The sequence below is a fragment of the Amblyomma mixtum genome, chromosome 7, assembly GCF_055824585.1.
Source record: "Amblyomma mixtum isolate Tamu chromosome 7, ASM5582458v1, whole genome shotgun sequence".
NCBI lineage: Eukaryota > Metazoa > Arthropoda > Arachnida > Ixodida > Ixodidae > Amblyomma > Amblyomma mixtum.
In genome coordinates this window covers 91666920-91739008 of record NC_143018.1, presented here as the reverse complement: position 1 = coordinate 91739008, position 72089 = coordinate 91666920, and the positions used below count along the sequence as shown (strand labels likewise).

Here is a 72089-nt window from a genome sequence, read left to right as displayed (position 1 = left end):
CCTTCCAGCCAATGGCATCGGCCAATTCTCATGAACCCTAGAACGAAGCGGCTTTTCCCCATCAAAAGACCCCTTCCAGCCAATGGCATCGGCCAATTCTCATGAACCCTAGAACCAAGCGGCTTTTCTCCATCAAAGGACCCCTTCCAGCCATTGGCATCGGCCAATTCTCATGACCCCTAGAACGAAGCGGCTTTTTCCCATCAAAGGACCCCTTTCCAGCCAATGGCGTAGGCCGATTCTCATGACCTGAATAATGAAGCGACTTTTCCTCATCAAAGGACCCCTTCCAGCCAATGGCATCGGCCAATTCTCATGATCCCCAAAAACGAAGCGGCTTTTCCCCATCAAAGGACCCCCTTCCAGCCAATATAGTGTGCCAATTCTCATGACCTAAGAATAAAGTGACTTTTCCCCATCAAAGGACCCCTTCCGGCCCATGAAATTGGCTGATTCTGATGGCCCCAAGAACGAAGCGGTTTTCTCCATCAAAAGGCCCCCCTCCAGCCAATGGCGTCGGCCGATTCTCATGGCCCTGCTAGCGTGACAATGCAGAAAGTGCCCTGACAATCCTGGAAGGGACTATCCCTGGCTATGGAGGCAGGGAACTATCCCCTTTCGTCTGCCACTCTCCTCATTGACACGCTAGCACGGTCATGAGAATCGACCGACGCCATTGGCTGGAAGAGGTCCTTTGACAAAGCTGCTTCATTCTCGAGTTTTATCCAAGCGTAATGGTGCATGTCCTGTGCACTTTGTTCAAAATATATAGATCATGGATCATCTCAACTCAAGGAACATGTATATTTGTACTGTTCAGCCTAAAACCTCACCAAGTGAAAAAAATTTTATCAGAGCAATGTTTCATGGAACTCTTGAATGCATCGGTAAAAGGAAAAAGAAACCTCATGCCTCATCGGAAAAAACACAAGCACCGAATACCAGAAAATAAACTGTCAAAGCTCGCGCCATGCAGTCTCTTATTTTCTAGAGCCCATCTCATTACCACTTTTTTCATTATAAGTGCACAAATATACGACAGCACAAAACAACAGAATATCTTAAACCAAAAGAAAAACTTACTCTAGTCGGATACAACATGAGACTGCAGTAAGCTCTGCCCCCTTATCATAACTGTTTTCATTCACTGATGTGATGGATTAGCGGAGTAATACAGGCTGCCATGTAGCCGCACAAACTACGCGAGATTAGAAGCAGTGAAATTCAGGTATAAGGCCCAATGCTATCGCAATGTCATCAGGGAATGGTGATTTAGCGGCCTACAAACTTTCCTTGCTCTGAGCCTATTCTCTGCTTAGAACTTATTTTAATTGTCATGATAAATGCTGCTGCATTGTATTTGTAAATATTCTTGACATATATTAGTTTTTGCACGACACACCAACACACTGACTCATTTTAACAGTGCATATAAACAACAATGAAATGTTGCAAGTACAGTGTGTAAAGGCAGTGTGACATTTTGGGGATCAGCTCGTAACTATCATGATTTTGTCACATCTATTAGCTCAAACAATACATGCATACACACATTCCAGTGTAAGCTGATTTACGGTGTATGGTTTATAGGGGTTTAACGTCCCAAAGCGACTCGGGCTATGAGAGACGCCGTAGTGAAGGGCTCCGGAAATTACAACCACCTGGGGTTCTTTAGTATGCACTGGTATCGCACAGTACACGGGCCTCTAGAATTTCACCTCCATTGAAATTCAACCGCAGTAGCCGGGATTGAACCCGCGTCTTTTGGGTCAGCAGCCGAGTGCCCTAACCACTGAGCCACCGCGGTGGATACATACCATACGAGTATAAGCATCATACCAGTATAAGTATATGCATCTATCCTCTCATCCAACAGTGCTTTGAGGGCTTCCCTTATATGTTTATTACTCAGTAATACCACCAGAACTTAAAGAGACTCGGGAACTAGCCCCACTGGATAAGGTTCTTGCGTTAAACGTTGCTAGGTTCAGTAGTGACAGCTGATCCGGATCATGAGAGGGAAATAACTAGAAGAATAAGGATGGGGTGCAGCGCGTATGGCAGGTTCTCTCAGATCATAAATGGCAGTTTACCAATATCTCTCAAGAGAAAAGTATACAACGGGTGTGTCTTACCGGCACTCACCAATGGGGCAGAAACGTGGAGGCTAACAAAGAGGGTTCAGCTTAAGTTACGGACAATGCAGCGAGCTATGCAAAGAAAAATAATAGGTGTAATGTTTAGAGATCAGAAGCGGGCGCAGTGGGTGAAAGAACAAACGCGGGTTAATGACATCCTAGTTGAAATCAAGAGGAAGAAGTGGGCTTGGGCAGCTCATGTAATGCGAAGGCAAGATAACCGCTGGTCCCTAAGGGTAATGGAATTGATTCCAAGAGAAGGCAAGCAGAAACTTAGGTGGGCGGATGAGATTAAGAAATTTGTGGGAATGTGGTGGCTGCAACTGGCCAGGGACAGGGTTAATTGAAGAGACATGGGAGAGCCCTTTGCCCTGCAGTGGGCGTAGCCAGGTTGATGATGATGATAATGGTGATGATGAAGTAAGGGTGAGGGAGGGCCGCATGATTTTTCAAAATCAGAGTGAGGGTGAGTGAGGGCCATGGATTCAAAAGTGAGGGTGAGGGAGGAAAAATAAAAGGGCTCTTGCCATCCTCTGCTCAAAATATGCAGAAAACACAAGCATGCAACTAGAAAAAAGCAAGTATGTTGAATTAAAGGAAGAGGTTGCTTTTCCATGGAATTTTTCTCATTGTTAACAATGCAACGACTGGGAACGGAGAAAGAGATCCATGCCTTGCAGTTCAATATGTGAATAAGACCGAGAACCGTTTGTTTAAAACAACCTTGATTTTAACTTCACTGCGGTTGTTGTGCAGATTTTAAGTGGACATTAATCGTAAAAGAAACCACTAGCCTCCCAAAGCCAACATTGTCCGTGACCAAGGTCTTTGAAATCTGCTACATTTTTGTTCTCTTCCCGGCATCTATGTGAAATAACAACTGAGACTTTATGTACAGTCTTTGTCAAAAATATACAGCCCAAGGGGTTTGCTTTCAAGACGTGTAGCGGGGCTCTTAAGCGCATATGGTAGTCCTAAGCTTGGGATGGTTGAGGACGTAAGTTCCTCCAGCCTTTTTGTGATTAGGGTCCCCGACTATGAAAGAGGAGCCACACTGCAGGGCTCAGAAGCAGACTTTTTGGGCTGTATACTTTTGACAAAGACTGCACATACTGCTTTCAGCAGAAGCTATAGATAATTACTGAGAAGAATGTATTCATAATGAACCACTCATGCACTCGACCTCCTCAAATTAGTACAGATCCTAAATTATTAGTTATCACCAATTTGTAACCCATTCCAGTACCTCTACATAAAACCGGAACTAGCGTTATGAAATCAATGGCATTGCCATGCTGCCATACAGTCTCCGCACTACCCTGATCCTCGAATTTCTCCCGTGGTGCACATGGCTGCGGAGTTCTCCAATAGAGGTCAAACTAGCCTCGATATAACCGGCCACCAACCTTAATTTGTGTCCCAAGCAATACTTGGCGCTACCATTAAAGCGCGCCAATACAATAACCCCAGACACACCAACTTGTAATAGAAAAAAATGGTTGCATACAAGGTGATTGAACACAGTCCAGGGAGGGTGATGGCTATATGTTGAACTGAAGAAATAAAAATGAAAACTCTCGACTGCAAGGACAATAAAAACGCACTGACCATTGGAGGACATGCCAGTAGCATAACACATGAAAACTAGCAAACAAAAATACTTCAGGCAGGCAACGTCAAAATCAACACAAATGAAATGAAATTGAAAGAAATGAAATGAAAAGATTTATTTGAGCAGAGCAGTTACAGCATCTGCTGCAGGGGCAGAGGCTAAAAGCTATGGTGCCTGACGATGCCTCTGACCCCCTGCAGTCGACGGAAGTGCAATACAATTTGCGCATAACAAGAAGGTAAGTCACAAAATTAAAACAAGTGGGGTTAAATTATGCAAATATAATCACAACATTAAGACAGTATACGGAATGATATAAACATGTACTATAATATGCAAGGATATTATAGAGAGATTTTGTTCAGTATGCAATCATTGGAGGACACTTATAACAAAAATAAAGTGAAAAATCATGGTACAAGAGATGGATATATCCTGTATATGCATGTCAAAAGTACTCGTCACTCCCCGTACAAAACAACTGTGCAAATCTACTTGTGCAAAAAAAAATCTACTACAGAGTTGCCTTCTTGTGCGATCCCAGATGGTAACGCAGGGCCGCCTTCTGCGCAAAGGCCAGGGGACATAGATGGCATTGGTGCGGCTTCTCGCCTGTGTGGATGTGGAGGTGTTCCCTCAGGTGTCCCCTCTGTGTGAAGCATTTGCCACAGTGATCGCAGCGGTACGGCTTATGGCCTGTGTGGACGCGAACATGGTCCTCCAGGATGGTCTTCTGTGTGAAGCTCTTGCCACAAATAATACACTGGTATGGCTTCTCGCCCGTATGGATACGGATGTGCCTCACAAGGTTGTCTGAAGTAGTGAATGCCTTGCTGCAATGGCTGCATAGGAAAGGACGCTCTCCAGTGTGGCTTCTCTGGTGTCTCTTGAAAACATGGTTATGCACTGTAGCATAGCCACATTCGGGACACAGGAAGCGCTTTCCACGTCCTTGCAAATTTTGTTGCGGAGACGAGGTGCAGCCATTCTTAGCTGTGGCCAAACCTGCGCAAAGAAACAATGCATGGATTTCTTTAGACATAAAGGGTATGCCTCAATGCATTGATAACAGCTAGTGTATGTCTCAAGGATAGTTATTGAATGGCGAGGATGCTCAAACTCAAGCTGGTCAGGCCTTGTCATGGTCGAAGAACCAAGCCTGGTGATGCAGACCTAAATTAAAAGCTATTCTCTTTTAAACTAGGCCCATATTTCATATCACGAGGACAGCAAATCATAGCACATGACTCGAAAAACACTGTTGCTTCTGTAGCTGAGCAGAGCAGAGCATAAATTACGAACATTACATGCCCTCGCAGGACTTTATCAGTGTAAAGCACGACTTGGTGCAAAAAGAGAAGCATACATTTAGTACTTCCTTGTTCACAGGCACTGACTGATGCATAGCACCAGGTTTCATCACAGGCACACAATTTTTTAGCACCATTTCCCCTTCCCTTTTTTAGCACAACAAAGAAAAATCTGCAAAGCACGAGTGAAATTTCAGCTGCTGCTGTCATTCATGCACTCTGTAACGCAGCTATTCGAGCCATGTCAACACCGTACATCAAAAACAAAAAACAGAAAAGGTGTGAGGCATAAATTAAAGTGAGAACTATAACAAAGTAGAAATGTGAGGCCTTGCAGATATGGAATAGTTTAGCAGTCATAGCAACTGAAAACGCATCGATGCCAACCATGTCAGCGACAAGGGTATTTCTGTATCGTTACTCTTACATAAGGTTTCATATACAATAATATGGTATAACTGCAGGGGAAGCGAAAGTGATTGGTGAGGATGGAGTCTGAAAAGTGACAACTTAGTCAGGAGTGCCGCGCCTTGAATATGTTTCCGTCGCATTTTGCTCAGCAAGTTTTGCAAAATTTCAGTGCATTTGTCACATAGCCTGGCAGGAAGTATTTGGTCCTTTGTGTGGTCATTCCTGCCATTCACTGACCCAATGGCTTCTAGTTGGACGCACTAGGAGTCGTCGATTGAATGAAAAGGCCACTTCAGCACTGTGCGTGTTGGAGAGGTCAGCAGCCAACTTTAATAGACAAATATTTCTAAGGCGTCGGTCCCAGATGAGCAGTCACCGTCCCAACTCTATTCTTCCAGATCATTTCGGGTTCTTCTCCCCTGTGCGAATCCTGTTTTTCAGCCTCTGCAATATCCAAAGCAGTGTGCTCCACATCACAAAGAAAGGTGGCAGTGCTAAACTTACGTTTCCAACCATACTTTATTTTTCCACAGTAAATTAACACAAACATTACTTACAACACTCTTTATGGTATCTAATCTCTATGGTTGCACAACATTACTGCGTGCAATGTAGGAAAGCCAACAACCAAGAGAACACGCCATCAGTAAAAGCTGCGAATGTAAGACTTATTCTGAAATTTGCGCAAAAAAGCTGCACAACCACTCAGGTGCTGTAAATGTGGGATTTTGCATGAAACAAAGGCTCACAGATGCAAATAACACAAAACTGCTCATCCATTATCACCAAGGAAGAAAGAAAATGCTAAATGGCTAAGCAAAAACTCTTCAAAGACGCATAAAGAAAAATCTGTCAGCAAGTGCTGCAGCTTCATTTTCACCAGCAAAGTACAAGCAGCAGATGATAGGAAACATTGAAGCATTCCCTCATTCCCATGAGATGCGATGTATAGAGTGCAGTGTACAATTAATGATGACAAGGCAGCGACCATCATGTATTTCCACCAAAACACCTACATATAAATACAATGTGTCATTTCAAGAAAAGGATCACCTATCCAATGTATAAAACAGCCAAAAGAAATGTGCCAGAGCCACATTTCCTGCAAAAATTGTTGTATGCTACAGAAAACAAAGATGAATCTTTCTCCAATCTGATTTTAGAAATGGAACCATTTTAAATGAAGCAAGCATTCCAAGAACATACTGTGCACAGTCTGCCCAATTTTTCAGAAATGGTTTGTTACCTATTCTTTCTCTTACAAGCAAACAAGAGACAAAAAAGATGCTGCTTGAGATATTTGAAACCAAAATAAAACATTAATACGCTGCAAACACATCTAATAGTGTTGTTCTCATTTCAGGTGCAGAATAGCAAATTACTTTGGAGTCAGTTACGTTAAGATTTTGTTACCGCTCATACTTTCCTAGAAATATTGCAACTCGTATCAGATAGTGTCAGCATGACTAATGATTATATATTCTTCTGGATCATTTCAATCAAAACATCAGGACGAAATTCGCAGACTCTTACATCGCACAATGGCTCACAATAACTTCTCCAGTAAATTCTCACACAACACCCTGTAACGTAATTCAATAGCAAATGCCTTTGGATGAATACTCTGTGCACCAACAGGACTTCAGACACAGCCTCCACGAAAACTTACTTGCTAAAAAAAAAAAAAATGCTACACATTTGCCCTCTTGTGAGATCGCACATGGTGACGTAGGCTCCTTTTGCGCGCAAAGACCTCGGGGCATAGATGGCACCGGAATGGCTTCTCGCCTGTGTGGACGCGGAGGTGTTCCCTCAGGGATCCGCTCTGTGTGAAGCGCTTGCCACAGTGATCGCAGTGGTACGGCTTCTCGCCTGTGTGGATGCGAACATGGTTCTCCAGGATGGTCTTCTGTGTGAAGCTCTTGCCACAAATAATACACTGGTATGGCTTCTCGCCCGTATGGATACGGATGTGCCTCACAAGGTTGTCTGAAGCAGTGAACGCCTTGCTGCAATGGCTGCATAGGAAAGGACGCTCTCCAGTGTGGCTTCTCTGGTGTCTCTTGAAGTTAGTGACATACGCTGTAGCATAGCCGCACTCAGGGCACAGAAAGCACGTTCCGCATCGTTCCATATTTTGTTGTGGAGACGAGGTGCAGCTACTCTTAGCTGTGGCCAAACCTGCGCAAAGAAACAATGCATGGATCTCCTTAGATATGAAGGGTATGCCTCAGTGCATTGATTACAGCTGGCCTACGTCTCTAGGTTAGTTGACAAATGCTGAGGTTGCTCAAACTCAGGCTGATCAGAGCTTGTCATGACCTAAGAACCGAGCCATGCTTCGACCATGCAGACCTAAAATAAAAGCTGTTCTCTTTTAGACTAGACCCATATTTCATATCATGAGGACAGCTAATCACGAGCACATGACTCAAAAAACACTGTTGCTTTTGTAGCTGAGCTGAGCAGAGCATAAACTACAAGCATTACATCCCATTGAATGACTTTATCTGTGTATGTCATGACTTGTTACAAAGAGAGAAGCACACGTTTATCACTTGCTAGCTCACAGGCATTGACCTGCTCACAGTGCAGCGTTGCAGGGCAGCACTTCCCCTGAATCACACCACAACAAACAAGAATCCGCAGAACACAACTGAACTCTCAGTTGCTGCTGTCGTTCATGCACTCTGTGACGCAGCTTTTCCAGCCATGTCAACACCGCACATGAAAAACAACAAACAAAAAAGGTGTGAGGCATAAATTAAAGTGAGAACTATAACAAAGCAGAAATGTGAGACCTTGCAAATATGGAATAGTTTTAACGGTCATAGCAATTGAAAACATGCATAGATGCCAACCACATCAGTAACAAGGGTATTACCATATTAATATAGTTACATAAGGTTTCATACACAATAATATATAACAGCAGGAGTTTCAGTGGCAGAGTTCCATCTTCCAAACAAATACCTAAAATAACGCAAAGTCATACACGAAGATACTAAACAGTGCAAGCCACACAGAGATTGACAAGGGCCTTTAGAGAGATAAGACACAATGATACCAACTATTATCTACAGTATAAGACCCCAAGCACAGCAAATAAAAAAAACAGACATAAGAAGAGCAGGAACTGAACATCACTATTTCACTGTCAGCAATCTAAAACCAATGCAATACTCGTTAAAATAAACACACCTTCTCCCGCCTTTTGCAACAGATTTAAAACCCAGAAACCTGCTTATTTAGCCACCTGGGAAGAATATGTGAGCATCCATGTTGTGCAAGCTTGATAAGCGCTTGGGAGGCACCGAGCACAGTGGTGTGTATGCTGTGTAAACTCCACCAGGTACCAAACCAAATGCTGCCAGCATCATTTCCACAAGACATCATCTCAGGCATGTTACCTTTCTGAGTAGATTTACACCTAAGAGGGCATACTTCCTGGCTGGGAAAAATAGAACTTCAATGAGACCAGCTAAGTCGTCATAAAATTATCATCAAAATAAATGATGTCGTAATCTGGCATCGCCATTTCAAAAATAAGAAGTTGTGTTTATCATGTTTCTAAACACAATTGTGAATAATCATTGTTGCGTAATATAACAAAATGCGCTTGGGACTTTTTTCCTTGCGCATTCCGTACATTACGAAAAACAGCAAGCACGTGCAGAAGCATCATACAATGACAACTTCAAACTACGATCATGCATAACACAAGCTTTTAGATGCATTTATAGAATCTCCGTTGTGGCCTCCAATCTGTGTTAGAATCATGAAATAATGAATGCTGTCGCTGTTTGAAACAATGTTAATTATTATATAACACCACATTCACTAGTTCCAGGGCCATGACTACCAGGTGTTACCTAACCTAGTCTGCACTTAAGCCAACTACGAACTGCTCCCGCCAGGCCAACCATGTCTCGCCTGAGCATCAAAAATTCATCTCGTGCATTCAAATAAATATAGCACTCGAAACCAGCTCAGTGAAACTAGGTTATCAGAGCACTCAAGAAACAGCTGCTTAAACAACATTTTCAGGTATTTAATAATAAAAGTACAAACCATCATTAACAAAATTAATCTCTTGTACAGGCACTACGGAGGATAAAAGAAAGTGAAACTGCACTGGTGCTTTCCCCAAAGCTTGGCACACAGCCACACAGTCTTGACTCAATCATGAGCACCACAACTCACATTACCTAAATAAAATCCAGAGCGATCATGATGACACTGTTCGACAAGTGCCCCCACAAGGATGAAACGGGTATACCAAGAGCAGTGTATCAATGGTGGAGTGCTGGGCCATGAGACGATGCAATTACGCAGTCAAACTTGCTCTAAATGCATTCCACAATGCTTATTTGCCTTATATTACCTGTTAACCTGACCTCACTGGTCATCTCGTTACACAATCTGTTTTTGGCATATACAAACACCTCCATGACAATGTGTGAAGCTGCACTTCAGCGAAGATCAGGAATACTTTAAGGTGCAGTTCGAATGTTGCAAGGACACAAGAACCAAGATATGCCTGCAGAGGGACCTCTGTGAACAAAAAAGTAAAAGTATGTATGCGCTTGTTCAAGAGAAAACAAGCACAATTTTGTGGCAACAGTCTGCAGACATGCAGGGTATGTTACAGTGAATGCTCGCACAGCCTTTGATACAATATGTTGCAGCATGGCCAGAAGGCAGGCAACAATGTGTTGGTAACTGTCGCACTACTGACTTGCATGTAATCACAAATGTCAGAAGGGGCATTTCACCTGAAAAACAAACAGAATGATAAGAAAAAAATGCATCAACTCTAGGGAGAGCTCCTCAATATTTTTTGTTGAAATAGTTTTTCTTTAGGCTTTTGCAACACACACAAGAGCCTGTGAGAAGCCTAGGCACTTGGTACAATTAGAGAATACAGATGCAAAAAAAAAGGAAGGGACACCTAGAGTGTTCACTGAAGAATTTAGATTTGCTTTGATTCAGGAAAGGCGCTTGAAATGCAGGCAACAATAATAATGTTATGCATGGCGCAAGAAAGCCAGAAAACCACTGAAAAAGAATGCATATCAACCACCTTCCCACAGCAAATTAATATGAATATATGTATCACAAAGAAAGGCATCTTTCATAGTGCCTATCATTAAACATGATTAAGACTGCACACTGCTCGCATATGAAAAACAGCCTTTCATTTTACTCTGCTCTGTATACTGTGAAGGGTTACAAAATATCAAAGAATGAGAGATAACTGGCTTCCGAAATCCAACGTCATCTACGATGCAGGTAATCAAAAATGGTTACGTCATCTTGCTGTTATCACCAAGGTGTAATGACAACTCTTAACTCCCGCTCTCATTGCTTTGAGAAGAAATCAATGATTCCAAGCAAAGGAACTGTCTCCGTGTTCAAATATTAACGTAACTGAGTTCTGAAAACAATGACATTTACTGCAGAAGTGCTACCTGGAAAGTGTCGCAGCAGTTTCCAAACAGCTTTGTTTCAAGCTGGTTCAATAAAGTGGGCCATTCGAGGCGAGTCGCAGTACGAGTACATTGAGTGGCTTTTCCCCAGCAAAGCAATACACTGCACATGAGTAAGTGTGAGAATTTGGTGGAAGTATTTGGTGGAAGCTTGCGCAATAAAGCTGCAAACTCAATGTCACTGAGAAGCTAGTCAGAGGACAAATTGTACGATGAAATCGAAATAACTCCTGTTATGCCCATTAAGAGAGTTTCAGTAAAACTACAGCTTCATCGTAATTAGTCAGAGAAGTGATCACAACAACAGACATTGAAGTAATCATTCGCTGTACTGAAGGCATCAAGGAAAGCAAGGCAACCAGGATAGGCACAGCCAACATAGACATTGCATTCCGTTAAACTATTCAACAAATATGGTATAGGTGAGTAACAATAGCTTGGCTGGAAATTATTCAAAAACTGCCGGAGAGGAGACTTGAACTCTGCCTGAAATATGAGATCCGCTTTCAACCTGAAAAACAGACAAACAGAAAATAAATCACCTCTTCAAATGACTTCACTGCATCCCGCTCTTGTGCGTTTTTTTTTCATATTTCATGGCGCAAATAGAGAAGAGAGACACTTTATTTCCTTCTTTTTGTTTCTAGTTATGCAGCTCATTGTAAATCTGCAGAGTTACCAAGGTTTGCCATTTCTTCTATGCTCCTTGTGTTTGGTTATGCAATATTTGTTTTGCAAATTTAGTCAATTTTCATGTGAATGTTGTCTTTGCAGAGAGCATAGATTCGTGAGGCCTTCAACAAGTACGGGATTGATCCTCTATTTTTGTATGTTTGAACTAGTGTCAGAACACTTTATAAGACTATGGGGTTATCTCCTCACTTTTTTGCTGTGGAATAATGCATTTGTACTGAGCAATCTCATCTTACTGGTAATTGGGTCAATTGGTTTTTGGGGAAAGTAAACGGCGCAGTATTTGTCTGGCATATCTCTGTGGACACCTTAACCGCGCCGTAAGGAAAGGGAGGAAGGTGGGAGCGAAAGAAGAAAGAGAGAAAGAGATCCGGAATAATTTCGACCACCTGTGGATCTTTAGCGTGCTTACGCAAAATGCGAAAGGCGCCTTGTGCAATGTCAATGCACGTTAAAGATCCCCAGGTGGTAGAAATTACTCTGGCACCCATATCTCTCTTTCTTCTTTCACTAACACCTTCCTCCCTTCCCTTACAACACGGTTCAGGTGTCCACCAAGATATGCCAGACAGATACTGTGCCATTTCCTTTCCCCAAAAAACAATTTAACAATTTACCAGTAAGACGAGATTGTTCAGTACAAATGCATAATGCCACAGCAAAAAAGTAAGGAGATAACCCCATAGCCGTATCAATTATTCTGACACTAAATCAAACATACAAAAATAAAGGATCAATCTAGAATTTGTTGAAAGACTCGGAAACCTATGTTCTCTGCAAAGACTACACTCACTTGAAAATACCCTAAATTTGCAAAACAAATATTTCGTAACCAAACACAAGAAGCACAGAAGAGATGGCAAACCTTGGTAACTCTCCACATTAACAATGAGCTGCATAATTAGAAAAAAAAGGAAGGAAATAAAGTGTCTCCTCCCACTCGCAAATGTAGTGGACAAGCTACTGCAAACCACTTGCTCTGATGAGTCACGCTTATGCATGCTACATGAGATGAATAACAAACACAAGGATGACACATGAAGAGATTAAACATGTCAGAAAATATCAGGAAAGCTCTATGATGAAATATATAGTTGCAGAATGCAAAAATGATGATGGCAATTACAATGAGCCACCAAGGCAGGCATTTATGAAAATAAGCCTTAGATGCTTATGTGCCACTAAACCAACATGACATAACACATTTATTAAAATGTTTGTGGCTACAAAACAAACAAGACAAAAAGGACCACAAATGCGGCCCATTCCAAGGAATCTCCTGCATTGTAAAATTTCAAGAGAAATCTCCATCATGTATTCTACGCCTGTAAAGGCAACCTACTGTTGTAAGCGCGCTTGTACATATGGCCCAACAGAAATAAGAGTACGAAGCCCAGCTACCTGTCGCAGTCCAATACATAGCTGTATTATTACCCTTGGCATAAAAGGATGACAGCTGAACTGTGTTACTCTGACCACACACCGGATGCTAAGATCACCAGACACACTCCTTTATCAACTCTGGCTTCCAACCTATAACTGGCCACTGAAGATGTACCGGAGTTGTTCTAGAACACTGCCACTTTTTATCCTTGGCATCTTCATGTGAGCTCCAATGCCTGAAAAAGAAAAAAATGAGCGGAATGACAGGAGCAGCTGACCGTAATCGTTCCAAGGGTTTCACATGGACGTGATGTAGGTTTGTTAACTGAACGAAGGAGATTCTAGCTATGACTATTAGAACTATTAGCTTGGTTAATGTCTAGCATGAGTGTATGGGACAGCTTTCAGATGCATGTTTTGACAACAGTGCTTTTTGCACAATAGCAAACATCAGGCCCCTTCTTTACCTGAGTCATCATTTGAACGTAACCCACGCTTAGAGGCATGAAGTGTTATCAACACTGTTCTTTCTACCACCCCCTCAAAGGGGCATTGTGAACAAATTAAAGTTAGCCTCCATCAACAAATAACCGCACTGTAATGAGGAGAGCACTACTTGCGCAGGAAATGAAGCTTTTGTAAGCTAGGAAAGGAGATGTCAGCATCACTGGCTCGTTACCGAAGTAAACTAAGATGCACTGGCACAAAATTTTTGGGTGCAGATTTGGAACCATAAGCTACACTGCCATGTACTTCAAAACAGCGGTAGAAGAGTACTTTTCACGCAGGCTTCACAAGTTTTAATTGGGTGGAGGGGTAAATTTTTAGCGCATTTTTTCCAGCAATCAATGCACCTTTTGGTGCCAGAAAAACATCAACACAGGAAGAAGGCGTTTTACAAGGAACAAAAATAGAATGGAGCTGCCCTCAGTGCCTGACTGACAGGTCATGCTCTGCCAGAGCAAAGTTTGAATGCGCTAGGAAGCAGGTGACCACACTAACAACCGCTTGCCTATTTTTCAAACCACTCTTATTGGCCATTGCAAGCACCTTCTTTTATTTTATAATTTTGAATTTTTTTATTTTACTATCATGTTTGGCACGAGGCCAATGTGAGTTGTCAACACCCAGAGGTTGTTTTAGGCAAGCACATGGTAGCTTTCCATGGCGTCAATGACGGCAGTGTTTGTATACGTCATCCACCTATTCTTCGTTCATGCCTCCTAGGATGACGTCATGGAAAATTCCACCACCACTGCTGCTCCTTGCCATGTACACGATGCTCACCTCTAACCACCAAGTAACACGGCACTTGTCATGGCTATGAGGTTTCACACTCGCTTCTCACGAGAAATTCCTGGGTTCGAATCCGACTCATCTCACCATTTTCTGTGATTTTTTCTGTTTATGCAATGGAGAAGAGCCACACACACATTGCTGAAATCACTCACCACGGCCAGTAATGCTAGCACATTAATTGAAACACATCATTAAGGGCATGACATGTCAGCTCGTGCTGATCAAAGCCACAACTGCCTGCCTTGGCAGCATCAAGTGTGTATGATGCGCACAGCGTTTCTGAGATGACCTTACAGCACATGAAATTTCTGAACACAAAGCATACACTGAATCCTTAGTAATGCAGTGGTGATGTGTACAAGTAGATGAAAAAAAAAACTGGAGCGGACACTTGAGCTCTGCCTTAAGGGTATGACATCATAGCATTAGTGGGTTCATAACCGGAGATGTGGTCATCTTCTTTCAATTCACAGATCGCCGGGAGTCCTCACAGCACCTCTGCCGCAGTGATGCAGGTTGCATTTCCCGAGCAACCGCTTGCAGCCAATCATTAATTTAACTGCCACCTGTCGCAGTGGGCAGTTTACAAACAATCCAGTAGGCAGGTTGTGATGATGTCACAATGTCATGTCACCGAGGTGCCTCACCTAGGCTGCTTCTGTGGGGATCTTTTCACGGATTTCCCCCTCGCAGCCAACAAAGCTGACTCCGGATTTTCTGCAACGCGGGGACCCTAAATCTATTGTGTTAATACTGCTGCTCAAACCCGTGGTGTTGAGGGGTCAGTAGTTGCCAGGTCATATGAATGCAGTGCAGATAAGGAAATACCAAATCAGCACTGTCAACTGCTGTACACCTTTGTTAGAATGCACAAGGAGTGCACGCCACTCATTCACTGCTTTCTAGAGAAGGCATGCACTGTTCACTGTCCACCAGATGGAATAAAATATTCGAAGGCCCCCACGAAAGTACATATAAAGACAAATGTGGAGAAACTGATGATAACCTATACAGCAGATTATTACAGTATAATGACCAAGAGCAACAGACAAAAATATGCCTCATATCTTAATTCGACTTTGTAAGTAATAAATGCATCTTTGGCTGTCAGACAAGCATCAGCACATATGGACAAAGAGCCAGGCAACCGGTTTCGACTCAGAAAAAAAAAATTCCCTCAGTACCTCTTAAAACTCCACGAAAAGCTACTGTTATGATTTTCTCATGGCATGGTACATAAAATTTAATATCTCGGAGCCTCACATGGGCTATAAAAAACACAGCAGTGGAGGGCTCCGGATTGGGCTCTTCATGTCCATTTACAATACACATGACATGGACGTCTTTGCATTTCAACCACAACATAATGACTTTGCCATAGGTCGCATTTAAACCTTAAATCTATACCTCAGCAATCGACATCATCGCCAATGCGCCACACTGTTGGCTTGCACTTGTGTAAGGAATTTTGCACTCAGCTAAATGCCTCGAGTCACAATACCTCTCAAAGCAGCCTCTAAACTGGCTGCCTAAACAGCGCTGAATCTAACTTTCTTTTTTATGGCCAACCTCCAGCACAGACCTGAACCTTAGCATTGGGGGGTGGGGGGGTGTTTAAAAGACAGATCTGTCAATGAGCACTGATATCGAATGGGAAGCGAACATAGCATCTGGAAGCTTTGCATGCATTAGGGTGCTAAATTAGCTAAAATGTTCTTCTGAATGACAACTGGCTTAAGTGAAACATTTAAACAAACAAAGCTTTTCTTAAGATATACAAAAGAAGAAAAAAAACCACCTGAAGGTTTTCTGACAGGTGAAACCAGTGAAAATTGACGCAGCACACGATGGGTAGACAGGAAGGTGTTAAGCGCTTACAGTAGTTGTAAAACCAGCCCTGTTGTGCCTGCATCTTCTCCTGTTTTGTGTCTATTTTCGCTGGTTTCATTCACTAAACACAATTCACCGGCCACACTTCTAAGAGTTCTGTAGATTTTATCAGCTGACAAGAACGTCTGCGGGTATACATTATTTCATGTAAAAAATTAGCCAACTGAAAAAAAAATGAAACATCTAGAGAGAAAATTAACACAGCAGAATACAGGTATAAGAGGCTCAATGTTATATATGAATGTAGCCAAGTCAGTCAAACCAAGGAAACCATAGCAAGGTATTATTTTTATTGCTTAATGTTACTGTTGCATTGAGAGAAGGAAAGCTGTCGAGCAATCATTTTATATTCAAGATAATGTGACAGACAACGTGCTGATGGTGGAAGCCAAATTCACAGCCTCCATGTGATGTGTAGTACTCTACAAAGTGGGCTGAAGCAGCAGTTGCCTCCACTTCTATTTTTATATGTACATATTGCCGCCAGGTGTCCCCGTGCGGCGCCGAAAGGACGAAGAAGTGAGGAACTCGCGTGCTCTCGGAGCTGGGACTCTGTTTTCTCTGTTTGCGGCCTGTGCCTAGCCTGTGTGATTAAGGACCCATCTGTGACATTTGTGGTGGAGTGCGCTGGGTACATCGCCCTGGAATATGTCGCACACCCCTCCTAACACCGAGGACCCCAGACCTCTCCCTATCGACACGCCAGTGCATCGGGTCAGTCGCGGCAATCTAGGACTGTCCCCTGAGCATGGGCTGTTGGAGACTACCTCGGCACCTGGCCGGCTGCCTCCTGAGCTCAGGCCATTTGACACTACCTCGGCGCCTGCCCCTCAACCAGTCATGCAAGGCGCCGCGTACTACACCCTCCAAAACCCACGGCTACCAAAATCCTTTCACGGGACTCAGCTGGAGGACGTGGAAGATTGGCTCCTCCAGTTTGAACGTGTCGCCGCATTTAACCAGTGGGATGACGCCGCCAAACTGAGGAACGTTTTCTTCAGCTTGGAGGACGGTGCTCGGACGTGGTACGAAAACCGTGAGGACGCTCTTTTGTCATGGCATGAGTTCCGACGTCAATTGCTCGCCGCGTATGTCAGCGCTGATCGTCGGGAGCGAGCTGAACGCGCCCTGCAGTCCCGCATGCAGATGCCCAATGAAACAGTTACCATGTACGTCTAAGACATGACGCGTCTCTTCCGGCGGGCTGACCCAGCCATGTCGGAAGCCAAAAAGCTGCGCCACCTAATGCGTGGTGTGAAAGAACAGCTTTTCGCCGGCCTCGTGCGCAGCCCCCAAGCACTGTTGCCGAGTTTATAGCAGAGGCTGTCACGGAGCCTCTCCCGGCGTTCAACACCAATACCGACTTCCTCCGTGACATGATCCGCACTGTCGTCCGTGAGGAACTGCAGAAGATCTGTGGTACGTCGCAGACCACGGCCAGCTCCTTTATGGGCGTTATCCGCGACGAGGTGCAGCAGGCTGTCAGGCCACAGTTACTACGCGGCGAACCACAGCCAGTACAGCCAGATTACTACCGCCCGACGTACGCTGAAGCTCTGCGACGCCCTGCCCCGAATCCAGCGGCATTTACACAGACTATCCAGACGGACTACTGCCGCCCGACGTATGCTGACGCTTTACGACGCCCTGCCCCAAATGAAACGGCGTTTGTTCAAGCCCATCACGACGTCCCGCTACCCTCCGTGCAGCCAGTGCAGCACATCCAGAGTGACCGACGATTCCTGCGCAGAGCGGACGTCTGGCGTGGCCGAGACCGACGACGTTTGTGTTTCCATTGTGGGGAGCCCGGTCACCTGTTCCGGCGGTGCCCATATCGTGAACTTGGCCTGCAGGGTTTTTCCCCCGATGCGCCAAGACCCCGATTTGGTCAACGGCCCCCTGCGATTGAAGAGTACGTGACGCAGCAACCTATGTGGTCCATGGCGCGCCGTCAGTCCCGATCACCGTCCCCTCGCCGGTCATCATTTTCACCGAATCCGCAGAACTTTTCGCGAGCGACAGCGGACCGCTCGCCCAGTCCTCGCCGGGAAAACTGAAGACAGCGACCTCCGGGGGCGTGGTCGCTGGATATCGATGCTGTAAGGACCCCCTGACGACGCCGACATCCGATGATAGAGCTTTGTCGACGTCGACGACAGCAGGTGATCTAAAGGAGCGATTCTCACTCGACATACCCGTGCTTCTCGACGGTCACAGCATTAGCGCGTTGGTGGACACAGGAGCAGAGTTTTCAATTATTAGTGGCAAATTGGCAGCGCTTCTGAAGAAAGTCACGACTCCCTGCTCTGGCATGCAGATCCGGACGGCGGGGGGCCATATCATTACTCCGCTTGGGCAGTGCACGGCTAGGGTCCAGATCATCGATTCGACGTTCGTAGTGAGCTGCCTGGTGCTCCGCGACTGTTCTCGTGACCTGATTTTGGGCGTAGATTTTCTCCGTGAGAATGGTGCCGTTATCGACCTGCGGAACAGAACCGTTACGTTTTCTAGAGCGAAAGCCGACGACACCTCCGATGTTCGTCAACGCAGCTCCGCCCTTCGTATTTCCACTGAGAGTGTTTTGATCCCACCGCGCGCCAGTGTTTTTGCAAGAGTTGAATGCGATGATAGGCTACGTGATGGACCTGCAGTCGCCGAGGGCAACCTTTCCTTGCTACTGACACACGGCATTTGCTCGGCCCGAAGCCTTGTCCACCTCCATAACGGTCGGTCGGAGCTCCTGATTACTAATTTTACCAACGAACCTTGTCGCCTTTTCCGAGCTACTGCCATCGCGTGGGCCGACCAATTGGCAGATGTTACTGAGTGTTTTGCGTCCGAGGGCATGGTACAACCGGACACGTCCCTGGATCGCATCGATATTAGCTCCGGGCTATCAGCGACTCAACAGCGCGACCTACGCGCCCTACTGCTTCAATACCAAACCTGCTTCGCATCCTCCTCCAAACTGCGGCAAACGGCAGTCACAAAGCATCGAATCATCACTTCCGATGATGCTCGCCCCATACGACAGCAGCCGTACCGCATTTCCCTGAAGGAACGCGACGCCATCCAAACGCAGGTGAAGGAGATGCTTACAGACGGCATAATTCAGCCTTCTAAGAGCCCGTGGTCGTCGCCTGTTGTTCTGGTAAAGAAGAAGGATGGGACTTTGCGCTTTTGCGTTGATTACCGTAAGCTGAACGCCATAACGAAAAAGGACGTCTACCCGCTGCCTCGCATCGACGACTCACTCGACAGACTTCGCCGCGCCAAGTATTTTTCATCGATCGACCTAAAGAGCGGATATTAGCAGATTGAGGTTGATGAACGTGACCACGAAAAAACTGCCTTCATCACACCCGACGACCTATATGAATTTAAGGTGTTGCCCTTCGGCCTTTGTTCAGCGCCTGCGACATTTCAGCGCATGATGGACACTGTCCTGGCTGGCCTCAAATGGCAAACCTGTTTAGTTTATCTAGATGACGTGGTGGTGTTTTCAGAAACCTTCGACCAACACCTTGAACGACTGCAGACCGTGCTGGATGCCCTGCAGTTGGCCGACTTGACACTTAAACCCGAGAAGTGCCACTTTGGCTACAAAGAGCTCAAGTTTCTTGGCCATGTTGTGAGCGCCGACGGTGTAAAACCCGACCCCGAGAAAACTGCCGCCGTAGCCGAGTTTCCCCGTCCTACTACAAAGAAAGCGCTCAAGCGCTTCTTGGGTTTGTGAGCCTACTACCGCCGTTTTATCGCAGACTTCTCCAACATCGCTGAACCCTTGACCCGCTTAACGCGTGAAGATACACCGTTCGTCTGGACTGCCGCGCAAGAGGCTGCTTTCACAGAGCTGCGACGACGGCTGCACACTACCCCTGTGCTTGCTCACTTTGATGAGGAGGCTGCTACCGAGATACACACCGACGCTAGCAATATTGGGCTTGGTGCCGTCCTCGTTCAGCATCAAGAAGGCGTGGAACGTGTGATCGCGTATGCGAGTCGCACACTCTCGCGCACCGAAATCAACTATTCTACCTCAGAAAAGGAGTGCCTCGCCGTCATCTGGGCCACGATGAAATTTCGGCCTTATATCTACGGTCGCCCTTTCAAAGTCGTCACAGACCACCATTCCTTGTGCTGGCTGACCAATCTCCGGGACCCATCAGGCCGCCTGGCACGCTGGAGCCTTCGCCTTCAGGAATTTGATTATACATTTGTCTATAAGTCCGGACGTAAACACGAAGATGCAGACACGCTCTCGCGCACACCCGTCGAGCAAGCTGATGACAGCACAGAGGACGACCATCGTTTCCTAGGTGTGGTCAGCAGTTCGGACTTGGTGGCAAGGCAGCGTGCTGACGCTGACCTGCGGTCTGTCATGGATCACCTAGAGGGCCATGCTTCCAACGTACCTCGACCCTTTTCCCGCCACCTGTCCTCTTTTTGTATTCGCAATGGCGTACTCTACAAGAAAAACTCACGTAACGGTGACCGGACCTACCTCCTAGTCGTGCCATCAGACCTCCGCGACGACATCCTTTCAGCGTGTCATGATGAGCCCACATCTGGCCACTTGGGATTTGCACGCACGCTCGCCCGAGTGCGTCAGGCCTATTATTGGCCTAAACTTGCAGCGACCATCCATCGCTACGTAAGAGGTTGCCGTGAGTGCCAGCGTCGTAAGTCGCCACCGCTAAAGCCTGCAGGTTTGCTCCATCCAATTGAACCACCCCGCACACCTTTTGACCAAGTCGGCATTGATCTTCTGGGCCCATTTCCTGTATCAGCATCTGGCAATAAGTGGATTATAGTTGCGACTGATTATTTGACGCGCTATGAGGAAACCAAGGCGGTGCCGCGCGGTACATCCTCGGAAATCGCGCATTTCTTCATACACCACATCGTTTTACGACACGGCGCCCCGTCTTCCGTAATCACCGACAGAGGCACTGCGTTTACTGCACAGCTCATGCACGAGGTGTTCCAGCTGAGTCACACGACCCACCGCAAGACTACTGCATACCACCCGCAGTCAAACGGGCTCACGGAGCGCCTCAACAAAACCTTAGCGGACATGCTCGCCATGTATGTCGATGTACAGCACAAGACCTGGGACGAGATCCTCCCATACGTGACGTTTGCCTATAACACGGCGCTTCAGGAAACGACTCGCTTTACGCCGTTTCGCCTCGTCTACGGGCGTGACGTACAGACAATGCTCGACGCCATGCTTCCGTGCGCCCCTGACGACCAGGAGCTCACGTCGGACGCCGAGGAGTTTACCCGGCACGCAGAGGAAGCCCGGCAACTGGCCCGTATGCACATCCGACGGCAGCAGGCCACGGATGCACAACGCTACAACCAACGACATCGACACGTAGAATACCACCCCGACGACAAAGTGTGGGTATGGACCCCAGTACGTCGCCCAGGACTGTCGGAGAAGCTCCTGAGCCGCTACTTTGGACCGTACACTGTGTTGCGCCGTATCACGGATGTGACGTATGAAGTCCTTCCCGATGGCACTCTACCGAGTTCGCGCCGTCGACCTCAGCCTGAGGTCGTGCACGTACTGCGCATGAAGCCTTACTGTACACAGTAAGGGACGTAGCCTCTTCCGTGTGTTTTTATTTGTACCTGCAGCCGTTGAGCGGCATGTGACCGTTTGTTCACTTCGTTACTTCCTCCCGTTCACTCAATGTGCGCCCACGTTTTTGCTTTCTTTTTTGGGGGAGGGGGAATAATGCCGCCAGGTGTCCCCGTGCGGCGCCGAAAGGACGAAGAAGTGAGGAACTCGCGTGCTCTCGGAGCTGGGACTCTGTTTTCTCTGTTTGCAGCCTGTGCCTAGCCTGTGTGATTAAGGACCCATCTGTGACAATATGTACCGATTCCATCAAGTGCAGCCAAACATTCAGGACATGGGTTTGGCTTTCAAGAAAGGCATATATGCTCTTTTTTTTCTATGGTGTTATGTTGCGTCCTGGTGAAAAAGATTCTATATTTCTTTTGCTCTCCGAGGCTAACCATTCCAACAAGGAACTCAATAGTAGCAATACTGTCCGGTTCTAAGAGGGTTGTTCAGTGCCTTTGCATATATATGTACACACTAAATATAAAGCTTCTTGAGTTCCTGCAGCACAGCAACACAAACAGCATTTTAATTTGCAGTCAACTCTTGATGTCTGTGCACAAAAGAGAAAATATTGGTGCAAACTATGTGGGGTTAAAACAACGAGAGCCTTTTTAATTTGGTAAAAATGATGTTGACAGGATCAAATGCTTTAGTTTGAACTGACGGGAGTCCACTTTATGCACTGTACGAACAATTTTTTTCATCATCATCTATTCATATTCTTAGAAAAACCACCTCAGCTGTGCTAATATATGCCTCTTTAGATGCACAGCAGGTCTGCTGCAGTTGCGTTCTGCTGCTGAGCATAAGTTTGAAAGTTTGACATTTTGCCGCGACAGCCACACTTCAACTGAGGCAAAGATGACAATATGGCCATGAAGAAAGATTTCAGCTGTAGTGAATATTCTTTGCTATAATGTATATTAAAATTCATATAATTTAAAATATGTTCGCCATAAGTGCTCATTAACGCGTTTCGATTGATTAAAATCAAAGCTGAATTTATGCACTAATTACACTTCGGCAAAAGAAGACCGAAACGCATACCCATTTTCGGGTTTGCTGCGCGCTTGGTTCAAGTTATCATCCTCCAATGAAAAATATTGGCACGTCGTTCGCGTCATCAGAGTTAAAGCTTTCTGCGAGCATGCAGCACTTGCTCTTGGTTTGAACGCCGATTGAATGCACTAAAATGAGGTGAAACAGGGGCAAGTGGCCTCTCGTAACCTGACTCGTTTTGAAGCGTGAGGCCGTCAAACATTTCAGGGATAAGATACACTGATGATAAATTTAATGAAACGAAGGCAATAAGGTCAGCCAGAAAGATTGATATGCGGCCAGCTATTCTGCCATCCTGCAACATTTTGGAAACACAGATTCATTCGCACAAACACCCTCGGGAAACAACAGTTGCACGCCTAGTCGGATGTCACGAAAACGCACCTTAGGCTGCGGAGTCCGCCGCGTACGCGCTTTGAAGTTTGCGCCGCTCGTGACGTTTTCTGTGCACTTGCCCGAGATTTTCTTGGGCCATACCTGCATGCATACCTGAGTGCACTTTCCTCCTTTCTCCCTTATAATGTATGGATGGATGGAAGATAGGAGCATATCCTTTGAAACGGGTGGTGGCAGTTACAAGTTGCAGCCTTTGAGATCCTGAGTTTCGAGTTGTAGATGCGAATCCCTCCACGGACCGATTCCCGTCATCTCATCCATGGAGGAAAAAAAACTGATCTCATCGCTCTCTTTCACATCCTTCTCTATCCTTTCCAGCGCGGCTCGGGCATGTTCGTGTGTCCACCGAGACAAGTGAGACAGTTTGTGCGTCATTTCCTTCCTCATTTGAACGCTACCTCTTGGTGTTCGGTCAGTCGCAGCAGCCGCCGAACAGCTCTGTGATTCAGGAACGCGCTGACACCACGCTGAAGAGCGAGGCAGCGAAGAGCCGGCAGGTATGCCTTTAAAAAATAACATGTCAGGCACGCAATGTAAACAGGAGCGCGTGGACGCCGCACTGCGCGGACTGCTGTCGCCGATATGCGGTGAGATCGGCGGCAAAGGTGCATGTCCAGTAAGCATGGTCAGCTGCTCTTTCCGCTCACACCTCTGGTGCCGCTCTTTCTCGTCGGCTGTCGGCGGTATCGCTGCTGGTAGCGCTTTGCGAAGCTTGCACATTCAACGTCACGAGCGCGCCACAAGTTTGACCAATCCCCATAAAGGAGAAAAACGCGCAAGAACTTCGAAGCGACGGACTGTGCAACTTACGGTACGTTTTCTTCTGTGTGTGATTCTGCCATCGCACGGCAGTGGCGCACCGTTGCACCACTGTGCCAGGAGCGGTACTGCGGTCAACTTCAAGAGTTGCCGGTAAATCAAAATGCTGTTTGTGTTGCTCTTGTGCAGGAAGTCAGAAAGCTTTATATGTACTGTATGTGTACTTCATAGAACTCAACAATGTTGCTTTCATTGATTTGGTTGTTGCAATGGTTAGAATCAGAGCAAAATAAATTTAGAATGTTGTTAGCTAGGAGGGAACACAACACCGTAGAAAAAAAAAGACTATATATGCCTCCCTTGAAAGCCGAACCCATGTCTTGAACGTTTGGCTACACTTGACAGAATCGGTATGTATAAAAATAGAAGAGACGCCTACTGTTTTCTTTGCTCAGTTTCTAGAGTGTGACACATCACATGGAGGAGTTCATTCATATATATCCTTATGAGCCTCTCATTACCTGTATTCTGCTCTGTTCACATTTTTTCTCTAGATGTTAAATTTTTTTTCAGTTCACTAATTTTTTATATTAATTTATATCCACGGAGGTTCTTGTCAGCTGATAAAAGCAACAGAACTCTTAGAAGCGTGAGCTGGTAAATATCGTTTAACGAATGGAACTACTGAAAACAGAGAGAAAAGAGGAGTGCAGGCACGATGGACCTGGTTTTGCAACAAGTGCACGAGTTGTACGCTCAACACCCTCCCATCTACACTTTCTTCTGTGTTATGTCCATTTTCACTTGTTTCACCCATAAAAAAAATATATAGTTTTTTTTCTTTTTGTTTATATTTTAAGAAAAGCATACTTGTTTAAATGTTTCGTTCAAGCCAGTTCTCATTCAGAAGAACATTTTAGCTAATCTAGCACCCTAATGGATGCAAAGCTTCCAGATACTATGTTCGCTTCCCGTTCGAAAGCATCAGTGCTCATTGACAGATCTTCAGTCTTTTAAACTCTCCCACCTAAAGCTAAAGTTGAAGGCTGTCCTGGTGGTGGGTCATACAAAGAAAGTTAGGTTCAGTGCTGTTTAGGCTGCCAGTTTAGAGGCTGTTTTGAGAGGTATGTGACTCAAGGCATTTAGCTCAGTGCAAAATTCCTTACACAAGTGCAATCCAACGATGTGGTGTATTGGCAATGATGTCGATTGCTAAGGTATTTATTTAAGGTTTAAATGCGGACTATGGCAACGACATTGTGTTGTGGTTGAAATGCAAAGACATTCATGTCGTGTGCTTCGTAAATGGACATGAAGAGCCCAATCCGGAGCCCTCCACTGCTGCATTTCTTATAGCCCACGTGCCGCCCCGGAACGATAAATCTTATGTACCATGGCATGATACAAACATAATCAGAGCTTTGTGTGGAGTTTTAAGGGGTACTGAGATAAGTTTTTTTTTTTTTTTCTGAGTAGAAAGCGGTTGCCTGGCTCTTTGTGGATATATGCTGATGCTTGTTTGACTGCCAAAGATGCATTTATTGCTTATAATATTGAATTAAGATAAGAGGCATATTTTTGTCTGTTGGTCAATTCTGGCTCGTAGCATCAAGATCGAAAAGGACACTGTGATCGCTGTCTCGAAGTGAGCTGCATTGTAGACTAGCCTGAGAAGTTCGGGATGAAAAATAATTGATCTTATCGCAGTTTGCTCATGAGAATAGCCAGGGCTGTAATACCCCATGAAGGTGTATTTTCAGTGAAAGTAGACTCTTGGTCATTATACTGAAATAATCTGCTGTATAGGCTATCATCAGTATTCCCACAGTTTTCTTTGCATGCACTTTGGTAGGGGCCTAACGAATATCGAATTGCATCTGGTGAACAGTGAAGATTGGGCGCCTTCTATGACTCTCGAGAAAGCAGTGAATGAGTGGAGTGCACTCATTCACTGCTGCCTACACCTGCCTACAACCTGACTACTGGATTTTTTGCGAACTTCCCACTGCGACAGGTGGCAGTTCGAATGGCTGCAAGAGGTTGCTCGGGAAACGTAACCTGCACCACTGCGTCAGAGGTGCTGTGAGGACTCCCGGCGATCTGTGAATTGAAAAGAAGATGACCACGTGTCTGGATATGAACCCACTAATGCTATGACATCATACTTTACGGCAGAGCTCAAGGGTCCGCTCCAGTTTTTTTTTTCATCTACTTGTACACATCACCACTGCATTACTAAGGATTCTGTGTATGCTTTGTGTTCAGAAATTTCATGTGCGTTAAGGTCATCTCAGAAACCATGTGTGCATCATACACACTTGATGCTGCCAAGGCAGGCAACTGTGGCTTTGATCAGCACGAGCTGATTTAATGATGTGTTTCGATTAATGTGCTAGCATTACTGGCCGTGGTGAGTGATTTCAGCAGTGTGTGTGTAGCTCTTCTGCATCGCATCAACATAAAAAATCAGAGAAAAAGGTTAGACGAGTCGGATTCGAACCCAGGAATTTTTTGTGAGAAGCGAGTGTGAAACCTCACAGCCATGACAAGTGCCGTGTTACCTGGTGGATAGAGGTGAACATCGTGTGTGTGTGGCAAGGGGAAGCAGTGGCGGTGGAATTTTCCATGACGTCATCCTAGGTGGCATGAACGAAGAAAAGGTGGATGACGTATACAAACTCTGCCGTCATTGACGCCATGGAAAGCTACCATGCGCTCGCCTGGGTGTCGCCAACTCACGTCGGCCGCGTGCCAAACATGAACCAGGCAAAATAGAAGACAAATAAAATATAAAGGCAAATAAAAGAAGTTGCTTGCAATGGCCAGTAAAAGGTGCTTTCAGTGGTTTAAAAAATGACTAAGCGGTTCTTAGTGTGGTCACCTGCTTCTTCGCACATTCAAACTTTGCTCTGGCAGAGCGTGACCTGTGAATGGGCACTGAAGGTGACTCCATTTGGTTTCTGTTCCATATAAAACTTGATTGTACGGATTCTTCTGCCTGTGCTAATGTTTTTCTGGCACCGAAAGATGCGTTGATTGCTGAATTAAGTGTGCTAAAAATTTATCCCTCCACCCAATTAAAACAAGCGAAGTCTGCGTTGAAAAGCACTCTTCTACCGCTCTTTTGAAGTACATGGCAGTGTAGTTTAGGGCTTCAAATCAGCGGCCAAAAATTTCTGGCGGTGCATTATAGTTTATTTCCAAAATGGGCCAGTGATGCTGACATCTCCTTTCCTAGCTTATGAAAGCTTCATTTCCTGTGAAAGTAGCGCTCTCCTCGTTACAGTGCAGTTATTTGATGATGGAGGCTAACTTTAATTTGTTCACAATGCCCCTTTGAGGGAGGTGGTAGAAAGAACTGTGTTGGTATCACTTCATGCCACTAAGCACAGGCTACATCTTAATGCTGACTCAGTTCAAACAGGGGCCTGATGTTTGCTATTGTACAAAAAGCATCCCTGTCAAAACATGCATCTAAAAGAGGTTCTATACAGTTATGCTAGATATTAACCAAGCTAATAGTTCTAATAGTCATAGCTAGAATCTCCTTCCTTCAGTTAACAAACTTACATAACCCTTAGAACGATTACGGTCAGCTGCTCCTGTCTTTGCGCTCATTTTTTTTCTTTTTCAGGCAATGGAGCTCACACGAAGATGCCAAGGATAAAAAGTTGCAGTGCTTTACACCAACTCCGGTGCATCTTCACCAGCCAGTTATAGGTTGGAAGCCAGAATCAATAAAGGGGTGTGTCTGGTGATCTTAGCATCCGGGGTGGGGTCAGAGTGCGCAGTCCAGCGTCATCCTTTTATGACAAGGATAATAATACAGGTGTGCATTGGACTGCGACAGGTAGCTAGGCTTCGGACTCGTATCTCTGTTGGACTGTATGTACGAGCATATGTACAAGGTTGCCTTTCCAGGCACAGAATACAGAACAGTTAAGTTTTTTCTAACTTTTGATAATGATGTAGATTTCTCTTCAGAGTTTACAGTGCAGGAGATTCCTTGGAATGGACCTGCATTTGTGGTCCTTTTTGATCTTGTTTGTTTTGTAGCCATGTCCATTTTAATAAATGTGTTATGTCATGTTGGTTTAGTGGCGCATAAGCATCTAAGGCTCATTATCATATATGGCTGCTTTGCTGGTTCCTTGTAATTATCATCATGATTTTTGCATTCCGCAACTATATATTTCCTCATAGAGCTTTCCTGGTATTTTCTGACACGTTTAATCTCTTCATATGCCATGCTTCTGTTTGTTACTCATCTCGTGTAGCATTCATAAGCGCGACTAATGAGAGCAAGTCATTTGCAGTAGCTTGTCTACTGCATTTGCGAGTGGGAGGAGACACTTTATTTTCTTTTCTTTTTTTAATTATGCAGCTCATTGTAAATCTGAAAAGTTACCAAGGTTTCGAAGCTCTTCTGTGCTCCTTGTGTTTGGTTATGAAATTTTTTTGCAAATTTAGGCAATTTTCAAGTGAATGCAGTCTTTGCTGAGAGCACAGGTTTCTAAGACTTTCAACAAGTGCTAGATTGATCCTCTATTTTCGTATGTTTGAACTAGTGTCGGAACACCTTATAAGTTTATAAAGAACACTTCATTGCGTTTCGATGAAGGCAAAATGCTAAAGGCACCCATGTGCTGTGTGATTCCGGCACCTCTTTCTCTACTTCTTCTTTCACTCCCATCTTCCTCCCTTTCCTTACGGCGCGGTTCAGGTGTCCGCCGAGATATGTGAGATAGATACTGCGCCATTTCCTTCCCTCAAAAACCAATTGACCAATTTACCAGTAAGATGAGATTGCTCAGTACAAATGTATATTGCCACAGCACAAAAGTGAGGAGATAACCCCATAGCCTTGTAAAGTGTGCTGACACTAGTCGAAACTTACGAAAATAGAGGGTCAATCCAGCACTTGATGAAAGCCTCAGAAATCTATGCTCTCTGCAAAGGCTACGTTCACTTGAAACTTGCTTAAATTTGCAAACCAAGTATTGCACAACCAAACACAAGAAGCATAGAAGAAATGGCAGACTTTGGTAACTCCTCAGATTTACAATGAGCTGCATAATTAGAAACAAAAAGAAGGAAATAAAGTGTCTTTCTCTTCTCTATCTGTGCGATGAAGTGTGAAAAAAAAATGGTTTGGTTTGGTTTATGGGGTTTAACGTGACAAGAAGGCATGCAATGAAGTCATGGGAAGAGGTGATTTATTTTCTGTTTGTCTGTTTTTCAGGTTGAAAGCCGATCTCATATTTCCAACAGAATTCAAGTCTCCTCTCCAGCAGTTTTTGAATAATTTCCAGCCAAGCTATTGTTACTCACCCATATCGTATTTGTTGAATAGTTTAACGGAATGCAATATTTATCTCGGCTGTGCCTATCCTGGTTGCCTTGCTATCCTTGATGCCTTCAGTACAGCGAATGATTACTTGAATGTCTGTTGTTGTGTTCGCCTTTATCTTTAATTACAATGAAGCTGTAGTTTTACTGAATCTCTCTTAATGACCATAATGGGAGTTATTTTCATTTCATCACACAATTTGTCCTCTGACTAGCCTCTCAGTCACATTGAGTTGGCAACTTTATTGCGCAAGCTTCCACCAAATACTTGCAGCCTCAGCACTTTGTGGTGACCAGCTCATTTGGTTCCGTGCTGTCTCACTTGCATGCTGTAATTTTGTGCATCTGCAGTTATTTCTAATTTAAAAGAGAGTTTGGAGTAGCTGTTTTATTGCTGTGTTTATAGATGAGGTTGTAGTCAGCTCTTCAGAGCACAATTCTCATACTTACTCATGTGCAGTGTATTGCTTTGCTGGAGAGATGCCGCTCAGTGTACTCGTACTGCGACTCGCCTCAAATGGCCCACTTTATTGAGCCAGCTTGAAACAAAGCTGTTTGGAAACTGCTGGGACACTTTCCAGGTAGCACTTCTGCAGTAAATGTCATTGTTTTCAGAACTCAGTTACGTTAATATTTGAACACGAAGACAGTTCCTTTGCTTGGAATCATTGATTTCTTCTCAAAGCAATGACAGCAGGAGTTAGGACTTGTTATTACACCTGGGTGATAACAGCAGCAAGATGACGTAACCATTTATGATTACCTTCATCAATGATTACGTTGAATTTGGGAAGCCAGTGATTTCTCGTTCTTCAATACTTTTGTAACTCTTCATAGTATACAGAGCAAAGTGAAAGGCTGTTTTCCATATGCGAGCAGTGTGCAGTCTTAATCGTGTTTAATGATAGGCAGTATGAAAGGTGCCTCTCTTTGTGATACGTATATTTATATTAATTTGCTGTGGGAAGGTGGTTGATGTGCATTCTTTTTCAGTGGTTTTCTGGCTTTCTTGCGCCATGCATAACATTTGTTATTCTTGCCTGTGTTTCGAGTGCCTTTCCTGAATCAAAGCGAATCTAAGTTCTTCAGCGAACACTCTAGGTGTCCCTTCCTTTTTTTTTGCAGCTGTATTCGCTAATTGTACCAAGCAGCCTAGGCTTCTCACACACTCTTGTGTATGTGTTGCAAAAAGCCTAAACAAACACCATTTCGAAAATAGATGTTCAGGAGCTCTGCCTAGAGTTGACGCATTTTTTCTTATCATTCTGGTTGTTTTTCAGGTGAAACGCCCCTTCTGACATTTCTGATGAGATGCAAGTCAATTCTGCAACAGTTACCAGCACATTGTTGCCTGCCTTCTGGCAGTGCTGCAACATATTGTATCAAAGGCTGTGCGAGCATTCACTGTAACATGTTCTGCATGTCTGCAGGCAGTTGCCACAAAATTGTGCTTGTTTTCTCTTGAACAAGCGCATACATACTTTTACTTTTTTGTTCACAGAGGTCCCTCTGCAGGCATATCTTGATTCTTCTGTCCTTGGAACATTCGAACTGCTCCTTAAAGTGTCCCTGAGCCTTGCTGAAGTGCAGCTTCACACATTGTCATGGAGGTGTTTGTATATGCCAAGGGTACTCTAATGAGATGACAAGTGAGGTCAGGTTAACAGGTAACACATCAGGGGAATCACAACTGTGGAATGCATGAGAGCAAGTTTGACTGCATCATTGCATCATCTCATGGTCCAGCAATGCACTATTCGTACACGGCTGCTGGCCTGCCCATTTCATCTTTGTAGGGGCACTTGTCCAACAGTGCAACATTTTGACTCTAGATTTTATTCGTCTTGTGCAAGTCATGGTGATCATAATTCAGTCAAGACTGTGTGGCTGTCTGCCAGGCTGTTGGGCAAAGCAGCAGTGCAGTTTTGCATTTTTTTATCCTGCATAGTGCCTGTACATGAGGTTAATTTTGTTAATTATAGTTTGTACTCTTTTTGATTGAATATCTGCAAAAGTTTTTTACGCAGCTGTTTCTTGAGTGTTTTAATAATCTAGACTCATTGAGATATTTCCGGGTGCTATAGTTATCTAGATGCACGAGATGAATTTTTATGCTCGGACAAGACATGGTTGGCCTGGCGTTGGCAGTGCATAGTTAGCTTTAGTCCAGACAAGATTACATAACGTGTAGTAGTCGTGGTCCTGGAACTAGTGACTGTAGTGTTAAATAAATAACATTGTTTCAAACAGTGACAGCATTCATTACTTCATGATTCTAACTCAAGTTGGAGGCCATAACGGAGATTCTGTAAATGCATCTACACGCTTGTGTTATGCATGGTCCACTTTGAATCATTATATGATGGTTTTACTTGTGGTTGCCATTTTTCATAATGTACTGAATGCACAAAGAAAAAAGTGACAAGCACTTTTTATTATATCACACAAGAATGACTATCCACAATGGTAGTTGGAACCATAATAAACACAATTTCTTGTTTTTGAAATGGCGATCCCAAATTAAAAGTCATTTATTTTGATGAAACTTTTATGAGGACTTTGCTGGTCTGATCGAAGTTCCACTTTTTCCAGGCAGAAAGTATGCCCTCTTAGGTGTAAATCTGCGCAAAAAGGTAACATGCCTTACATAATGATGCTTTGTCCAAATGATGCTGGCAGCGGATAGTTTGGTACTTGATGGAGTTTACACAGCATACACACCATTGTGCTCGGTGCCTCCCAAGCTTGCACTACGTTCTTCCCAAGTGGCTAAATAAACCAGGTTTCTGGGCTTTAAATCTGTTGGAAAAGGTGGGGGAAGATGTTTTTATTGCAACGAGTATTGCAGTGGTTTTAAATTCTTCACAGTGAAGCAGTGATGTTTTATTTCACGGCTCCCCCATGGCAGTAATTGCTCAGTTCGTGCTCTTTATGTGTGTTTTCTTTATTTACTGCGCTTGGCGTCTTGGCATTGTAGTTAATAGTTGGTACCGCTGTGTCTGATCTCTGTAAAGGCCCTTGTCGATCTCCGTGTGGCTTGCACTATTTAGTATCTTCGTGTATGCCGTGACATTGCGTTATTTTAGGCATTCGTTCGGAAGATGAAACTCTGCCACTGAAACTTCCGCTGTTATACAGTATTGTGTATGAAACCTTATATAAAAATAATTAGAGAGAAATACTCTTGTTGCTGCCGTGGTTGGCATCTATGCATGTTTTCAATTGCTATGACTGTTCGAAACTATTCCACATCTGCAAGGGCTCACATCTATGGTTTATAATAATTCTCACTTTAATGTACGCCTTACACCTTTTTATTTTATTTTTTTTTTCATGTAAGGTGTTGACATGGCTAGAAAAACTGCGTCACAGACTGCATGAATGACAGCAGCAGCTGAGAGTTCAATTGTTTTCTGCAGGTTCTTGTTTTTTGTGCTAAAAAAGGGAAGGGGAAAGGGTGCTAAAAAAATTGTACGCCTCCGATGCAACCTGTCAGTGCCTGTGAACTAGGAAGTACTAAATGTGTGCTTCTCTTTTTGTAGCAAGTCGTGCTTTACACTGTGAAAGTCATGCAATGGGATGTAATGTTTGTAATTTCTGCTCTGCTCAGCTCAGCTGCAAAAGCAACAGTGTTTTTTCAGTCATGTGCTCGTGATTGGCTGCTATCATGATATGATATAGGGGCCTAGTTTAAGAGAGAACAGCTTTTATTTTAGGTCTGCGTGGTCTTAATCAAGGCTCGGTTCTTCGATCATGACAAGATCTGATCAGCTTGAGTTTGAGCATGCTCACCATTTGTTAACTAACCTAGAGACATAGGCCAGCTGTAATCAATGCATTGAGGTGTACCCTTTATGTCTAAGGAGATACATGTATTGTTTCTTTGCGCAGATTTGGTCACAGCTAAGAGTGGCTGCACCTCGTCTCCACAACAAAATTCGCAAAGATGCGAAAAGCGCTTTTCGTGCCCCCAGTGTGGCTATGCTACAGTGCATAAGCATGCTTTCAAGAGACACCAGAGAAGCCACACTGGAGAGCGTCCTTACCAGTGCAGCCATTGCAGCAAGGCGTTCACGACGTCAGACAACCTTCTGCAGCACATCCGTATCCATATGGGCGAGAAGCCGTACCAGTGTAATCACTGTGGCAAGCGCTTCACACAGAGGGGCACCCTGAAAAAACACCTCCGCATCCACACAGGCGAGAAGCCGTTCCAATGCCACCTATATCCCCTGGTCTTTCCGTGTGAAGCGAGCCTACGTCACCATGTGCGATCTCACAAGAAGGCAAATGTTTAGCTTTTTTTTTTTAGCAAGTAAGTTTTTGCGGAGGCTGTGTCTGAAGTTCTCTTGGTGCGCAGTTTATTCATCTAAAGGCATCTGCTATTGAAATATGTTCCAGGGTGTTCTGCGAGCATTTATTGGAGAAGTTATTGTGAGCCATTGTGCGTTGTAGGAGTCTGCCAATTTCGTCCTGATGTTTTGACTGAAATGATTCCGAAGGATATTTTGACATTAGTCATGTTGACACTATCTGATACGAGTTGCAGTATTTGTAGGAAAGTATGAGCGGTTACAAAATCTTAACGTTACTGACTCCAAAGTAATTTGTTATTCTGCACCTGAAATGAGAACACAGATGTGTTTGCAGCGTATTAATGTTTTGTTTTGGTTTCAAATTTCTGAAGCAGCATGTTTTTTTGCCTCTTGTTTGCATGTTAGAGAAAGAATAGTTATCAAACCAATTCTGAATAATTGGGCAGACTGTGCACAGTGTGTTCTTGGAATGCTTGCTTCATTTAAAATGGCTCACTTTCTAAAATCAGATGGGAGGAAGGTTCATCTTTGTTTTATGTAGCATACAACAATTTTTGCAGGAAATGTGGCTCTGGCACATTTCTTTTGGCTGTTTTATAAATTGGATAGGGGATCCTTGTCTTGAAATGACACATTGTATTTATTTGTAGGTGTTTTGGTGGAAATTCATGATGGTCGCTGCCTTCTCATTATTAATTGTACACTGCGCTCTATACATTGCATCTCATGGGAATGAGGGCATGCTTTAATGTTTCCTATCATCTGCTGCTTGTACTTTGCTGGTGAAAATGAAGCTGCAGCACTTGCTGACAGATTTTTCTTTATGCGTCTTTGAAGAGTTTTTGCTTCACCATTTTACATTTTATTTCTTCCTTGGTGATAACTGATGGGCAGTTTTGTGTTATTTGCATCTGTGAGCCTTTGTTTCATGCAAAATCCCACATTTACAGCACCTGAGTGGTTGTGCAGCTTTTTTGCGGAAATTTCAGAATAAGTCTTACAGTCGCAGCTTTTAGTGATGGCGGGTTCTCTTGGTTGTCGGCTTTCCTACATTGCACGCAGTAATATTGTGCAACCGTAGAAATTAGATACCATAAAGAGTGTTGGAAGTAATGTTTGTGTTTATTTACTGTGGAAAAATAAAGTATGGTCGGAAACGTAAGTTTAGCACTGCCACCTTTCTTTGTGATGTGGAGCACTGCTGTGGATATTGCGGAAGCTGAAAAACAGGACTCGCACAGTGGAAGAAGAACCCGAAATGATCTGGAAGAATAGAGTTGGGACGGTGACTGCTCATCTGGGACCAACGCCTTGAAAATGTATATCTATTAAAGTTGGCTGCTGACCTCTCCAGCATTCACAGCGCTGAAGTGGCCTTTTCATTCCATGGACGACTCCTATGCGTCCAACTAGAAGCCATTGGGTCAGTGAATGGCAAGAGTGACCACGTGAAGGCCCAAATACTTCCTGCCAGGCTGTGTGGCAAATGCACTGAAATTTTGCAGAACTTGCTTAGCAAAACGCGACGAAAGCATATTCAAGGTGCGGCACTCCTGACTGAGTTGTCACTTTTCAGACTCCATCCTCACTAACCACATTCGCTTCCCCCGCAGTTATACCATATTATTGTGTATGAAACCTTATGTAAGAGTAACGATATAGAAATACCCTTGTCGCTGACATGGTTGGCATCGATGCATTTTTTTCAGTTGCTATGACTGCTAAAACTATTCCGTATCTGCAAGGTCTCACATTTCTGCTTTGTTATAGTTCTCACTTTAATTTATGCCTCACACCTTTTCTGTTTGTTGTTTTTCATGTACGGTGTTGACATGGCTCGAATAGCTGCATTACAGAGTGCATGAATGACAGCAGCAGCTGAAATTTCAGTCTTGTTTTGCAATTTCTTTGTTGTGCTAAAAAAGGGAAGGGGAAATGGTGCTAAAAAATTGTGTGCCTGTGATGCAACCTGGTGCTATGCGTCAGTCAGTGCCTGTGAACAGAGAAGTACTAAATGTATGCTTCTCGTTTTGCAGCAAGTCGTGCTTTACACTGTGAAAGTCCTGCGAGGGCATGTAATGTTTGTAATTTATGCTCTGCTCTGCTCAGCTACAAAAGCAACAGAGTTTTTCGAGTCATGTGCTATGATTTGCTGTCCTCGTGATATGAAATATGTGCCTAGTCTAAAAGAGAACAGCTTTTAATTTAAGTCTGCATCGCAAGGCTCGGTTCTTCGATCATGACAAAATGTGACCTGCTTAAGTTTGAGCATCCTCACCTTTCATTAACTATCCTAGAGACATACACTAGCTGTTATCAATGCATTGAGGCATACCCTTCATATCTAAAAAAATCCATGCATTGTTTTTTTGCGCAGGTTTGGTCACGGCTAAGAGTAGCTGCACCTCGTCTCCGCAACAAAATTCGCAAGGATGTGGAAAGTGCTTTTCATGCCCCCAGTGTGGCTATGCTACAGTGCATAACCATGCTTTCAAGAGACACCAGAGAAGCCACACTGGAGAGCGTCCTTACCAGTGCAGCCATTGCAGGAAGGCGTTCACTACTTCAGACCACCTTGTGAGGCACATCCGTATCCATACGGGCGAGAAGCCGTACCACTGCGATCACTGTGGCAAGAGCTTCGCAGAGAGGGGCAACCTGGCACAGCATGTTCGCATCCACACAGGTGAGAAGCCGTACCACTGCGATCACTGTGGTAAGAGCTTCACAGAGAGGGGCAACCTGGCACAGCATGTTCGCATCCACACAGGCGAGAAGCCGTACCACTGCGATCACTGTGGCAAGAGCTTCACAGAGAAGGGCAACCTGACAGAGCATGTTCGCATCCACACAGGCGAGAAGCCATTCCGGTGCCATCTGTGCCCCGAGGTCTTCGCGCAGAGGGCGGGCCTGCGTCACCATCTGCGATCTCACAAGAAGGCAACTCTGTAGTAGATTTTTTTTTCGCACAAGTAGATTTTCGCACAGGCTGTGTCTAAAGTTCTCTTGGTGTGCAGTTTATTCATCCAAAGGCATTTGCTATTGAATTATGTTACAGGGGGTGTTCTGCGACCATTTATTGTCAGCCATTGCATTGTAAGAATCTGTTAATCTTGTTTTGATGTCTTGATTGAAATCATCTTGAAGGATATTTTAACATTAATCATGTTGACACTATCTGATGCAAGTTGTAATATTTGTAACATGAGCAGCAGCAAAATTTTAAGGTGACTGGCTGTAAAGTATCCTGCTATTCTGGACCTGAAATGAGAGCAAATCTACTAGATGTGTTTGCAGAATATTAATGTTTTCTTTCGGTTGCAAATTTCTGAAGCCGCATGCTTTTTGCCTCTTTTGCTTGTAAGAGAAATAATAGTTAACAAACTATTTCCGAGAAGTTTGGCAGACTGTGCACAGTATGTTTTTGGAATGCTTACCTGGTTCAAAATGCTTCCATTTCTAAAAGCAGACGGGAGAAAGGTTCCTATTTATTTTCTGTTGGATCCAGCAAGTTTTCCAGGAAATATGGCTCTGGCACTGTTTTTTTTGCTGCTATATAAATTGGATAAATGATCTCTGTTTTGAAATGATACATTGTGTTTATTTGTAGACGTCCTGGTGGAAATTCAGGGTGGTCAGTGCCTTGCCATTTTTAGTTGTCCCTCACGGGAGTGAGGGCATGCTTCAATGTTTCCTATCATCTGCTGCTTGTACTTTTCTGGCAGAAATAAAGCTGCAGCACTTGCAGACGCATTTTTTTTTATGCTTCTTTTAGGAGTTTTTGCTCTGCCATTTCATCTTGTATTTTTTCGTTCACTTATGTTTGATTGGGAATTTTGTCTTATTCAGACAAAATTCTACATTTACAGCACCTAAGTGGTTGTGCAGCTTTTTGCAGAAATTTCAGAATAAATCTTGCAGTCGCAGTTTTAGTGATGACGTGTTCTCTTGGTTGTTGGCTTTTCTCACAATGCACACAGTAATGTTGTGCAATCATAAAGATTTCATAGCATCAAGAGTCTTTGAAGTTACATTTGTGTTAATTTATTTTGGAACAATAAAGTACAGTCAGGATCCCCATTGTAGCACAGTCACCTTTCTGTCTCATGTGGCGTACACTGTTGTGGATATTGGACAGGCAGAAGAACAGGACTCGCACAGTGGAAGAACAACCGGAATTGATCTGGAGTGATGTAGCTGGGAGAATGACTGCTCAGCTGGGAGCAACGGCTTGCAAATGTGTGTCTATTAAAGTTGGCTGCTGACCTCTCGAACGTGCACAATGTAGAAGTGGCCTTTTCATTCAATGGACGACTGCTACTGTGTCCAGCTAAAAGCCATTGGGTCAGTGAACTTAGGAGTGACCACACAAAGTCCCAAACACTTTCTGCCAGGCTGTGCGGCAAATGCACTGATATTTTGCAATACTTGCACAGCAAAACTCGACGGAAACATATTCAAGGTGTGGCACTCCTGTCTGAATTGTCACTTTTCAGACTCCATCCTCACTAACCACATTCGCTTCCTCGTCTGCTGCATGAGCGTCATGTTCGTGCTTCTAGGATATCCGCCAGGGTATCAGTTTGCAGAGGCCACTCAGTGCACACTTTCTCTCTGCTGCCTGTTTTAAATGACTGATTTTTGGGAGTTCTTACGAAAAGGCACCATAAGTAAAGATAAAGCAGACCACACGAGAAATGCATGCAGGAATGTGTCTCTCGCGTCGTCTTTTTTGCCTGATGTGCCTTTTCGTAAAAGTATGTAAGTACAACTGACCCAACAGCACATGTTAAGCAACCTATATCTGTGTCTTATGGGCATCTGTCTGCTTTACTATTTGCCCCTTTTCGTATTGTAAAAAATGTCAAGCCAACTTTCAGAACAGTTTTTGTAAGGTGGTTTTCATGAGGTAGTTGTGCAATGAATTGTTTAGCACCATGTAGTGTGTTACATGTTTAGATGTACTGCACATTAAGAATGCTGAGGTCATGTTGAGACAGCAACAAAAAAGGGGACGCAAAAACTTTAGTACATATGGCAACTGCAATTGCTAAGCAGAGGAGTATGAATAAGGACCATTTCTTTTATTTCTCTATTGCTACAATTTTTTATTTTCTTCCATCAAGAATTGTGAATAAAGGTGAGGAATATGCTTTCCTAGGTACTTAATTTCCGTGTCTGTGGGTGCATTGGGTAACCTATGAAATGTGCGAGGCACGATATCCAATTTCCTTGCCCTTTAATGTCACGGAAGGACTGCTGATGCATTTTTCTCCAAGACTATGGATGTAATACGCTTGCATGCTTTCGCGCCTTACCTTGTTTTTATAAACGGTGTCTTTTTGCACTGTTCACCCACCATGAGTAGGATACAACCCTGCGTTGTCATGCTAGCAGGGCTGGAAGGGGGTCCTTTGATGGAGAAGAGCTGCTTGGTTCGAAGGAAGCAGCTTTTCCCCATCAAAGGAACCCCTTTCAGCCAATGCCATTGCCAATTCTCATGACCTGAAGAATGAAGCGGCTTTTCCCCATCAAAGGACCCCTTCCAGCCAATGGTATCGGGGGCCAATTCTCATGACCGCTAGAACCAGGTGGCTTTTCCCCATCAAAGGACCCCTTCCAGCCAATAGCATCGGCGGCCAATTCTCATGACCACTAGAACCAGGTGGCTTTTCCCCATCAAAGGACCCCTTCCAGCCAATGGCATCGGCTCATTCTCACGACCCCTAGACCGAAGTGGCTTTTCCCCACCAAAGGACCCCTTCGAGCTAATGGCATCCGGCAATTCTCATGACCCCTAGAAGGAAGCGGCTTTTCCCTATCAAAAGACCCCTTCCAGCTAATGGCATCGGCCAATTCTCATAACGCCTAGAAGGAAGCGTCTTTTCCCCATCAAAAGACCCCTTCCAGCTAATGGCATCGGCCAATTCTCATGACCCCTAGAACGAAGCGGCTTTTCCCCATCAAAGGGCTCCTTCCAGCCAATGCCATCAGTTGATTCTGATGACCTCAAGAACGAAGCAGCTTTTCCCTATCAAAGGACCCCTTCCAGCCAACGGCATCGGCCAGTTCTCATGACCCCTAGAACGAAGCGGCTTTTTCCCATCAAAGGACCCCTACCAGCCAATGGCATCTGTTGATTCTCGTGACCTCAAGAACGAAGCAGCTTTTCCTTATCAAAGGACCCCTTCCAGCCAACGGCATCGGCCAGTTCTCATGACCCCTAGAACGAAGCGGCTTTTCCTCATCAAAGGACCCCTTTGCAGCCAATTGCGTAGGCCGATTCTCATGACCTGAATAATGAAGTGGCTTTTCCCCATCAAAGGACTCCTACCAGCCAACGGCATCGGCCAGTTCTCATGACGCCTAGAACGAAGCGGCTTTTTCCCATCAAAGGACCCCTACCAGCCAATGGCATCTGTTGATTCTCATGACCTCAAGAACGAAGCAGCTTTTCCCCATCAAAGGACTCCTACCAGCCAATGGCATCATCGGCCAATTCTCATGACCCCTAGAACGAAGCGGCTTTTTCCCATCAAAGGACTCCTACCAGCGAATGGCATCTGTTGATTCTCATGACCTCAAGACCGAAGCGGCTATTCCCCATCAAAGGACTCCTACCAGCCAATGGCATCATCGGCCAATTCTCATGATCCCCAAAAACGAAGCGGCTTTTTCCCATCAAAGGACCCCTACGAGCCAATGGCATCTGTTGATTCTCATGACCTCAAGAACGAAGCGGCTTTTCCCCATCAAAGGACTCCTACCAGCCAATGGCATCATCGGCCAATTCTCGTGATCCCCAAAAACGAAGCGGCTTTTTCCCATCAAAGGACCCCTACCAGCCAATGGCATCATCGGCCAATTCTCGTGATCCCCAAAAACGAAGCGGCTTTTTCCCATCAAAGGACCCCTACCAGCCAATGGCATCTGTTGATTCTCATGACCTGAAGAACGAAGCAGCTTTTCCCCATCAAAGGACTCCTACCAGCGAATGGCATCATCGGCCAATTCTCATGACCCCTAGAACAAAGCGGCTTTTTCCCATCAAAGGACCCCTACCAGCCAATGGCATCTGTTGATTATCATGACCTCAAGAACGAAGCGGCTTTTCCCCATCAAAGGACTCCTACCAGCCAATGGCATCATCGGCCAATTCTCGTGATCCCCAAAAACGAAGCAGCTTTTCCCCATCAAAGGACCCCTTCAAGCTAATGGCATCGGCCAATTCTCATAACACCTAGAACGAAGCGGCTTTTTGGCATCGGCCAATTCTCATGACCCCTAGAACGAAGCGGCTTTTCCCCATCAAAAGACCCCTTCCAGCAAATGGCATCGGCCAATTCTCATGACCCCTAGAACGAAGCGGCTTTTCCCCATCAAAAGACCCCTTCAAGCTAATGGCATCGGCCAATTCTCATGACCGCTAGAACCAGGTGGATTTTTCTCATCAAAGGACCCCTACCAGCCAATGGCATCTGTTGATTCTCATGACCTCAAAAACGAAGCAGTTTTTCCCTATCAAAGGACTCCTACCAGCCAATGGCATCATCGGCCAATTCTCGTGATCCCCAAAAACGAAGCAGCTTTTCCCCATCAAAGGACCCCTTCAAGCTAATGGCATCGGCCAATTCTCATGACCCCTAGAACAAAGCGGCTTTTTCCCATCAAAGGACCCCTACCGGCCAATGGCATCTGTTGATTATCATGACCTCAAGAACGAAGCGGCTTTTCCCCATCAAAGGACTCCTACCAGCCAATGGCATCATCGGCCAATTCTCGTGATCCCCAAAAACGAAGCAGCTTTTCCCCATCAAAGGACCCCTTCAAGCTAATGGCATCGGCCAATTCTCATGACCCCTAGAACGAAGCGGCTTTTTGGCATCGGCCAATTCTCATGACCCCTAGAACGAAGCGGCTTTTCCCCATCAAAAGACCCCTTCCAGCAAATGGCATCGGCCAATTCTCATGACCCCTAGAACGAAGCGGCTTTTCCCTATCAAAAGACCCCTTCAAGCTAATGGCATCGGCCAATTCTCATGACCGCTAGAACCAGGTGGATTTTTCTCATCAAAGGACCCCTACCAGCCAATGGCATCTGTTGATTCTCATGACCTCAAAAACGAAGCAGCTTTTCCCTATCAAAGGACCCGTTCTAGCCAACGGCATCGGCCAGTTCTCATGACCCCTAGAACGAAGCGGCTTTTTCCCATCAAAGGACCCCTACCAGCCAATGGCATCTGTTGATTCTCATGACCCCAAGAACGAAGCAGCTTTTCCCTATCAAAGGACCCGTTCTAGCGAATGGCATCGGCCAGTTCTCATGACCCCTAGAATGAAGGGGCTTTTCCTCATCAAAGGACCCCTTTCCAGCCAATGGCATCAGCGGCCGATTCTCATGATCCCCAAAAACGAAGCAGCTTTTCCCCATCAAAGGACCCGTTCTAGCCAATGGCATCGGCCAATTCTCATGACCCCTGGAACGAAGCGGCTTTTCCCCATCAAAGGACCCCTTCCGGCTCATGGCATTGGCTGATTCTGATGGCTTCAAGAACGAAGCGGTTTTCCCCATCAAAGGGCCCCCCTCCAGCCAATGGCGTCGGCCGGCTCTCATGACCCTGCTGGCGTGACAATGCAGAAAGCGCCCTGACAAGACTATCCCCGACTATGGAGGCAGGGAACTATCCCCTTTCGTCTGCCACTCTCCTCATTGACACGCTAGCAGGGTCATGAGAATCGACCGATGCCATTGGCTGGAAGAGGTCCTTTGACAAAGCTGCTTCATTCTCGAGTTTTATCCAAGTGTAATGGTGCATCTCCTGTGCACTTTGTTCAAAATATGTAGATCATGGATCATCTCAACTCAAGGAACATGTATATTTGTACTTTTCAGCCTAAAACCTCACCAAGCGAAAAAAAAATTATATCAGAGCAATGTTTCCTGGAACTCTTGTATGCATCGGTAAAAGGAAAAAGAAACCTCATGTCTCATCGGAAAAAACACAAGCACCGAATACCAGGAAATAAACCGTCAAAGCTCGCACCATGCAGTCTCTTATTTTCTAGAGCCCATTTCATTGCCACTTTTTTATTTATAAGTGCACAAATGTAAGACAGCACACAACAACAGAATATCCTAAACCAAAAGAAAAACTTACTCTAGTCGGATACAACATGAGACTGGAGTAAGCTCCGCCCCCTTATCAAAACTGTTCTCATTCACTGATGTGATGGATTAGCAGAGTAATACAGGCTGCCATGTAGCCGCACAAACTACGTGAGATTAGAAGCAGTGAAATTCAGGTATAAGGCCCAATGCTATCGCAATGTCACCAGGGAATGGTGATCTGGCGGCCTACAAACTTTCCTTGCTCTGAGCCTATTCTCTGCTTAGAACTTATTTTAATTGTCATGATAAATGCTGCTGCATTGTTTTTAAAAATATACTTGACATATGTTAGTTTTTGCACAGACACACCAACGCGCTGACTCATTTTATCAGTGCATATAAACAACAATGAAATAATGCAAGTACAGGGCACATGAATATGCCTGCAGTGTGTAAAGGCAGTGTGACATTTTGGGGCTCAGCTCGTAACTGTCATGATTTTGTCGCATCTATTAGCTCAAACAATACATGCACACACACATTTCAATGTAAGCTGATTTATGGCCCAGCAAACCAAAAACCTCTCGGAGACGTCTAGCTAGACATCTCTGAGAGGTTTGCTGGGGGTGTATGGTTTATAGGGGTTTAACGTCCCAAAGCGACTCGGGCTATGAGAGACGCCGTAGTGAAGGGCTCCGGAAATTACAATCACCTGGGGTTCTTTAGTATGCACTGGCATCGCACAGTACAGGGGCCTCTAGAATTTCGCCTCCATCGATATTCGACTGCAGTAGCCAGGATCAAACCCGCGTCTTTTGGGTCAGCAGCCGAGTGCCCTAACCACTGAGCCACTGCGGTGGATACATACCATACGATTATAAGCATCGGTCAAATGTTTAGGGGAATCCCCCAAGGTGGAGTAGATTTGTAATAAGGGAGTAATTACTCATTGGCATCCACCCGAGCGCAGCCATACGACTACAAAGGAAAGCTATACAGCTTTCTCAGAAACTTCGTAGTTAAAGAAAAATTCGTCCTGGTCCGGGGTTCGAACCCAGGACCACCGCTACACCGGAGCAGTCGCTCTACCAATTGAGCTAACCAGGACGGCAAGCTTATGGTAGGACGAGAGCGAATTGATCAATAACTCGAAGTGGGAACTGTGTTGGTCAAATGTTTAGGGGAATCCCCCAAGGTGGAGTAGATTCGGAGTAAATCGGTGGAGTAGATCGGAGTAGATCGGAGTAGAAAGGTGGAGTAGATCGTCCTACCATAAGCTTGCCGTCCTGGTTAGCTCAATTGGTAGAGCGACTGCTCCGGTGTAGCGGTGGTCCTGGGTTCGAACCCCGGACCAGGACGAATTTTTCTTTAACTACGAAGTTTCTGAGAAAGCTGTATAGCTTTCCTTTGTAGTCGTATGGCTGCGCTCGGGTGGATGCCAATGAGTAATTACTCCCTTATTAGAGTATAAGCATCATACCAGTATAAGTATATGCATCTATCCTCTCGTCCAACAGTGCTTTGAGGGCTTCCCTTATATGTTTATTACTCAGTAATACCACCAGAACTTAAAGAGACTCGGGAACTAGCCCCACTGGATAAGGTTCTTGCATAAAAACGTTGCTAGGTTCACTAGTGACAGCTGATCCGGATCATGAGAGGGAAATAACTAGAAGAAAAAGAATAAGGTGGAGCGCATATTTTTTTTTTTTTTTTTTATTAATACTGCAATCCCAGGAAGGGATTTTCGCAGGGTGGGCATACAGAAAATAGGTAAGTACAAATATTAAGAAAAAAAAAAGTACAAAGGCCACAAATTAATAATAAGCAACAAAAACACAACAGCAAAAATGAAAGGCTCAATGACGTAACACAGCAAAAAAGTACAATAAGGTTTGGGGCATATAAATACACTACTATCAAGTCATCAGTGAACATGGTCAACAGGGAATTAATTAAATGAAGAAAGAGCACCAAAACGATCACAATATTAAAGTCAGGTCATAAAAAATGGGAAACGGGAATGCATGACAGAGGACATTATTGTGTACTGAGGTTGCCGATAAATGATGTTACAGATAGCTGTAGGACTTCGTCGTTAGTAAGTTGATTCCACTCCGTTACTGTTCGCGGAAAAAAAGAATATTTAAAGCAGTTATTACGCTGGGTGAAAGGGGTGATTGTAAGATTGTGACGTTGTCTTGTGGAATAACCTGAAGAGAAGGATATTAGTCCATCAATGTTAATTTTAAAATGACCTTTGACCAATTGGTATAAGAACTTTAGTCGAGCAACGCGATTCCTTTCGGTTATCGATATTAAAGCAGCCCTGTTTAAGAGGTCACTTACTGATGTGCGTCCATAGCTATTGTAAACAAAACGTACTGCTTTCTTTTGTATTTTTTCAATTTTATTTACGTTTGTTTTGGTGAATGGATCCCAGATTATTGCCGCATAATCTAGTATTGGAAGGACAATCGATTTATACGCTAAAAGCCGAACTCGGGGTGTGGAAAGTCTCAATGCACGCCTAAGAAAGAAAAGTTTACGGTTTGCATTATTTACAGTTTGATCAATGTGTTTAGTCCAGTCAAGATTGTTAGTAATCCATAGCCCTAGATATTTGTAGTGTGAGACTTCGGAAAGAATGTTGTTATCAAATGAATATTGGAACATTAGTGGACTTTTCTTGTGAGTGATTCTCATATACACGGTTTTTTGAAAGTTGATAGGCATCTGCCATGCATCACACCAGGCATTAATTTTCTGAAAAGCCTCATTAAGTTTTACCTGATCTGACATGTTTTTAATTTCGGAGTATAGCACACAATCATCCGCATATAGTTTAATATTAACAGGAATGTCTTTCACGATGTCGTTAATGTAAATGATAAACAAGAGTGGCCCAAGCACTGAGCCCTGAGGGACGCCAGAGTCAACAAAAACAGTTTGAGAGGAATGTTCCCCAAAAGAGACATATTGCTGACGGTTATTCAAATATGCTGAAATCCAATTAATGATTTGGTTATTTCTGAGTGTGCTATTAATTTTGGAAAGCAGTTTTTTGTGAGAGACCTTATCAAATGCTTTGGCGAAATCCATAAAAATGGCATCTGTTTGGCTACTATTGTTAATAGCATTCGCAAAATCGTGTATAGTCTGAACTAATTGGGTACAAGTAGAAAAACCTTTCCGGAATCCGTGTTGGAAATTTGTAATAAAATTGTGTTGTTCAAGAAAATGGGAAATGTGGGTGTGTATTATGTGTTCCATAATTTTGCAAACTGTCGATGTTAATGAAATCGGTCGGTAATTATTAATGTACTGTTTGTTTCCATTTTTATGAATTGGTTGGACTCTGGCTGTCCTCCAGTCGCCCGGAACCTGTCCTTCGTTTAGAGACCTAGAAAAAATTATGAACAAATACTTGGACACCCATTCTGCATACCTCGTTAGGAATGCATTGGGTATTTTATCAGGCCCAAGGGATTTTTTTACGTTAAGATTCAAAAGCATTTTAGTTATACCCTGTTCACTGATGACAAGATCAGGCATCGGAGGTAAGCATGTTTCGTACACAGGTTGTATGCCATTATCCTTAGTAAAAACGGATTTGAAGTATTCGTTAAAGGCGGTTGATATTACTTTTCCGTCATGTGTTAATGTGCCATTGATTTCAAATGCATGAGAATCCCTAGATACTGGTGAGATTGTACGCCAAAATTTTTCAGGTGAGCTAGTTATAAAATTAGGCAACAAATCGCCAAAATAATTTTCTTTATCAAGTGCTACTTGTCCTCGTAGTTGACTTGACAGAGCGGAAATTTTATCCAGCAGGCCTTCAGGTTGGACAACTGCTTGCCTTTTCTTTTTCAACTTTTTTAATTTTCTACGCATTTGTATTGAAGTGCGGGAAATCCAGGGATTGTCACGTTTTGTCTTTTTAACAATGCTTGGCACAAAACGGTTAATACACATCATAACCAGATCCTTGAAAGAAATCCACAGATCGTCTACATTTGCGGTAGACTTCGAAAAACTATCAAAATAAAAGGATAAGGTATCGATTATTGATGTGTCATCAGCGCGTGAGAAGTTAGGAAAACATGACTGCTTTGGATGCCTGTCAATAGCGGCATCAGATAAGGTAAGGAACACGGCCTGGTGATCGGAGATTCCTGGGATTATTTCGCATTTTGTTTTAGTACTAATAGATCCGCTTACGAAGAAAAGGTCCAGTATAGATTTAGCGCCATCGTGTACCCTGGTGTACTCGTCAACAAGTTGGGATAAATCAAATGCAAATGCTATGTCCAACATGGCATCACCTGTTTTGTCGTTATGGTTGTTGAGGGACATCGTGCGCCAGTCAATATTAGGCAGATTAAAGTCGCCAGCTAGAATTATCCGATCGCCAGGTTTTAAATATGTGTTCATGTAAGTTTTCAAATCATTTAAAACCGATATGGAAGAAGAAGGGGGCCTGTACAACACACCTATAATGTACCTGATTGTACCACAATAAGTTTTACTGAAAATGCACTCTACATTAGGCACATCAGGCATCCTTAAAACTCGTAATGATTTCTTGTATATCATACAGACGCCGCCACCTCTTCCAGTACGGTCTTTCCGGAGTACATTGTAACCAGTAGGCACGAATTCACTGTCGAAAATTGCATCATGTAACCATGTTTCGGTTAGCACAGCAATGTCTGAATCGTTAGTAAAAAGGAGCCCTTCAAGCTCGGTTACTTTATTGATTACACTTCTGCAGTTAATGTTTAAGATTTTCAAGGATGTAGGATCATGCTTTTTCTGTCAGTTTTTTTTCTTATTGACCAATCTGACACGCTCTCCTTTCTGGGCATCCCAAGCAAACATAACACTATCAATGCTAATTTTATCAAAGACCAGCTTTACCTTAGCGCCATTTGCTTTTTCTTCCGCTGCGCTGTCCCATAAAAGTTTACGTAAGTCACGCACGCGCTTTGAGAAGTCTTCCGAGATAGAGTACGACGATCCTTTTAGTTTGTAGGCTGCTTGTAAAATGGATGCCTTTTCCCGATAGTCAAGAAATTTTATGATAACCGGTCTAGATTTGTCACTGGATTTACGCCCAAGCCTATGAAGTCTTTCTATACCTGTAGGTGTTATACCTATCTTCTCTTTTATTATGTCGTCTTTCACTGTGTTCTCAAGTTCTTCGAGCGTCTCGTTTTCTGACTCTTCTAAACCGTAAATTATAAGATTGCAACGGCTTCTGTTTTCTAAGTCGTCCACCTTATTCATCAGAAAGGACAACTGGCTGTCAAAATCTGCTATTGTTTTTTCTATTTCGCTTACTTGTTTTGTCAGCGTGCCTAGTTTGGACAACTGTTGTTCAATGCTATCTATTCTGTTGTTTAGTGTAACCATTTGCTCTTTTATTTCGTTCTGACCGTCGATAATTCCTTCAATAGTTCCTTGCACTTTCTTTTGGCCGTCTAGCAGTTCCGACAGCAATTGCTTCTCAGTTGGTCCCGGGTTTGTCTCAATATCGCCCGAAAGAAGTAGGTTAGTAGGCAATAAAGCAATGTGCGCCAGAATACATTTGAAACACTGTGGGCAGGGCAGCAGCAACAGAAACCGGTTGTCACTACGATAACAGTACATGGAAACGTTTTTACTAACCTGTAGAGCAAGACAAAAATGGTTGCTGAGCATGTTGCCGATACTGCTGCTGGCCTGCCCACTGAAGAAAGTCGGTGTTGCTCGCTCTTTTAAAGGGGCTTGCTGAGCCATGTGATGTGACGTCACAGTTGTCGAGATGAAGCGATGCGCTGTCAGTTGCGGAACGGAAAGCAATGTAATCGCCGGGCACCTGGCACGAGCCAGATTTTCCGATGCCGGCTCACTGAACACATCCACGTCGATTGCCCTTGATGCGTAGGCGCTGGGCCACCATTCATTCCCGCGATGCGAGGGCTCGTTGACCAGGTCAAACGACGTAGCCACTGGGTCGCAGCCACGCGGTGGAACTGGTCCGCAGAGAAGGGCCACCAAAATCTGTAGAGCAAGACAAAAATGGTTGCTGAGCATGTTGCCGATACTGCTGCTGGCCTGCCCACTGAAGAAAGTCGGTGTTGCTCGCTCTTTTAAAGGGGCTTGCTGAGCCATGTGATGTGACGTCACAGTTGTCGAGATGAAGCGATGCGCTGTCAGTTGCGGAACGGAAAGCAATGTAATCGCCGGGCACCTGGCACGAGCCAGATTTTCCGATGCCGGCTCACTGAACACATCCACGTCGATTGCCCTTGATGCGTAGGCGCTGGGCCACCATTCATTCCCGCGATGCGAGGGCTCGTTGACCAGGTCAAACGACGTAGCCACTGGGTCGCAGCCACGCGGTGGAACTGGTCCGCAGAGAAGGGCCGCCAAAATCTGTAGAGCAAGACAAAAATGGTTGCTGAGCATGTTGCCGATACTGCTGCTGGCCTGCCCACTCAACTGTGGCAGGTTCTCTCAGATCATGAATGGCAGTTTACCGATATCTCTCAAAAGAAAAGTATACAACAGCTGTATCTTGTCGGTACTCACCTATTTGGCAGAAACGTGGAGGCAAACAAAGAGGGTTCAGCTTAAGTTAAGGACAACGCAGCGAGCTATGGAAAGAAAAATGATAGGTGTAACGTTTAGAGATCAGAAGCGGGCGGAGTGGGTGACAGAACAAACGCGGGTTAATGACATCCTAGTCGAAATAAAGAGGAAGAAGTGGGCTTGGGCAGGGCATGTAATGCGAAGGCAAGGTAACCGCTCGTCCCTAAAAGTAACGGAGTGGATTCCAAGAGAAGGCAAGCGCAGCAGGGTGCACCAGAAACTTAGGTGGGCGGATGAGATTAAGAAATTTGTGGGAATACGGTGGCTGCAACTGGCCAGGGACAGGGTTAATTGAAGAGACATGGGAGAGGCCTTTGCCCTGCAGTGGGCATATTCAGGCTGATGATGATGATAATGACGATGATGAAGTAAAGGTGAGGGAGGGCCGCATAATTTTTCAAAATCAGAGTGAGGGTGAGAGACGGCCATGGATTCAAAAGTGAGGGTGAAGGAGGAAAAATAAAAGTTAGGGCTCTTGCCATCCACTGCTCAAAAGATGCAGAAAACACAAGCATGCAACTAGAAAAAAGCAAGTATGTTGAATTAAAGGAAGAGGTTGCTTTTCCATGGAATTTTTCTCATTGTTAACAATGCAACGACAGGGAACGCAGAAAGAGATCCATGCCTTGCAGTTCAATATGTGACTAAGACCAGGAACCGTTTGTTTAGAACAACCTTGATTTTAACTTCACTGCGGTTGTTGTGCAGATTTTAAGTGGACATTAATCATAGAAGAAGAAACCACTAGCCTCCCAAAGCCAACATTGTCCATGACCAAGGCCCTTGAAATATGCTACATTTTTGTTCTCTTCCCGGCATGTATGGGAAATAACAACTGAGACTTGATGTACAGTCTTTGTCAAAAATATACAGCCCAAGGGGTTTGCTTTCAAGACGTGTAGCGGGACCCTTAAGCGCATATGGTAGTCCTAAGCTTGGGATGGTAGAGGACGCAAGTTCCTCCAGCCTTTTTGTGATTAGGGTCCCCGACTATGAAAGAGGAGCCACACTGCAGGGCTCAGAAGCAGACTCCTTGGGCTGTATACTTTTGACAAAGACTGCACATACTGCTTTCATAGATACTTACTGAGAAGAATGTATTCATAATGAACCACTCATGCACTCGACCTCCTCAAATTAGTACAGATCCTAAATTATTAGTTATCACCAATTTGTAACCCATTCCAGTACCTCTACATAAAACCAGAACTAGCGTTATGAAATCAATGGCATTGCCATGCCGCCATACATTCCCTGCACTACCCTGATCCTCGAATTTCTCTCGCGGTGCAAATGGCTGCGGAGTTCTCCAATGGAGGTCAAACTAGCCTCGATATGACCGGCCACCAACCTTAATTTGTGTCCCAAGCAATGCTTGGCGCTATCATTAAAGTGCGCCATTACAATAACCCTAGACACACCAACTTGTAATAGAAAAAATGGTTGCATACAAGGTGATTGAACACAGTCCAGGGAGGGTGATGCCTATATGATGAATTGAAGAAATAAAAATGAAAACTCTCGACTGGAAGAACAATAAAAATGGACTGACCGTTGGAGGACATGCCAGTAGCATAACAACTGAAAAGTAGCAAACGAAAAATACTTCAGGCAGGCAACGTAAAAATCAACACATATGAAATGAAATTGAAAGAAATGAAATGAAAAGATTTATTTGAGCAGAGCAGTTACAGCATCTGCTGCAGGGGCAGAGGCTAAAGGCTATGGTGCCTGACGAGGCCTCTGACCCCCTGCAGTCGACGGAAGTGCAATACAATTTGCGCATAACAAGAAGGTAAGTCAGAAAATTAAAACAAGTGGGGATAAATTATGCAAATATAATCACAACATTAAGACAGTATACGGAATGCTATAAACATGTACTATAATATGCAAGGATATTATAGAGAGATTTTGTTCAGTATGCAATCATTGGAGGACACTTATAACAAAAATAAAGTGAAAAATCATGGTACAAGAGATGGATATATCCTGTATATGCATGTCAAAAGTACTCGTCACTCTGCGTACAAAACAACTGTGCAAATCTACTTGTGCAAAAAAAAAATCTACTACAGAGTTGCCCTCTTGTGAGATCGCAGATGGTAACGCAGGCTCGCCTTCTGCGCAAAGGCCAGGGGACATAGATGGCATTGGTACGGCTTCTCGCCTGTGTGGATGTGGAGGTGTTCCCTCAGGTGTCCGCTCTTTGTGAAGCGCTTGCCACAGTGATCGCAGTGGTACGGCTTCTCGCCTGTGTGGACGCGAACATGGTCCTCCAGGATGGTCTTCTGTGTGAAGCTCTTGCCGCAAATAATACACTGGTATGGCTTCTCGCCCGTATGGATACGGATGTGCCTCACAAGGTTGTCTGAAGTAGTGAACGCCTTGCTGCAATGGCTGCATGGGTAAGGACGCTCTCCAGTGTGGGTTCTCTGGTGTCTCTTGAAAGCATGGTTATGCACTGTAGCATAGCCACACTGGGTGCACAAAAAGCGCTTTTCGCATCCTTGCGAATTTTGTTGTGGAGACGAGGTGCAGCTACTCTTAGCTGTGACCAAACCTGCGCACAGAAACAATGCATGGATTTCTTTAGACATAAAGGGTATGCCTCAATGCATTGATAACAGCTAGTGTATGTCTCAAGGATAGTTATTGAATGGCAAGGATGCTCAAACTCAAGCCGGTCAGACCTTGTCATGGTCGAAGAACCAAGCCTGGTGATGCAGACCTAAATTAAAAGCTATTCTCTTTTAAACTAGGCCCATATTTCATATCACGAGGACAGCAAATCATAGCACATGACTCGAAAAACACTGTTGCTTCTGTAGCTGAGCAGAGCAGAGCATAAATTACGAATATTACATGCCCTCGCAGGACTTTATCAGTGTAAAGCACAACTTGGTGCAAAAAGAGAAGCATACATTCAGTACTTCCTTGTTCACAGACACTGACTGACCCATCGCACCAGGTTGCGTCACAGCCACACAATTTTTTAGCACCATTTCCCCTTCCCTTTTTTAGCACAACAAAGAAAAATCTGCAAAGCATGATTGAAATTTCAGCTGCTGCTGTCATTCATGCACTCTGAAGCGCAGCTATTCCAGCCATGTCAACACCATACATGAAAAACAACAAACAGAAAAGGTGTGAGGCATAAATTGAAGTGAGAATTATAACAAAGCAGAAATGTGAGGCCTTGCAGATACGGAATAGTTTTAGCAGTCAAAGCAATTGAATGCATGCATCGATGCCAACCATGTCAGTGACAAGGGTATTTCTATATCGTTACTCTTACATAAGGTTTCATACACAATAATAAGGTATAATTGCAGGGGAAGCGAAAGTGATTGGTGAGGATGGAGTCTGAACAGTGACCACTCAGTCAGGAGTGCCGAGCCTTGAATATGCTTCCATCGCATTTTGCAAAGCAAGTTCTGCAAAATTTCAGTGCATTTTCCACACAGCCCGGCAGGAAGTATTTGGGCCTTTTTGTGGCCACTCCTGCAATTCATTGACCCCAATGGCTTCCAGTTGGACGCAGTAGGAGTCGTCGATTGAATGAAAAGGCCACTTCAGCACTGTGCGTGTTGGAGAGGTCAGCAGCCAACTTTAATAGATATATATTTCTAAGGCGTTGCTCCCAGATGAGCAGTCACCGTCCCAACTCTATTATTCCAGATCCTTTCGGGTTTGTCTTCCACTGTGCGAATCCTGCTTTTCAGCCTCCGCAATATCCACAGCAGAGTGCTCCACATCACAAAGAAAGGTGGCAGTGCTAAACCTACGTTTCCGACCATACTTTATTTTTCCACAGTAAATTAACACAAACATTACTTCCAACACTCTTTATGGTATGTAATCTCTATGGTTGCGCAATATTACTGCGTGCTATGTAGGAAAGCCAACAACCAAGAGAACACGCCATCACTAAAAGCTGCGACTGTAAGACTTATTCTGAAATTTCCGCAAAAAAGCTGCACAACCACTCAGGTGCTGTAAATGTGGGATTTTGCACGAAGCAAAGGCTGCAAAGATGCAAACAACACAAAACTGCCCATCAATTATCACCAAGGAAGAAATAAAATGTAAAATGGCGAAGCAAGAACTCTTCAAAGACGCATAAAGAAAAATCTGTCAGCAAGTGCTGCAGCTTCATTTTCACCAGCAAAGTACAAGCAGCAGACGATAAGAAACATTGAAGCATTCCCTCATTCCCATGAGATGGAATGTATAGAGTGCGGTGTACAATTAATAATGACAAGGCAGCGACCATCATGAATTTCCACCAAAACACCTACATATAAATACAATGTGTCATTTTAAGACAGGGATCACCTATTCAATTTATATAACAGCCAAAAGAAATGTGCCAGGGCCACATTTCCTGCAAAAATTGTTGGATGCTACAGAAAACAAAGATGAACCCTTCTCCCATCTGATTTTAGAAAGGGAACCATTTTGAATGAAGCAAGCATTCCAAGAACGTACTGTGCACAGTCTGCCCAATTTTTCAGAAATGGTTTCTTAACTATTCTTTCTCTTACAAGCAAACAAGAGGCAAAAAAACATGCTGCTTCAGAAATTTGTAACCAGAACGAAACATTAATACGCTGCAAACTCATCTAATAGTGTTGTTCTCATTTCAGGTGCAGAATAGCAAATTACTTTGGAGTCAATTACGTTAAGATTTTGTTACCGCTCATACTTTCCTACAAATATTGCAACTCGTATCAGATAGTGTCAGCATGACTAATGTCTAAATATCCTTCTGGATCGTTTCAATCAAAACATCAGGACGAAATTGGCAGACTCTTACAACGCACATTGGATCACAATAACTTCTCCAATAAATTCTCGCAGAACACCCTGTAACATATTTCAATAGAAGATGCCTTTAGATGAATAAACTGCGCACCAACAGGACTTCAGGCACAGCCTCCACGAAAACTTACTTGCTAAAAAAAAATACTACACATTTGCCGTCTTGTGAGATTGCACATGGTGACGTAGGTTCGCTTTGCGCGCAAAGACCTCGGGGCATAGATGGCATCGGAACGGCTTCTCGCCTGTGTGGATGCGGAGGTGTTTTTTCATGGCGCCCCTCTGTGTGAAGCGCTTGCCACAGTGATCGCAGTGGTACGGCTTATCGCCTGTGTGGATGCGAAAATGCTCTGTCAGGTTGCTCTTGTCTGAGAAGCTCTTGCCACAGTGAATACACTGGTATGGCTTCTCGTATGGATACGGATGTGCCTCACAAGGTGGTCTGAAAGTAGTGAACGCCTTGCTGCAATGGCTGCACTGGTAAGGACGCTCTCCAGTGTGGCTTCTCTGGTGTCTCTTGAGAAGATGGTTATGCACTGTAGCATAGCCACAATCAGGGCACAGAAAGCACGTTCCGCATCGTTCCGTATTTTGTTGTGGAGACGAGGTGCAGCTGTGGCCAAACCTGCGCAAAGAAACAATGCATGGATCTCCTTATAAATGAAGGGTAAGCCTCAATGCATTGATTACAGCTGGCCTACGTCTCTAGGTTAGTTGACAAATGGTGAGGTTGCTCAAACTCAGGCTGATCAGAGCTTGTCATGACCTAAGAACCGAGCCATGCTTCGACCATGCCGACCTAAAATAAAAGCTGTTCTCTTTTAGACTAGGCACATATTTCATATCACGAGGACAGCCAATCACAAGTACATAACTCAAAAAACACTGTTGCTCTTGCAGCTGAGCTGAGCAGAGCAGAAAGTACAAACATTACAGCCCATTGAATGACTTTATCTGTGTATGTCACGACTTGTTACAAAGAGAAAAGAACACATTTATTGCTTGCTAGCTCACAGGCATTAACCTGCTCACAGTGCAAGGTTGCAGGGCAGCACTTCCCCTGAATCACATCATAACAAACAAGAATCCGCAGAACACAACTGAACTCTCAGCTGCTGCTGTCGTTCATGCACTCTGTGACACAGCTTTTCCAGCCATGTCAACACCATATATGAAAAAAAAAAAGGTGGGAGGCATAAATTAAAGTGAAAACTATAACAAAGCAGAAATGTGAGACCTTGCAGATATGGAATAGTTTTAACGGTCATAGCAACTGAATACATGCATAGATGCCAACCACGTCAGTAACAAGGGTATTACTATATTATTATAGTTACATGAGGTTTCATACACAATAATACATAACAGCAGGAGTTTCAGTGGCAGAGTTTCATGTTCCGAATGAATACCTAAAATAACGCAAAGTCACGGCATACACGAAGATACTAAACAGTGCAATTGACAAGGGCGTTTATAGAGATCTAGTTTAGTTTAGTTTATTTGGGTTTAACGTCCCAAAGCAACTCAGGCTATGAGAGACGCCGTAGTGAAGGGCTCCGGAAATTTCGACCACCTGGGGTTCTTTAACGTGCACTGACATCGCACAGTACACGGGCCTCAAGAATTTCGCCTCCATCAAAATTCGGCCGCCGTGGCCGGGATCGAACCCGCGTCTTTCGAGTCAGCAGCCGAGCGCCGTAACCACTGAGCCACCGCGGCAGGTTTAGAGAGATCAGACACAATGATAACAACTATTATCTATAGTATAAGACGCCAAGCACAGCAAAGAAAAAAAAACACACATGAGAAGAGCAGGAACTGAACATAATTATTTCACTGTCAGCAATCTAAAACCAATGCAATACTCATTAAAATAAACACACCTTCTCCCGCCTTTTGCAACAGATTTAAAACCTAGAAACCTGGTTATTTAGCCACCTGGGAACAATATGTGAGCATCCATGTTGTGCAAGCTTGATAAGCGCTTGGGAGGCACCGAGAACATTGATGTGTATGCTGTATAAACTCCATCAGGTGCCAAACCATCTGCTGCCAGCATCATTTCCACAAAACATCATGTCAAGCATGCTACCTTTGTGAGTAGATTTACACCTAAGAGGGCATACTTCCTGGCTGGGAAAAGTAGAGCTTTGATGAGACCAGCTAAGTCGTCATAAAATTATCATCAAAATAAATGACGTTGTAATCTGGCATTTCAAAAATAAGAAGTTGCGTTTATCATGGTTCTAAATACAATTGTGAATAATCATTGTTGCATAATATAACAAAATGCGCTTGGGACTTTTTTCCTTGCGCATTCTGTACATTACGAAAAACAGCAAGCATGTGCAGAAACATCATACAATGACAACTTAAAACTACGATCATGCATAACACAAGCTTTTAAATGCATTTATAGAATCTTCGTTGTGGCCTCCAATTTGTGTTAGAGTCATGAAATTGTTAATTATTATATAATACCACAGTCACTAGTTCCAGGGCCATGACTACCAGGTGTTATCTAATCTAGTCTGCACTTAAGCTAGAAATGCAGTGCCCCCACCAGGCCAATCATGTCTTGCCTGAGCATTAACAATTCATCTTGTGCATCCAGATAAGTAGAGCACGCGGAATCAGGACATTGAATCTAGATTATCAGAGCACTCAAGAAACAACTGCTTAAGCAACTTTTGCAGGTATATCATAAAAAAGTACAAACTATCGTTAACAATATTAACCTCTTGTACAGGTGCAACGCAGGATAAAAAAAGCGAAACTGCACTGGTGCTTTGCCCAACAGCCTGGCAGACAGCCACACAGTCTTGACTCAATCATGAGCACCACAACTCACATCATCTAAATAAAATCCAGAGCGATCATGATGACACTGTTGGACAAGTGCCCCCACAAGGATGAAACGGGTATACCAAGAGCAGTGTATCAATGGTGGAGTGCTGGGCCATGAGACGATGCAATTACGCAGTCAAACTTGCTCTAAATGCATTCCACAATGCTTATTTGCCTTATATTACCTGTTAACCTGACCTCGCTGGTCATCTCGTTACACAATCTGTCTTTGGCATATACAAACACCTCCATGACGATGTGTGAAGTTGCATTTCAGCGAAGCTCAGGAATACTTTAAGGTGCAGTTCGAATGTTGCAAGGCCAGAAGAACCAAGATAAGCCTGCAGAGGGACTTCTGTGAACAAAAAAGTAAAAGTATGTATGCGCCTGTTGAACAGATAGCAAGCACAATTTTGTGGCAACTGCCTGCAGACACGCAGGGTATGTTACATTAAATGCTCGCACAGCCTTTGATACAATATGTTGCAGCACAGCCAGAAGGCAGGCAACAATGTGTTGGTAACTGTCGCACAACTGACTTGCATGTAATCACAAATGTCAGAAGGGGCTTTTCACCTGAAAAAAAAACAGAATGATAAGAAAAAATGCATCAACTCTAAGCAGAGCTCCCCAACATCTTTTGTCGAAATGGTGTTTGTTTAAGCTTTTGCAACACACACACAAGAGTGTGTGAGAAGCCTAGGCTGCTTGGTACAATTAGAGAATACAGCTGCAAAAAAAAAAAAGGAATTTAGATTCGCTTTGATTCAGGAAAGGCACTCAAAACACAGGCAAGAATAACAAATGTTATGCATGGTGCAAGAAAGTCAGAAAACCACTGAAAAAGAATGCATATCAACCACCTTCCCACAGCAAATTAATATAAATATATGTATCACAAAGAGAGGCAGCTTTCATAGTGCCCATCATTAAACACGATTAAGACTGCGCACTGCTCGCATATGGAAAACAGCCTTTCATTTTACTTTGCTCTGTGCACCATAAAGAGTTACCAAAGCACTGAAGAACGAGAAATCACTGGATTCCCGAATCCAACGTCGTCTGCGATGGAGGTAATCAAAAATAGTTACGTCATCTTGCTGTTGTTATCACCCAGCTGTAATGACAAGTCTTAACTCCTGCTCTGATTGCTTTGAGCACAAATCAGTGGTTCCATCAAAAGGAACTATCTTCGTGTTCAAATATTATCAAATATTAACGTAACGAAGTTCTGAAAACAATGACATTTACTGCAGAAGTGCTACCTTGAAAGTGTCCCAGCAGTTTACAAACAGCTTTGTTTCAAGCTATGTTCAATAAAGTGGGCCATTTCAGGCGAGTCACAGTACGAGTACACTGAGTGGCTTCTCCCCGGCAAAGCAATACACTGCACATGAGTAAGTATAAGAACTGTGCTCTGAAGAGCTGACTGCAACCTCATCTATGTACACACCAATGAAACAGCTACTCCAAACTGTCATTTCAATTAAAAATAATTGTAGATGCGCAAAATTAAAGCATGCAAGTGAGACAGCACAGAACCAAATGAGCTGTTCCCCACAAAGTGCTGAGGCTGCAAGTATTTGGTGGAGGCCTGCGCAATAAAGCTGCGAACTCGATGTCACTGAGAAGCTAGTCAGAGGACAAATTGTGTGATGAAATGAAAATAACTCCCATTATGGTCATTAAGAGAGATTCAGTAAAACTACAGCTTCATTGTAATTAAAGAGAAAGGCGAACACAACAACAGACATTGAAGTAATCATTCGCTGTACTGCAAGGCAGTCAGGACGGACACAACAATGATAAACATTGCATTCTGTTAAACTATTCAACAAATACGGTATAGGTGAGTAACAATAGCTTGGCTGGAAATTATTCAAAAACTGCCGGAGAGGAGACTTGAGTTCTGTTGGAAATATGAGGTCTGCTTTCAACCTGAAAAAAAGACAAACAGAAAATAAATCACCTCTTCCCATGACTTCATTGCATCCCGCTCTTGTGCATTTTTTTTTTCATATTTCACGGCGGAGTATTGAAGAATGAGAGATCACTGGATTCCCAAATTCAACGTCATCTACGATGCAGGTAATCAAAAATGGTTACGTCATCTTGCTGCTGTTATCACCCAGGTGTAATAACAAGTCTTAAATCCTGCTCTCCTTGCTTTGAGAAGAAATCAATGATTCCAAGCAAAGGAACTGTCTCCGTGTTCAAATATTAACGTAACTGAGTTTTGCAAACAATGACATTTACTGCAGAAGTGTTACCTGGAAAGTGTCCCAGCAGTTTCCAAACAGCTTTGTTTCAAGCTGGCTCAATAAAGTGGGCTATTCAAGGCAAGTCGCAGTACGAGTACACTGAGTGGCTTCTCCCCAGCAAAGCAATACACTGCACATGAGTAAGTATAAGAACTGTGCTCTGAAGATCTTAATGCAACCTCATCTATGTACACAGCAATAAAACAGCTACTTCAAACTGTCATTTAAATCGAAGTTAATTGTAGATGCACAAAATTACAGCATGCAAGTGAGACAGCACAGAACCAAATGAGCTGGTCACCACAAAGTGCTGTGGCTGCAAGTATTTGGTGGAAGCTTGCGCAATAAAGCAGCGAACTCAATGTCACTGAGAAGCTAGTCAGAGAAGAAATTGTGCGATGAAATGGGAATAACTCCCATTATGGTCATTAAGAGAGATTCAGTAAAACTACAGCTTCATTGTAATTAAAGATAAAGGCGAACACAACAACAGACATTGAAGTAATCATTCGCTGTACTGAAGGCATCAAGGAAAGCAAGGCAACCAGGATAGGCACAGCCAACACAGGCATTGCATTCCGTTAAACTATTCAACAAATACGGTATAGGTGAGTAACAATAGCTTGACTGGAAATTATTCAAAAACTGCCGGAGAGGAGACTTGAACTCGGCCGGAAATATGAGATCGGCTTTCAACCTGAAAAAAAGACAAACAGAAAATAAATCACCTCTTCCCATGACTTCATTGCATCCCGCTCTTGTGCATTTTTTTTTTCATATTTCACGGAGCAAATAGAGAAGAGAGACACTTTATTTCCTTCTCTTTGTTCCTAATTATGCAGCTCATTGTAAATCTGCAGAGTTACCAAGGTTTGCCATTTCTTCTATGCTCCTTGTGTTTGGTTATGCAATATTTGTTTTTCAAATTTAGGCAATTTTCATGTGAATGTTGTCTTTGCAGAGAGCATAGATTCGTGAGGCCTTCAACAAGTACTGGATTGATCCTCTATTTTCGTATGTTTGAACTAGTGTCCGAACACTTTATAAGACTATGGGGTTATCTCCTCACTTTTTTGCTGTGGCATAATGCATTTGTACAGAGCAATCTCATCTTACTGGTAAATGGGTCAATTGGTTTTTGGAGAAAGTAAACAGCGCAGTATTTGTCTGGCATATATCAGCGGACACCTGAACCACGCCGTAAGGAAAGGGAGGAAGGTGGGAGCGAAAGAAGAAAGAGGAGTCGTAGTGGAGGAATAATTTCGACCACCTGTGGATCTTTAGCGTGCTTACGCAAAATGCGAAAGGTGCCTTGTGCAATGTCAATGCACGTTAAAGATCCCCAGGTGGTAGAAATTACTCTGCCACCCCTATCTCTCTTTCTTCTTTCACTAACACCTTCCTCCCTTCCCTTACAACACGGTTCAGGTGTCCACCGAGATATGCCAGACAGATACTGCGCCATTTCCTTTCCCCAAAAAACAATTTACCAATTTACCAGTAAGACGAGATTGTTCAGTACAAATGCATAATGCCACAGCAAAAAAGTAAGGAGATAACCCCATAGCCGTATCAATTGTTCTGACACTAAATCAAACATACAAAAATAGAGGATCAATCTAGAATTTGTTGAAAGACTCGGAACTTCTCTCTGCAAAGACTACACTCACTTCAAAATAGCCTAAATTTGCAAAACAAATATTGCATAACCAAACTCAAGGAGCACTGAAGAAATGCCAAATCTTGGTAACTCTCTATATTAACAATGAGCTGCATAATTAGAAAAAAGAAAGGAAGGAAATAAAGTGTCTTCTCTCACTCGCAAATGCAGTGGACAAGCTACTGCAAACCACTTGCTCTCATGAGTCGCGCTTATGAATGCTACATGAGATGAGTAACAAACAAAAGCATGATACATGAAGAGATTAAATGTGTCAGAAAATACCAGGAAAGCTCTAAGAGGAAATATATAGTTTCAGAGAGCAGAAATCATGATGATAATTACAAGGAACCACACAAGGCAGCCATTTATGACAATTAGCCTTAGATGCTTATCCACCACTAAACCAACATGACCCAACACATTTATTAAAATGGATGTGGCTACAAAACAAACAAGATCAAAAAGGACAAAAAATGCGGGCCCATCCCAAGGAAGCTCCTGCAGAGTAAAATCTGAAGAGAAATATCCACCATTATCAAAAGCCAGAAAAGGCTTAGCTGTCCTGTATTCTGTGCCTAGAAAGGCAACCTACTGTTCTAAGCATGCTCTACATACAGCTTAACAGAGATATGAGTCCGGAGTCTAGCTAACCTGTCACAGTCCAGTACAGAGCTGTATTATTGCCCTTGGCATAAAAGGATGACAGCTGAACTACGTTACTCTGACCACACACGGGATGCTAAGATCACCAGACACACTCCTTGATTGATTCTAGCTTCCAGCCTATAACTGGCTGGTGAAGATGTACCGGAGTTGTTCTAAAACACTGCAACTTTTTATCCTTGGCATCTTCATGTGAGCTCCAATGCCTGAAAAAGAAAAAAAATGAGCGCAATGACAGGAGCAGCTGACCGTAAGCGTTCCGAGGGTTTCACATGGACGTGATGTAGGTTTGCTAAACTGAATGAAGAAGATTCTAGCTATGACTATTAGAACTATTAGCTTGGTTAATGTCTAGCATAAATGTATGGAACCTCTTTTAGATGCATGTTTTGACAGGGATGCTTTTTGCACAATAGCAAACATCAAGACCCTTCTTGAACTGAGTCAGCATTACAGTGTAGCCCATGCTTAGTGGCATGAAGCGTTATCAACACTGTTCTTTCTACCACCTCCCTCAAAGGGGCATTGTGAACAAATTAAAGTTAGCCTCCATCAACAAATAACCTCATTGTAATGAGGAGAGCACTACTTTCACAGGAAATTAAGCTTTTATCAGCTAGGAAAGGAGATGTCAGCATCACTCGCTCATTTCGGAAGTAAACTATGATGCACCGCCAGAAATTTTTGGGCGCAGATTTGAAACCCAAAGCTACACTGCCATGTACTTCAAGACAGTGGTAAAAGAGTGCTTTTCAACGCAGACTTCGCTTGTTTTAATTGGGTGGAGGGATAAATTTTTAGCACACTTAATTCAGCAATCAATGCATCTTTCGGTGCCAGAAAAACATCAGCACAGGCAGAAGAAGCCGTAGAATCAAGTTTTACAAGGAACAAAAATAGAATGGAGTCTCCCTTGGTGCGCATTCATAGGTCATGCTCTTCTGGAGCAAAGTTTAAATGCGCAAAGAAGCAGCTGACCACACTAACGACCACTTGACTACTTTTCAGACCACTGAAAATACCTTTTACTAGCCACTGCAAGCACCTTCTTTTATTTTATAATTTTGAATTTATTTTACATTGCCTGGTTCATGTTTGGCGCAAGGCCGATGTGAGTTGGCGACACCCTGAGGTTGTTTAAGGCAAGCGCATTGTAGCTTTCCATGACGTCAATGGCGGCGAAGTTTGTATATGTCATCTACCTTTTCTTCGCTCATGCCACCTAGGATGACGTCATGGAAAATTTCATCGCTACTGCTTCTCCGTGCCACACACACACACAATGTTCACCTCTATCCACCAGGTAACGCAGCACTTGTCCTGGCTATGAGGTTTCATACTCACTTCTCACGAAAAATTCCTGGGTTCAAATCAAATTCGTCCAAACCTTTTTCTGTGATTTGTCTGTTTATGTGAAGTAGAAGAGCCACACACACATTGCTGAAATCGCTCACCACGGCCAGTAATGCTCGCACGTTAAAAGCAACACATGATCAAAGTTCGAAAATACCAGTTGTTTGGCGAGTTGATGTTCACAGTGATCCATAACAACAGCGGAAGAGACAGGACAGTGAAGAAGAGACACAACACAGAGCGCTGATTTTGTGACAGAGTTGTGCATCAGCGCTCTGTGTTCTGTCTCTTCTTCTGTGTCTCGTCTGTTGCGCTGTTGTTATGGAATATCATTAGAGGTGTGCTATGTTAATTTGTGCTAATCAAAACCACAACTGCCTGCCTTGGCAGCATCAAGCATGTATGATGCACACATGGTTTCTGAGATGACCTTACAGCCCATTAAATTTCTGAATCCGAAACATATACTGATTGCTTAGTAATGCAGTGGTGATGTGTACAAGTAGATAAAAAAAACTAAGGCAGACACTTGAGCTCTGACTTAAGGGTATGACGCCATAGCATCAGTGGGTTCATATCCAGATACGTGGTCATCTTCTTTTCAATTCACAGATCGCTGGAGAGTCCTCAGAGCACCTCTGACGCAGTGGTGGAGGTTGCGTATCCCGAGCAACCTCTTGGAGCCAATTATTAATTTAACTGCCACCTGTTGCAGTGGGCAGTTTACAAACAATCCAGAAGGCAGGTTGTGATGATGTCACAATGTCATGTGACCGAGGTGCCTCACCTGCCCCCTAAGTTGCTTCTCTAGGTATTTTTTCATGGATTTTCCCCTCGCAGCCAACAAAGCTGACTCCGGATTCTATGCGACACGGAGACCCTAAACCTATTGCGTTAATACTGCTGCTCAACCCCGTGGTGTTGAGGGGGCAGTAGTTGCCTACTCATATTATCCAGTGCAGATAAAGAAATGCCGGAACGGCATTGCCCACTGCTGTGCACCTTTGTTAGAATGAACACAGAGTGCACTCCACTCATTCACTGCTTTCCCGAGAGTCACAGAAGGCACCCAATCTTCAGTGTTCACCAGATGCAATTCGATATTCGTTATGCCCCTACCAAAGTGCATGCAAAGAAAACTGTGGGAAAATTGAAGATAGCCTATACAGCAGATTATTTCAGTATAATGACCAAGAGTCTACTTTCACTGAAAACGCACCCTTCATGGGATATTGCCAGCCCTGGCTATTCTCACGAGCAAACTGCGATAAGATTAATTATTTTTCATCCTGAATTTCTCAGGCTAGTCTACAATGCAGCTCACTTTGAGACAGCGATCGCGGTGTCCTTTACGATCTTGATGCCAAAAGCCATAATTGAGCAAGAGACAAAAATATGCCTCATATCTTAATTCAACATTGTAAGCAATAAATGCATCTTTGGCAGTCAAACAAGCATCAGCATATATCCACAAAGAGCCAGGCAACCGCTTTCTACTCAGAAAAGAAAAAGAAAAACTTATCTGAGTACCCCTTAAAACTCCACACAAAGCTATGATTATGATTTTATCATGGCATGGTATGTTAGATTTAACGTTCTAGGGCAGCACATGGGCTATAAGAAATGCAGCGGCGGAGGTCCCAGATTGGGCTCTTCATGTCCATTTACAATACACACGGCATGACTGTCTTTGCATTTCAACCACAACATAATGTCTTTGCCATAGTTGGCGTTTAAACCTTAAATCCATACCTCAGCAATCGACATCATTGCCAATGCGCCACACCGTTGAGTTGCACTTGTGTAAGGAATTTTGCACTGAGCTAAATTCCTCGAGTCACATACCTCTCAAAATAGCCTCTAAACTGGCTGCCTAAACAGCGCTGAATCTAACTTTCTTTTTTATGGCCAACCTCCAGGACAGAACTCAACCGTACCATAGGGGGGAGGGGGGGGGGTATGTTTAAAAGGCAGAAGATCTGATATCGGATGGGAAGAGAACATAGCATCTGGAAGCTTTGCATGCATTAGGGTGCTAAATTAGCTATAATGTTCTTCTGAATCACAATTGGCCTAAGCAAAACATTTAAACAAACAAAGCTTTTCTTAAAGATATACAAAAGAAGAAAAAAAACCACCTGAAGGTTTTCTGAAGGGTGAAAGCAGTGAAATTTGACGCAACACACGAGGGGTAGACAGGAAGGTGTTAAGCACTTACAGTAGTTGTAAAACCAGCCCTGTTATGCCTGCATCTTCTCCTGTTTTGTGTCTATTTTCACTGGTTTCATTCATTAAACACAATTCACCAGCCACACTTCTGAGCAATCTGCAGCTTTTATCAGCTGACAAGAACGTCTGAGGATACATTATTTCATGTAAAATATTAGCCACCTGAAAAAAAAAATGAAACATCTAGAGAGAAAATTAACAGAGCTAGAATACAGGTAATAAGAGACTCAAAATGTTATATATGAATGAAGCCAAGTCTGTCAAACCAAGGGAAGGATAGCAAGGTATTATTTTTATTGCTTAATGTTACTGCTGCATTGAGAGAAGGAAAGCTGTCAAGCAATGATTTTATATTAGAGACAATGTCACAGACAACGTGCTGATGATGGAAGCCAAATTAACAGCCTCCATTTGATGTGTGGTACTCTACAAAGTGCGCAAAAGCAGCAGGTGCCTCCCCTTCTATTTTTATACGTACATATGTACCGATTCCATCAAGCGTGGCCAAACATTCAGGACATGGGTTTGGCTTTCAGGAGAGGCATCTATAGTTTTTTTTTTTCTACGGTGTTATGTTCTCGCCTAGCTAAAAAGATTCTACATTTCTTTTGCTCTCCGAGGCTAACCATTACAACAATCAACTTAATAGTAGCAATACTGTCCAGTTCTATGAGGGCTGTTCAATGTCTTCGCATACGTACACACAAAACATAATGCTATTTGACTTCCTGCACCACAGCAACACAAACAGCATTTCAATTTAGTCAAACCTTGATGCCTGTGCAGAAAAGAGAAAATATTGGTGCAAACTGTGCGGGGTTAAAACAACGGGAGGCTTTTTAATTTGGTACAAATGATGTTGACAGGATCAAATGCCTTAGTTCGAACTGACGGGAGTCCACTTTGTGCATATACGAACAATTTTTTTATCATCATCTATTTATATCCTTAGAAAAACCACACCTCAGCTATGCTAATATATGCCTCCTTAGCTGCACAACAGGTCCGCTGCAGTTGCATTCTGCTGCTGAGCACAAGTTTGAAAGTTTGACATTTTGACGCGACAGCCACACTTCAATTGAGGCAAAGATAACAATATGGCCATGAAGAAAGATTTCAGTGCACACTGAAGACGTAGGCAGCCTTTGTGTTTTCTTCTCTGCATCTCTGAGTGTTTCATCACTTCAGCTGTTGTGAATATTCTTTGCTATAATGTATATTAAAATTCATATAATTTAAAGAGTTATATATGTTCGCCATAAGTGCTCATTAACGCATTTCGATTGATTAAAAACAATGCTAACTTCATGCACTAATTACACTTCGGAAAAGAAGACCGAAAACGCATGCCTATTTTCGGGTTTGCAGCACGCTTTATCGACCTCTGGTTCAAGTTATCACCCTCCAATGAAAAATATTGGCACGTCGTTCGCGTCATCAGAGTTAAAGCTTTCTGCGAGCATGCAGCACTTGCTCTTGGTTTGAACGCCGATTTAATGCACTAAAATGAGGTGAAACAGGGACAAGTGGCCTCTCGTAATGCCAGTGGAGCAATTGGTAGCGGCCTACCTGACTCGTTCTGAAGCGTGACACCGTCAAACATTTCAGGGATAAGATAGACTGGTGATAAATTTAATGAAACGAAGGCAAAAAGGTCAGCCAGAAAGAGTGATATGTGGCCAGCTACTCTGCCACTCTGCAACATTTTGGAGACACAGATTCATTCGAACAAACACCCAGGGGAAACGAGAACAGTTGCACGCCTAGTCGGATGTCACGAAAACGCACCTTAGGCTGCGGAGTCCGCCGCGTACGCGCTTTGAAGTTTGCGCCGCTCGTGACGTTCTCTGTGCACTTGCCTGAAATTTTCTTTACGAGTGGAATTTTCCTCCTTTCTCTCCTAATATGAACAAATGGATGGAAGATAGGAGCACATCCTTTGAAACGGGGTGGTGGCACTTGCAAGTTACAGCCTTTGATCCCGAGATTCGTGTTGTTTTTTGCGAATCCCTGAGGCTACACTTCACATCGTCATTGCCATCATCCACGGACCGATTCCCGTCATCTCATCGAGTTCTGCGGGCATATCGCTACACTCGAACACATACTATGGAGATGCCCCAGTGCCCCAGGATATGGCAGAATCAATAATGCAGAGGAATGGGAGGCCATGCTCAGAAGTGCCGACCTTAGCATACAACGATACGCTACCCGCCTGGCAGCAGAAGCTGCGCGACTATACCGTTGCTAGTCTTCCAGCTGCGACGCTGCCCCTCCCCGGACGCCTGCGTGCGGACCCGGAGGGGCACGGGTCTTCTTCTGGCGGAAATAAAGTTTCTTCACTCACTCATCGCTCGGGTGTCCACCGAGACATGCGTCATTTCCTTTCCTCATTTGAACGCTACCTCTTGGTGTTCGGTCAATCGCAGCTGCCGCCGAACAGCCAAGGAACAGCTCTGTGATTCAGGAACGCGCTGACACCACGCTGAAGAGCGAGGCAGCGAAGAGCCGGCAGGTATGCCTTTAAAAAATAACATGTCAGGCACGCAATGTAAACAACAGGAGCGCGTGGCCGCCGCACTGCGCTGACTGCTGTCGCCGATATGCGGTGAGATTGGCGGCAAAGGTGCATGTCCAGTAAGCATGGTCAGCTGCTCTTCCCGCTCACACCCATGGTGCCGCTCTTTCTCGTCGGCTGTCGGCGGTACCGCTGCTGGTAGCGCTTTGCGAAGCTTGGACATTTAACGTCACGAGCGCGCCACAAGTTTGACCAATCCCCATAAAGGAGAAAAACGCGCAAGAACTTCGAAGCGACGGACTGTGCAACTTACGGTACGTTTTCTTCTGTGTGTGATTCTGCCATCGCACGGCAGTAGCGCACCGTTGCACCACTGTGCCAGGAGCGGTACTGCGGTCAACTTCAAGAGTTGCCGGTAAATCAAAATGCTGTTTGTGTTGCTCTTGTGCAGGAAGTCAGAAAGCTTTATATGTACTGTATGTGTACTTCATAGAACTCAACAATGTTGCTTTCATTGATTTGGTTGTTGCAATGGTTAGAGTCAGAGCAAAATAAATTTAGAATGTTGTTAGCTAGGAGGGAACACAACACCGTAGAAAAAAAAAAAAGACTATATATGCCTCCCTTGAAAGCCGAACCCATGTCTTGAACGTTTGGCTACACTTGACAGAATCGGTATGTATAAAAATAGAAGAGACGCCTACTGTTTTCTTTGCTCAGTTTCTAGAGTGTGACACATCACATGGAGGAGTTCATTCATATATATCCTTATGAGCCTCTCATTACCTGTATTCTGCTCTGTTCACATTTTTTCTCTAGATGTTAAATTTTTTTTCAGTTCACTAATTTTTTATATTAATTTATATCCACGGAGGTTCTTGTCAGCTGATAAAAGCAACAGAACTCTTAGAAGCGTGAGCTGGTAAATTTCGTCTAACGAATGGAACTAGTGAAAACAGAGAGAAAAGAGGAGTGCAGGCACGATGGACCTGGTTTTGCAACAAGTGCGCGAGTTATACGCTCAACACCCTCCCATCTACACTTTCTTCTGTGTTATGTCCATTTTCACTGGTCTCACCCATAAAAAAAATATATAGTTTTTTTTTTCTTTTTGTGTATATTTTAAGAAAAGCATACTTGCTTAAATGTTTCGCTCAAGCCAGTTCTCATTCAGAAGAACATTTTAGCTAATCTAGCACCCTAATGGATGCAAAGCTTCCAGATACTATGTTCGCTTCCCAATAACAGCATCAGTGCTCATTGACAGATCTTCAGTCTTTTAAATTCTCCCACCTAAAGCTAAAGTTGAAGGCTGTCCTGGTGGTGGGCCATACAAAGAAAGTTAGGTTCAGTGCTGTTTAGGCTGCCAGTTTAGAGGCTGTTTTGAGAGGTATGTGACTCGAGGCATTTAGCTCAGTGCAAAATTCCTTACACAAGTGCAATCCAACGATGTGGTGTATTGGCAATGATGTCGATTGCTGAGGTATTTATTTAAGGTTTAAATGCGGACTATGGCAACGACATTGTGTTGTGGTTGAAATGCAAAGACATTCATGTCGTGTGCTTCGTAAATGGACATGAAGAACCCAATCCGGAGCCCTCCACTGCTGCATTTCTTATAGCCCACGTGCCGCCCCGGAACGATAAATCTTATGTACCATGGCATGATACAAACATAATCAGAGCTTTGTGTGGAGTTTTAAGGGGTACTGAGATAAGTTTTTTTTTTTTTTTTCTGAGTAGAAAGTGGTTGCCTGGCTCTTTGTGGATATATGCTGATGCTTGTTTGACTGCCAAAGATGCATTTATTGCCTATAATATTGAATTAAGATAAGAGGCATATTTTTGTCTGTTGGTCAATTCTGGCTCGTAGCATCAAGATCGAAAAGGACACTGTGATCGCTGTCTCGAAGTGAGCTGCATTGTAGACTAGCCTGAGAAGTTCGGGATGAAAAATAATTGATCTTATCGCAGTTTGCTCATGAGAATAGCCAGCGCTGTAATACCCCATGAAGGTGTATTTTCAGTGAAAGTAGACTCTTGGTCATTATACTGAAATAATCTGCTGTATAGCCTATCATCAGTATTCCCACAGTTTTCTTTGCATGCACTTTGGTAGGGGCCTAACGAATATCGAATTGCATCTGGTGAACAGTGAAGATTGGGCGCCTTCTATGACTCTCGAGAAAGCAGTGAATGAGTGGAGTGCACTCATTCACTGCTGCCTACACCTGCCTACAACCTGACTACTGGATTTTTTGCGAACTTCCCACTGCGACAGGTGGCAGTTCGATTGGCTGCAAGAGGTTGCTCGGGAAACGTAACCTGCACCACTGCGTCAGAGGTGCTGTGAGGACTCCCGGCGATCTGTGAATTGAAAAGAAGATGACCACGTGTCTGGATATGAACCCACTAATGCTATGACATCATACTCTTACGGCAGAGCTCAAGGGTCCGCTCCAGTTTTTTTTTTCATCTACTTGTACACATCACCACTGCATTACTAAGGATTCTGTGTATGCTTTGTGTTCAGAAATTTCATGTGCGTTAAGGTCATCTCAGAAACCATGTGTGCATCATACACACTTGATGCTGCCAAGGCAGGCAACTGTGGCTTTGATCAGCACGAGCTTATTTAATGATGTGTTTCGATTAATGTGCTAGCATTACTGGCCGTGGTGAGTGATTTCAGCAGTGTGTGTGTAGCTCTTCTGCATCGCATCAACATAAAAAATCAGAGAAAAAGGTTAGACGAGTCGGATTCGAACCCAGGAATTTTTTGTGAGAAGCGAGTGTGAAACCTCACAGCCATGACAAGTGCCGTGTTACCTGGTGGATAGAGGTGAACATCGTGTGTGTGTGGCAAGGGGAAGCAGTGGCGATGGAATTTTTCATGACGTCATCCTAGGTGGCATGAACGAAGAAAAGGTGGATGACGTATACAAACTCTGCCGTCATTGACGCCATGGAAAGCTACCATGCGCTCGCCTGGGTGTCGCCAACTCACGTCGGCCGCGTGCCAAACATGAACCAGGCAAAATAGAAGACAAATAAAATATAAAGGCAAATAAAAGAAGTTGCTTGCAATGGCCAGTAAAAGGTGCTTTCAGTGGTTTAAAAAATGGCTAAGCGGTTCTTAGTGTGGTCACCTGCTTCTTCGCGCATTCAAACTTTGCTCTGGCAGAGCGTGACCTGTGAATGGGCACTGAAGGTGACTCCATTTGGTTTCTGTTCCATATAAAACTTGATTGTACGGATTCTTCTGCCTGTGCTAATGTTTTTCTGGCACCGAAAGATGCGTTGATTGCTGAATTAAGTGTGCTAAAAATTTATCCCTCCACCCAATTAAAACAAGCGAAGTCTGCGTTGAAAAGCACTCTTCTACCGCTGTTTTGAAGTACATGGCAATGTAGTTTAGGGTTTCAAATCAGCGGCCAAAAATTTCTGGCGGTGCATTATAGTTGATTTCCAAAATGGGCCAGTGATGCTGACATCTCCTTTCCTAGCTTATGAAAGCTTCATTTCCTGTGAAAGTAGCGCTCTCCTCGTTACAGTGCAGTTATTTGATGATGGAGGCTAACTTTAATTTTTTCACAATGCCCCTTTGAGGGAGGTGGTAGAAAGAACTGTGTTGGTATCACTTCATGCCACTAAGCACAGGCTACATCTTAATGCTGACTCAGTTCAAACAGGGGCCTGATGTTTGCTATTGTACAAAAAGCATCCCTGTCAAAACATGCATCTAAAAGAGGTTCTATACAGTTATGCTAGATATTAACCAAGCTAATAGTTCTAATAGTCATAGCTAGAATCTCCTTCCTTCAGTTAACAAACTTACATAACCCTTAGAACGATTACGGTCAGCTGCTCCTGTCTTTGCGCTCATTTTTTTTCTTTTTCAGGCAATGGAGCTCACACGAAGATGCCAAGGATAAAAAGTTGCAGTGCTTTACACCAACTCCGGTGCATCTTCACCAGCCAGTTATAGGTTGGAAGCCAGAATCAATAAAGGGGTGTGTCTGGTGATCTTAGCATCCGGTGTGGGGTCAGAGTGCGCAGTCCAGCGTCATCCTTTTATGACAAGGATAATAATACAGGTGTGCATTGGACTGCGACAGGTAGCTAGGCTTCGGACTCGTATCTCTGTTGGACTGTATGTACGAGCATATGTACAAGGTTGCCTTTCCAGGCACAGAATACAGAACAGTTAAGTTTTTTCTAACTTTTGATAATGATGTAGTTTC

General features: G+C 43.9%; 3 protein-coding genes and 1 pseudogene across 5 annotated transcripts in view; 3 read left to right on the top strand and 1 right to left on the bottom strand.

The window, feature by feature from the left end:
- The first annotated feature begins 23689 nt into the window (after positions 1–23689).
- LOC149336833 (uncharacterized) lies at positions 23690–34416 on the top strand. Of its 2 annotated transcripts, none has more exons than XM_089553163.1 (3): positions 23690–27794; positions 29317–31090; positions 33315–34416. In XM_089553163.1, exons 2-3 carry the CDS (start codon positions 31066–31068, stop codon positions 33719–33721), a joined length of 432 nt encoding a protein of 143 aa, XP_089409289.1. In that variant the 5' UTR covers positions 23690–27794; positions 29317–31065; the 3' UTR covers positions 33722–34416. The 2 variants fall into 2 exon arrangements, with proteins under 2 accessions (XP_089409289.1, XP_089409288.1); XM_089553162.1 differs by lacking the exon at positions 33315–34416 and having other exon boundaries at positions 23690–24227; positions 27709–27794; positions 29317–33276.
- LOC149336832 (uncharacterized) lies at positions 33816–37974 on the top strand. Its single transcript, XM_089554248.1, has 2 exons — positions 33816–33867; positions 36117–37974. Exons 1-2 carry the CDS (start codon positions 33816–33818, stop codon positions 36689–36691), a joined length of 627 nt encoding a protein of 208 aa, XP_089410374.1. The 3' UTR covers positions 36692–37974.
- A 10219-nt stretch (positions 37975–48193) lies between these two features.
- Positions 48194–56373, bottom strand: LOC149336831 (uncharacterized; annotated as a pseudogene).
- Positions 56374–67764: 11391 nt separating this feature from the next.
- Positions 67765–72089, top strand: part of LOC149336830 (uncharacterized) — a 14043-nt gene continuing 9718 nt past the window's right edge. The window contains exons 1-2 of one of the 2 annotated variants that reach the window (XR_016284336.1): positions 67765–68159; positions 71748–71871. The gene's annotated coding sequence lies outside the window, so the exon portion shown is untranslated. Of the gene's footprint in view, positions 68160–71747; positions 71872–72089 lie in introns of those variants that run through there. The other variant, XM_089553161.1, reaches the window with a different exon arrangement.

Bases quoted from the DNA above. Each gene is read 5' to 3' on its own strand.
- LOC149336833 (XM_089553162.1), top strand. From the start codon at position 23,815: ATGCCTTTAAAAAATAACATGTCAGGCACGCAATGTAAACAGGAGCGC. The intron at 24,228-27,708 runs GTAAATCAAAAT...TTTCTTTTTCAG, and splicing joins GTCAACTTCAAGAGTTGCCG to GCAATGGAGCTCACACGAAG.
- LOC149336832 (XM_089554248.1), top strand. From the start codon at position 33,816: ATGTTCCAGGGTGTTCTGCGAGCATTTATTGGAGAAGTTATTGTGAGC. The intron at 33,868-36,116 runs GTGCGTTGTAGG...TTTTTTGCGCAG, and splicing joins AGAAGTTATTGTGAGCCATT to GTTTGGTCACGGCTAAGAGT.